At 44.7% G+C, this 72089-nt stretch overlaps 1 protein-coding gene across 1 annotated transcript; it reads left to right on the forward strand.

Annotated features, from left to right (window-relative positions):
- The first annotated feature begins 9999 nt into the window (after positions 1-9999).
- SPRED3 (sprouty related EVH1 domain containing 3) lies at positions 10000-58157 on the forward strand. Its single transcript, XM_040323291.1, has 6 exons — positions 10000-10219; positions 38287-38458; positions 40860-41028; positions 42366-42445; positions 50410-50571; positions 56805-58157. Exons 1-6 carry the CDS (start codon positions 10209-10211, stop codon positions 57480-57482), a joined length of 1272 nt encoding a protein of 423 aa, XP_040179225.1. The 5' UTR covers positions 10000-10208; the 3' UTR covers positions 57483-58157.
- Positions 58158-72089: the final 13932 nt, after the last annotated feature.

The raw sequence follows: 72089 nt of genomic DNA on the forward strand, positions 1-72089 counted from the left end.
CCTTACTGAAAAATGAATATAAATTCAGCTGGAACAATTCATCTATTAAATATTTGGGTATTAATCTGACTCCGAATTTCGAGTCTTTATATTTAGCTAATTACCCTCCTATGTATAAGAAACTTGAAAAGGATTTGTGCGACTGGGATACTCAGAACATAGGCTGGATAGGCAGGATTAATTCGGTTAAGATGACCCTTCTCCCCAGACTTCTATATCTTTTTCGCTCACTACCTATACCGATAAAAAAAAATCATTTGAAGTCCTTTCAGGGTAAAATTACCAAATTTATCTGGAACAAAAAGGGTCCGCGTGTTTCTTCACGTTGTCTTTTTAATCTCCATGAACAGGGGGGTCTGGGAGTTCCAAATTTGTGGTGGTATTACCAAGCTGCTAGATTGGCCCAACTATCGGACGTATACATCAAAAAGGATGTTAATATAGGGTTAATATAGAAGAACAGGCATCCCCAGCGTATTCGTTAGAAAGTTTATTGTGGTGTATCCCCAAACGTAGACCTTCTATTCTGTCCCCGGCTCTTTCACAGGCTTTAGTTCTCTGGGATTCACTTAGGAATAATCCTTCCATAATCTCGAAGGGTCAACCTTTGGCTGATATTTTTCAAGATCCGATCTTTACCTCTAATGTTGATATTGAATCATTTAAATGGTGGCGTGACAAGGGGGTGTACCGTATTGGGCGTTTTTTTTCACATTTAGGTCCCCTTTCTGAACAATATTTTGTGGATAATTTTAATCTTCCTTCCTCTGAGAAATTGAGATTTTCTCAAATATACGATTATGCTCAGAAACTTTGGACAGACAAAATTGTATCTGGACGTCTATCTCCATATGAGCATAAATGTGATCAAGCTTCGGAGAGAAGGGGAGTTATTTCGGTTATATATAAATCACTTGCGACAAATGATAATAAATTACCTCATATGCTAGCTTGGGAGAGGGAACTTCATGATGAATGGGACTTGAAAGATTGGTGTGGAAACTTTATTAGATCTATTAAAGGCTTTATGAGTGTGCCTCTTATGGAGGCAAATGTGAAAATATTTACCAGGTGGTATCTTGTTCCTCTAAAATTGGCATCTATTTATCCCTCTTCCTCACCTCTGTGCTTTAGAGGATGCCATGGGGTGGGCTCTATGATACACACATGGTAGGAATGTCCAAGGATACGTGGATACTGGAACAAGGTATTCCATATTATTAGACGGGTCACGGCTTGTAATTTACATCTGTCCACGGCGATTGCTTTGCTGAATGGATTCATACCTCAGGTTCAAAAGGTTACCAGAAAACTGATATTATTTATCCTGACGGGTGCTAGAATTACTATAGCAGCTGCCTGGAAGAAACCATCGGTTTCTATACTAAGTATGAAAAGAAAAGTCACATGGATAATGGAACAAGAAAAAAGAATTGGCTCCATGATGGATAAACTTACCCAGTTCAATGAAATATGGGAGCCTTGGTTGAAATTTATGGGAATCTCATATACCTTGCGGATTTAGTATTAGCTTTCGCTTTGGACTGATGTGCACTTTTGACAGGTAGGCTCTTTGTCCTTCTTTTATCTCTTCTCCAACTCCTTTCTCTTTCTCTATCTTTCTTTCTTTTATTATGCTGTCTTTTTTTTCTCTATTATTATTTCTCTTTCTCTCTTTATTATTTTGTTTATGTTGTTTCTTTTTTTTTATTATTATATGAATAAGGAACAAGTTTTGCATACATATATTGTTCTTTTCCTTTATTTTGACAAGAATAATATATATTCTTTATTATTCTTCCCATATGTTAAATTTTATTTTTAAATGGTTTGATTGAACCTAATTGTAATGGTTTCTTAAACCCTCTTAGGTATGTTATATGGAGGATGGTTTTGAAGTTGTCCTCTTGTTATCGGGTTATTCTTATTATCTATTAAAAGAGAGGGGGGATGATAGGGGTTATTCTGCCTCTTAGGGCACAGAGTGATCCCATTAGGGGTGTCGGGGGGTGGAGTTTACCCTAGGCATCTATCCTCCTTATAGATCTAAACAAACAATCTATTATATTTTTTTAAATTTCATGGGTCTGGATTGGATTATACGAATTATAGTATCTCTGGAGGTTGGGGAGGACAATTGGGTTGGATTTTGTTTTCTTCAATATATTTATTCTTTTTTGTTATTCACAATTTCTTTTACGTTTCAATGGTACTTTGTTTCAATGTGGAATGGAAGGGCAGGAAATGAACTAAATGTACCGTGTTGTTTTTGACTGTATGCCACAATGTAATAATTTTAATTGATGTTCATTACATTGTACTGATTTATTTTTTCTGAAAATAAACTTAAACTTGAATGAAAAAAAAAAAAATGCTTGTTAAGCCTATGGGTTGCAGAAGAGAATGCATTACTTAACTGACTCCCCGCTCCAAACACTTTCAGTGCTCTCCTTTTCTAAATGGTCTGCCCGTGTGAAAAGGGCCTAAAGATGAACTTTACTCCCTGAAGCTTATTTTAATATTAACCCCTTCCTACCTGGTATGGTGGGTGAGCTGAAATAGCATGCTCCACCTGCCCACATTCCGGCTCCTGTGCCGCCATCTTCTTTGTGGTGTCATTCGGAGGACAGATGTCTCTTCCGTATCCTAGGAGCTGGCCTCTTGATGACACAGTGGAGTTGATTTACTAAAGTCAAATGGACTGTGCATGTTGCAAAGTGCAGTCGCTCCAGAGCTTAGTAAATAAGGTAAAGCTTCACTTTGCAAAGAATACATAATCACATGCAAGGAAAATAAATAAAACAGGAATTTTGCTTGCACGTAATTGGATGATGGAAGTCAGCAGAGCTTTTACTCATTTACTAAGCTCTGGAGCAACCAGGGGTGGGCTGGGCCCGGGGGTGATTTCCCCCCAGGCCATGCCGACTTATATGCAAATCGGCACCCCCTCTCTGTCAGCCACAGCAAGGTGCACCGTGCCAGCCACCCACCCACAGCAGGGAGCCAGGCCAGCCACCTGCAACAGGTTGCACTGTGCCAGACACCCACCCACCCACTGACCCACAGCAGGGAGCCAGGCCAGCCCTCCACAGCAGGCTGCACCATGCCAGCCAGCCACCGACCCACCCACTGACCCACAGCAGAGAGCCAGGCCAGCCACCAACAGCAGGGTGCCAGGCAGCCACCCACAGAAGCCAGCCAACCATGGTGACCCACCCACAGCAGGGCCAGGGTGCCAGCCACCCACCATGGATGCAGGAGCCAGCCACAGAGGATGCGGGAGCCAGCCACAGCTACAGCACCCATAGTTAAGGTAAGAGGAGCGCTACACAGTGCCAATTTTATTTCTACTTTGTGAGAGGTTGGGGCAGGGGTGAGAGTTATGGCACAAAGAGGGGGTCCCATAAGGACCAGAGTGAATGAAGGTGTTCACTGTACACTCTGTTAGAAAGACGCCCACTTCAGGTTCCATTATACACCTTTTTCTCTGATGTGATGGGGGTACCTCTGATGTGATTGGGGGTCCTCTGATGTGATGGGAGGACCTCTGATGTGATGGTGGGTCCTCTGATGTAATAGGGGGGTCCTCTTATGTGATAGGGGGTCCTCTGATGTGATGGGGTTCTGTGATGTGGGGGTCCTTTGATGTAATGGGGGCCTAAGATTTGATGGGGGGGACCTTTGATGTGCTAAGGGACCTGTATTGACATAGGGGGACCTCTGATGTGGTGGGGGGTCCTCCTATGTGATGGGGGTACCTCTGATGTGATGGGGTACCTCTGATGTGATGGAGGGTCCTCTGATATGAAAGGGGGCCATCTGATGTGATTGGGGGACCTCTGATGTTATGGGGGGGTCCTCTGATGTGATCAGGGGTGGGCTGGGCCGGGGAGCAGGATGGCAATTTCCCCCCAGGCCATCCCGACTTATATGCAAAATGGCCGACGGTCGCCCGCTGCCGATCTTTTATCTCTGAGGAAGTCGGCCAGGGGCATGGCCGCATTCGGCACCCCCCCTCTGTCAGCTCCCATCTCTGTCAGCCACAGCAGGGTGCACCGTACCTGCCAGCCAGCCACCCACCCACTGACCCACAGCAGGGAGCCAGGCCAGTCACCCACAGCAGAGTGCACCATCCCAGCCATTCACCCAACCACTGACCTACAGCAGAGAGCCAGGCCAGCCACCTGCAGCATGGTGCACTGTGCCAGCCACCCACCCACTGACCCACAGCAGGGAGCCAGGCTTGTCACCCACAGCAGGCTCCACTGTGCCAGCCAGCCACCGACCCACCCAATGACCCACAGCAGAGAGTCAGGCCAGCCACCAACAGCAGGGTGCCAGCCAGCCACCCATAGAAGCCAGTCAACCACAGTGACCCACCCACAGCAGGGCCAGGGTGCTGGGTCTCATTAGACTCTGTTGTTAAACAGTGTTTTTTTTGTTTTGTTTTTAAGTTGTACTTTGTGCAAAATGAAGAGGCCAGGGATGGGTCATGGGCAGGGCCTGACAGGGGGCCCTTGCTTTATTTGGTCTGGGGCCCTGGGTGTTGTCAGTCCACCCCTGAGCAACAAGCCGAGCCAGTCCACCCTTGTGACTGGCTCGGGCTGCAAATTTTTTTGACCCCAGGACAGGAGCATCACTTTACACCCCCAGGATCCGAGGCCATGCAAGGACCTGCTGAGCTGGCACTGACATGGGCAGCTGCCATCGCTGAGGTGAGAGACCCTGACACCCCCATACACCCTATTTACCCTGCCCCAGGCCTGTGCCCACTCAGTAACCTAAAAGAACTCAACACTTAACTCAACCATGGCCAGCAGGACCCCCGGGTGCGTGGGCAGCTTCCAGCAGGTCCCACAGTGTGTGGGTCCTGCTGGAAGCTGGCCATGGACCTATGGGTCCTGCTGGCCACAAGCCTAGGGTGACTAGACGTCCCCTGTTTTCAGGGACAGTCTCCCGACTGAAAACACTGTCCCTGGACCAAGTCTGTTCCAGTTTTGTCCCTGCTTTGCACTCTGCACTTGACCGGACTCCCCCCCCCCCCCCCCAGGCCTAAGGCTGCCAGCCCTCCCCTGGAAGCAACTACACTTTGCAAAATGCGCAGTCTATTTTCCTTTTGTAAATCAACTCCAGTGAGTTCTACATAACCCAGGATGTTCATCAGATCTATGACATGGGTATCCCAGGAGGCTGTGAGTAGAGGGAGGAGGGTTGTCGCAATCTTCACCTTGTTCATTCAGAAAATGTCTTACATTCATTGAGAAAAATGCAAAGTGTTCTGTGAAGGGCGCTCATGCTGAGCGATCGACCCGCTGTGTTCACTATGAGCAGCAGGGCAGCCACTCAGCAATGGACCCAGAAGACAGCAGCAATCACTGTATGAGCTGTGACTTCTACAGTGATTCTCTGCTTATACAGTGATCCCACAGGTATGGAACATTTTATACTTACATTGATCCAAACGGGACCAATGTGACTATGCAAAAAAGTATGCAAAAATGCAATAGATGGAAATGATCTCTAACAAGCATATAACCTGAGGGGGACCCCCACTGCAGGGGTTCATTTCTTTGTCATGCCCGGAGTTGGGCTTTAAAGATGTTTTTCAGGCATGGCTATACTATACATAGTTACATTGGTCCAGTTTGGACCAATGCAACAACAGTATGGATATGACATACCTGGCCAATGTCTCTGGAAGCTGGAAATCACTGAAGTAGACACCACTACTCCAGTGATCTTCCTTTACTTCCGGGTCCTGTGCTGAGAAGCTACCATGCTGAATTCTGGAGAAGCTGCCCTGCTGAATTCTGGAGAAGCTGCCCTGCTGAATTCTGGAGATGCTGCCCTGCTGAATTCTGGAGAAGCTGCCCTGCTGAATTCTGGAGAAGCTACCCTGCTGAATTCTGGAGAAGCTGCCCTGCTGAATTCTGGAGAAGCTGCCCTGCTGAATTCTGGAGAAGCTACCCTGCTGAATTCTGGAGAAGCTGCCCTGCTGAATTCTGGAGAAGCTGCCCTGCTGAATTCTGGAGATGCTGCCCTGCTGAATTCTGGAGAAGCTGCCCTGCTGAATTCTGGAGATGCTGCTCTGCTGAATTCTGGAGAAGCTGCCCTGCTGAATTCCGGAGAAGCTGCACTGCTGAATTCTGAAGAAGCTGCCCTGCTGTATTCTGGAGAAGCTGCCCTGCTGAATTCTGGAGAAGCTACCCTGCTGAATTCTGGAGAAGCTGCCCTGCTGAATTCTGGAGATGCTGCCCTGCTGAATTCTGGAGAAGCTGCCCTGCTGAATTCTGGAGAAGCTTCCCTGCTGAATTCTGGAGATGCTGCCCTGCTGAATTCTGGAGAAGCTGCCCTGCTGAATTCTGGAGATGCTGCCCTGCTGAATTCTGGAGAAGCTGCCCTGCTGAATTCCGGAGAAGCTGCACTGCTGAATTCCGGAGAAGCTGCCCTGCTGTATTCTGGAGAAGCTACCCTGCTGTATTCTGGAGAAGCTGCCCTGCTGAATTCTGGAGATGCTGCCCTGCTGAATTCTGGAGAAGCTGCCCTGCTGAATTCTGGAGACGCTGCCCTGCTGAATTCTGGAGACGCTGCCCTGCTGAATTCTGGAGACGCTGCCCTGCTGAATTCTGGAGAAGCTGCCCTGCTGAATTCTGGAGATGCTGCCCTGCTGAATTCTGGAGATGCTGCCCTGCTGAATTCTGGAGAAGCTGCCCTGCTGAATTATGAACACAGGAGGTCCAGCAAAGCACAGACAACATTCAGAAAATTCTAAGCATTCTATGATTGGACAAGGTGGAGAGGCTTGGCTGTGATGTCACACTTACCACAATGTGATGCATCTACCTCTCTGCTGCTGTCACCCTTTATAGGGCCAACCTGCAGGGACATTTGCCACCCCTCCCCTCCTTCTCCAAGCATGGCAGTATAGTACCAGAGGCATCCTGCAAGGGAGAGTGTGATTCATCTACTTCCTTGCTTCTGCCACCTTTAAAGGACCAACTTGCACCCCCCCCTATTTGTCTCCAAGATTGGCAGTGTAGTACCAAATGCATCCTGCGGGGGGCAGTGTGTTGCATCTACCTCTCTGCTGCTGTCAACATTTAAAGGGCCAGCCTGCAGCTCCAAGCATTCGCCTCCTTCACCCCCCCATCCTTCTCTAAGCATGGCAATGAAGCACCAGAGGCATTCTGCTGGGGCGGTGTGATGCCCTCCTTACTGCTATCACCCTTTAAAAGGGCCCACCATCAGCTCTGGATGACATTGCCCCCCCACCCTTATTCAGCCTGGATACACACCTATGCATTTTTAGTGCTATATGCATTTTGCAGATTTGCACTATAGTCTATTTAACAATGTTTCCTATGGAACACGTTCTGTAGTGCAAATCAGCAAAATGCAAAAAACACAAAAAATGCATAGGTGTGAATGCAGCTTCAAGCATGGCTGTGTAGTACCAGAAGCATCCTGCGGGGGCAGTGTGATGTATCTACCTCCCCACTGCCAACATCCTTTAAAGAACCACCTTGCAACTCAGGATGACATTTGCCCCCTAGTACCCCCTCCCCCCCCCCAATCCTCATTCAAGCATGGCTGTGTAGCACAAGAAGCGTCCTGCAGAGGCAGTGTTTTGCATCTGCCCCCCTGCTTTTATAATCAGTTAAAGGGTCAACCTGCAACTCTGGATGACATTGCCCCCCATCCTCATTTAAGCATGGCTGTGTAGTACCAGAAGCATCCTGCGGGGGCAGTGTGAGGCATCTACTTCCCCACTGCCACCATCCTTTTAAAGGGTCACCCTGCAACTCTGGATGACATTTGCCCCCTAGTACCCTCCCCCCAAATCCTGTGTAGCACAAGAAGCGTCCTGCAGAGGCAGTGTTTTGCATCTGCCCCCCTGCTTCTATAATGTATTAAAAGGCCAACCTGCAGCTATGGATGACATTGCCCCCCCAACAACCCCCCATCCTACTCCAAGCATGGCTATGTAGTACCAGAAGCGTCCAGCAGGGGCAGTGTGATGCATCTACCTCCCTACTGCCACCATTCTTTTAGACCCCTTTCACACTGAAGCGTTTTTACAGCGTTTTAGCGTTAAAAATAGCGCTCTTAAAACGCTCTCCATGCATCTCAATGGACCCTTTCACACTGAGTCCTGCAAGCAGCAACTTTGGAGCAGCTTTTGAGCGCTAAAAAAAACGCTCCAAAAATGCCCCTCTCCATTGAAATGAATTGAAAAGCGCTGTAAAAACGCCTTACCCTTTCACACTGAGGCGTTGAACTGGCGGGGCGTTGAGAAAAGTCCTGCAAGCAGCATCTTTTGAGCGCTTAAAAAATGCTCCAAAAATGCCCCTCTCCATTGAAATGAATTGAAAAGCGCTGTAAAAACGCCTTACCCTTTCACACCGAGGCACTGCAAAAATGCCCTAAAACTTTAGGGTCTTATCGGTGCTTTACCAACACTTTGGGATTGCAGATAAGGCTTTGCTCGAATGACGCTGTAATAACGCTCGAAAAACGCTGTAATAACGCTTGAAAAACGCCCCAGTCTGAAAGGGGCCTTAAAGAGCCACCCTGCATCTCTAGATGATATTTACCCCTCTTATCTTTTCCCAAGCATCATAGTGCAGTACCAGAGGCGTCCTGTGGGGGCATTGTTTTGCATCTGCCCCCCTGGGGTAGATTCACATAGCTATTACGGCGGGGTATATCCAGATACGCCGCCGTAATTTTAAATCTGCGCCGGCGTATAGTTACGCCGATTCTTAAAGGCAGATACGCTTTAAAAATAGGCTTCCTCCACCGACGTAACTTGATTGCGGCGGCGTAGAATTGTGTGCAATATTACGTTGGCCGCTAGGGGCGCTTCCGTTGTTTTCGGCGTAGAATATGCAAATTACCTAGATACGCTGATTCACAAACGTACGTGCGCCCGGCGGTAGTTTTTTACGTCGTTTGCGTAAAGGCTTTTTCTGCGTAAGGTTGCTCCTGCTTTTAGGAGGCGCAGCCAATGTTAATTATGGACGTCGTTCCCGCTTCGAAATTTTAGTTTTTTACCTTGTTTGCGTAAGTCGTTCGCGAATAGGGCTGGACGTAATTTACGTTCACGTCGAAACCAATACGTCGTTGCGCCGTACTTGGAAGCAATGCACACTGGGATATGTACACGGACGGCGCATGCGCTGTCCGTACAAAACGTCAATCACGTCAGGTCATCATACATTTACATAAAACACGCCCCTTCTTCCACATTTGAATTCCGCGCGCTTACGCCGGCCCCATTTACGCTACGCCGCCGCAACTTACGGAGCAAGTGCTTTGTGAATACTGCACTTGCTCCTGTAAGTTGCGGAGGCGTAGCGTAAATACACTACGCTGCGCCACTGTAACTTAAAGCGCAGCTACGTGAATCTACACCCCTGTTTCTATCATCTATTAAAGGTCCAACCTCCAGCTCTAGATATTTAACCCCCCTTCTTGCACCCCCATCTTCAAAGCATGATAGTGTAGTAGTAGAAGAGGCGTCCTGCGGGGGGCAGTGTGATGCACCTACCTCCCGGCTCCTGCCACCTTTTAAAGGGCCAACCTGCAGCTATGGGTGGCATCTGACCCCCCCCCCCCCTAAATATGGCACTTCGGGGTTCGATTCCCCGGTCTAATATTTAACCCCCTACTTGCCCACGTTGCAGCATCTACAGGCAGTATTCAGCCCATGCATCAGTTCTGCTCCTTCTATAGCCTGAGAAACAGGTGCATCACCGAGCCTGCCGAGCACTAGGACCTTGCAGCCTCCACCTCGATCCCTCTTCTATTTCATGCACCCCCTAATCCGTGCTGCACCCCACTATCCCCGGGCACTGGGAGCAGCCAGGCCCCTCTGATCCCCATCAGCAGCTCAGCCTCCAGGTGCAGCAGCAGCAGCACAGACACAGCCCAGGAGGCTGAGAGGAGGGGGTGGTGGTAGGGAGGGGGGGGGGGGGGGGGGGGGGGGGGATGGGGGTGATCTGAGATGTTGTTACCTGGAAGATGGCTGCTCCTCCAACAGCCACATCATGATGCCCAGGAAAAAATGGAGAAAAAGAGGAAAAAACAGAGGAGATGAGAAATAACACCCTGCTGCCAGCTATTGCATTGTGCCACCATAGACATTCCCCTGGCAAGACAGGATCACAGCATACAGGAGGCATCCCTTCTTGGATTCTCTATCAGCTATGGACAGAGAGTGAGTTCTGCTTTTTTATGTTTATTTAATCATTGCACCCTTTGCTTTACCCCCCCCCCCCCCCTTCCTAATCTGACAGGTACCCCATTGATTGTTGCAGCAGGCAGGGCCATTCATCCCAGCATTCATCCCCCATCCCTCTCTGTTATCATTCCCTCCTGTCATCCTGCATGGCTGCTGCTGCTGCTGCTGTTTCCATTTGCCTAAATCTGGTATTTCTTCCCCCACCACCATCTCCTGTCCTGAAATAGCTGCAGGGATGGAAGGCAATGGGGGTGCGGTGGAGGGGGGCAACTGCCATTTCTGGTCCTCATTCAAGGAGGGGGAAGAGGAAGGGGCAGATTTTTGTGAATCAACCCTATTTGCATCTGGATTCATTCATAAAAAAAGGGCTGTGATCAGTTTGAGGAACCATGATAGCTGCTTCCCCTCCCCACCCTCCTCCCCCTCCCCCTTGGTGTGTGTGTGTGTGTGTGTGTGTGTGTGTGTATATATATATATATATGTGTGTGTGTGTGTGTGTGGCTCTGCAGATGTGATCCCCGGTGCCTAGGCCAGACCCATCACTCTGGTCCACAGCACCGCTAGAAGGGGGATTTAGGGACCCTTGTCACACTCTCACCTGCCAGCACAAAGAACCTCTGGTCATGTGACCAGCCATTCACAAAAATTCTTCTTCATTCACTGATGCTTCTTGGTTTCGTGCAAGGGGGATCAGCTGCTCCATACTTCCCAGGGCCCCTTGCTGGATCATGCTGGGATCCCCCAGCATGCAAAGACACCCCCTACTAATCCTAAATCTCCTTTCTCTCCCTGGATTAGGAAGGAAAGGGGACATTTTAAAATGACGAAAGGAATCAGCTGTCCTGTTTTTTCTTTTTTTTTAAGCATCATTTTTTTTAACATTTGATTTTGTTTTCTTCTTATTTTTCACTTACATTGTATAACATTGGACACAATATGTTCCACTTTAAATACAGTTTCCACTTTACAATCAGTCTATAGATTGGATGCTTTTCAATCACTATTTCTATGAAAGAACATACAGTGAAAGAATAACATAAATAACAATACATTTTAATAAATAAAGAAAAATAACATAATAATAAACATAGAAGAATACTATAAATAATAATAAGTGTAGAAGAATAACGTAATAATAAACATAGAAGAATATTATAACTATAGAAGAATAACGTAATAATAAACATAGAAGAATATTATAAATATAGAATAACGTAATAATAAACATAGAAGAATATTATAAATATAGAAGAATAACGTAATAATAAACATAGAAGAATACTATAAATAATAATAAGTGTAGAAGAATAACGTAATAATAAACATAGAAGAATATTATAACTATAGAAGAATAACATAATAATAAACATAGAAGAATATTATAAACATAGAAGAATAACGTAATAATAAACATAGAAGAATATTATAACTATAGAAGAATAACGTAATAATAAACATAGAAGAATACTATGAATAAAAATAAACATAGAAGAATAACGTAATAATAAACATAGAAGAATACTATAAATAATAATAAATATAGAAGAATAATGTAATAATAAACATAGAAGAATGCCATAAATAATAATACTTATAGAATAATAACATAATAATAAACATGGAAGAATGCCATAAATAATAATAAATGTAGAAGAATAACGTATTAATAAACATAGAAGAATGCCATAAATAATAATAAATATAGAAGAATAACGTAATAATAAACATAGAAGAATACTATAAATAATAATAAATATAGAAGAATAACTTAATAATAAACATAGAATAATGCCATAAATAATAATACATATAGAAAAATAACGTATTAAAGCGGGAGTTCACCCAATTAGTTTTTTTTTTTTCTTTTCCCCTTAGATTCCTGCTCGTTTTGTCTAGGGGAATCGGCTAGTTGTTTTAAAATATGAGCTGTACTTACCGTTTTCGAGATGCATCTTCTCCGTCGCTTCCGGGTATGGGTCTTCGGGAGCGGGCGTTCCTTCTTGATTGACAGTCTTCCGAGAGGCTTCCGACGGTCGCATCCATCGCGTCACTAGTAGCCGAAAGAAGCCGAACGTCGGTGCGGCTCTATACTGCGCCTGCGCACCGACGTTCGGCTTCTTTCGGAAAATCGTGACGCGATGGATGCGACCGTCGGAAGCCGCTCGGAAGACTGTCAATCAAAATAGGAACGCCCAGTCCCGCAGCCCATACCCGGAAGCGGCGGAGAAGATGCATCTTGTAAACGGGTAAGTACGGATCATATTTTAAAACAACTAGCCGATTCCCCTAGACAAAACGAGCATGAAGCGAAGGGGAAAAAGTATCATGTGAGGGTGAACCTCCGCTTTATTAAATATAGAAGAATGCCATAAATAATAATACATTTAGAAGAATAACGTAATAATAAACATAGAAAAATACCATAAATAATAATAAATATAGAAGAATAACGTAATAATAAACATAGAAGAATACTATAAATAATAATAAATATAGAAGAATAACTTAATAATAAACATAGAATAATGCCATAAATAATAATACATATAGAAAAATAACGTATTAATAAACATAGAAGAATGCCATAAATAATAATACATTTAGAAGAATAACGTAATAATAAACATAGAAAAATACCATAAATAATAATACATATAGAAGATTAACTTAATAATAAACATAGAAGAATACCATAAATAATAATAAATATAGAAGAATAAGGGCCCTTTCACACGGAGCGGATCCGTATTGATCCGCCCCGTGTGTGTCTGTCGGCTCAGCGGGGATCATCAGTAAATCCCCGCTGAGCTGTCGGCGGACATGGGCGGTCCCCGCACACTGTGCAGAGACCGCCCTGTCTTTCCTCCGCTCTCCCCTATGGGGGATCGGGTGAACACGGAACGTGTGTCCGTATTCATCCGATCCGTTCCGCCAGACGGAAGAAAAATAGGGTTTTCTTCCGTCTGAAAAAGCGGATCTTTGCGGAGGCGGATCGTTACGGACGTTAGCGTCAATCCCATAGGGATACATAGGGATACATTACAAGTCCGTAAACAGACTTGTAAAAACGGACCGTTTGTCCGTACGTGTGAAAGGGCCCTTACATAATAATAAACATAGAAGAATACTATAAATAATAATAAATATAGAAGAATAACATAATAATAAACATAGAAGCTTACTATAAATAATAAATATAGAAGAATAACATAATAATTAACACAGAAGAATACCATAAATAATAATAAATACAGGAGAAGAACATAATAATAGACATAGAAGAATACCCTAAATAATTATAAATATAGAAGAATAACATAATAATAAACATAGAAGAATACTATAAATAATAATAAATATAGAAGAATAACATAATAATTAACATAGAAGAATACCATGAATAATAATAAATATAGGAGAAGAACATAATAATAAACATAAAAGAATACCATAAATAATAATACATATAGAAGAATAACGTAATAATAAACATAGAAGAATGCCATAAATAATAATGCATTTAAAGGAATAACGTAATAATAAACATAGAAAAATACCATAAATAATTATAATTATGTACTGTATAATATAAAAACATAACATACATAATAATATGTAGTGAGAAATACCATAAATAATAAACACAGAAAGATAACCTAAACGTAAAGAATATATATATATATATATATATATATATATATATATATATATATATATGTATATATATATATATATATATATATATATATATATATATTTTTTTTTTTTCCTTCAACCCTATCTTTGGTAGAGGGGCATCCGTGTCTCCCATAATCTGCCCCCCTCCCCCTTTATCTTAGATGGTAGGTTGGGGAAGGTGTGTGTGTGTGTGTGTGTGTGTGTGTGTGTGGGGGGGGGGGTGTCTCCTGTCACCTGTTGTCCTTTTGTCCCTACCCCAATTTATATGACACTTGATTTATATAGTTCGGCTTTGAAATCATATATTGATGTCTCATTATAATGTAAGGTATGATATATCGGATTGTAACAGGTATCCAGCCTCTATAGAGTTACCTATTTTTCATTAATAATTTGTAAGATTACTGATTGATATCATGGACTGCCTTACCTGTTGTATGTTGTATTTAAATGATTTATTTCCTTTACAATGTAAATACTGTCTATGCATTTTTCTGTAATTTCATTTGTTAAAGCTGAACTCAAGGTGGTTTGTTTGACGAACCCCCCCCCAACAAAAAAAAATGGAGCACCAGCCGCCACTGGTAGCTATGTAATCATTAATACATCATTACATGTATTTTTTAAAGGCAAGCATTGTAAGTGTGTTTGACCTGTACAGCAGGACTGGTGTGTGAGATGAAGAAGCAGTACAAGGGGCTAATCTGGTCATGTGCTGACTAGAAGCATGTTGATAGAAAGAGAAAGCAGAGTGACTTTTCTCCTTTCCCTGTCCAGTCTCAGGATAGAGGTGGGTCCAGGATGACCTGGGCTCAAAGGAAATTGGTTGATTTATGCTGGCTGTCAGACTGAGGACATCTTTTGGCAGAAAAAAGTACTGCAGGGAGAGCTCTGCAATAAAGTGATTGTAAGCCTTTTTCTTATTATTATTTAAAATACCGAACATATAATACTTGCCTCCACTGTGCAGGTCGTTTATCACAGAGTGGCCCCAAACATCCTCTTATGGGGTCCCTCAGCAGCTCTCGCCTCTCCTCCCCACATCAGATAACCCCCTAGGAGAAGCACTCTCTCGGGGGGTTACATTTTGGTCCATAGACACGGATGCCAGACTCCCACCCAGCACCCGTGTCATTGGATTTGATTGACAGCAGCGTGACCAATGGCTGCGCTGCTATCAATCTATCCAATCAAGAGGCAGGACCCCGTGCAGAGACAGGGACAGCGCGTCTCCGCCGAGTGAAATACGGGGCGCAGGTAAATAAAACCGGGGGGGGGGGGGGGTCTGAGGGGCCGGTCACTGCCAGAAGTTGTCCCCTGTGTGGATTGCCACTTACCAGCTCTCCTCTCCTCGCCCGCTGTCATCATGAGGAGAGGAATGCCAACAACCAGCAAATCCTGTTAACACTGTGCCCAGCTGTGATTGGACACAGCTGATCACATGGTAAAGATCGGCTGTGATTGGCTTTTTACCCCAATTAGTGATCAGCTGTGTTCAAAGGACACCGCAATCACAGAGGACTTCCGATGTGAGCCAAGGGGGTGTGCGGGGAGGCAGGGTTCTGGGAGGAGTCAATAGAATCCCTCCCGATAATGCTGTGCCGGCGTATCTTCTTTCTGTTTTCAGAAAGCAAGATACACCGAAATTAGGCTAAGATCCGACTGGCGTAAGTCTCTTACGCCGTCGTATCTTAGGGTGCATATTTACGCTGGCCGCTAGGTGGCGCTTCTGTCGTTTTCGGCGTAGAATATGCAAATGACCTAGATACGCCGATTCACAAACGTACGTGCGCCCGGCGGAATTTTTAACGTCGTTTGCGTAAGGCTTTTTCCGGCGTAACGTTGCTCCTGCTTCTATGAGGCGTACGCAATGTTAAGTATGGACGTCGTTCCCGAGTAGAATTTTTAATTTTTTACGTCGTTTGTGTAAGTCGTTCGCGAATAGGGCTGGACGTAATTTACGTTCACGTCGAAAGCAATGACGATTTGCGGCGGAATTTCGAGCATGCGCACTGGGATTCTTTCACGAATGGCACATGCGCCGTTCGTAAAAAACGTAAGATACGCGGGGTCAACAATAATTTAAATAAAACACGCCCATATCATCCCCATTTGAATTAGGCGGGCTTATGCCGGCCCACATACGTTACGCCGCCGTAACTTAGGGCACAAGTTCTTTATGAATACGGAACTTGCGCCCTAATTTACGGCGGCGTAACATATCGGAGATACGTTACGCCCGCATTAAATTACGCACGGCTATCTGAATCTAGCCCACAGTGTCTACAAAAAAGGGGATAGATTTATAGCATTTTTTTTTTACTAGTAATGGCGGTGATCAGCAATTTGTAGCGGTACTGCGACATTGCGGTGGACAGATCAGACACTTTTGACACTTTTTTGGGACCTGTGACATTTATACAGTGATTAGTGCTAAAAATAGCCCCTGATTACTGTATAAATGTCACTGTCAGGGAAGAGGTTAACACTAGGGGGCGATCAAGGGGTTAAGCGTTCCCTAGGGAGGTGTTTCTAATTGTACTCCCCTGTCAGAAGGCGGATCTGTCTGTTTACATTGACAGATCCCTGTTCTGGCTCTCTGAGGAGCGATCGCGCCCCTTTGGCGGACATCGCGGCTGCCGGCAATGCGCATTAGCTCTGGCATCATGGGTGCGTGCCCCCTAGAGCTCTTAAAGCGGAGCTCCATCCTAAAGTGGAACTTCCGCTGATCGGAAACCCCCCCCCCCTCGGTGTCACATTTGACACCTTTCAGGGGGCAGGGGGAGGAGGTGCAGATACTTGTCTAGAGCACAGCGGGAGCCAGTCAGCAGGCGCAGCGCGACTCACGCATGCGCCGTATGGAACCGGGCAGTGAAGCCGGAGCGCTCCACTTCCTGGTTCCCTCACCGAGGATGGCGGGGGGGGCAGCAGAGTGACGAGCTATCGCTCGCCCTCTGCTGCGGATGGCGCTGGACTCCAGTACACGTAAGTGTGCCAATATTAAAAGTCAGCAGCTGCAGTATTTGTAGCTGCTGACTTTTAATATTTTTTTTTTTCAGTGGACATCCGCTTTAAAGAGGCTGACGTACACCTACGGCGATTTGCGCAGCCATGCCAACCTTCCGCAGTATAATGACAATGGCTGGTCGGCAAGCCGTTAAATAGGCTCTACCTGACCCAAGATGGCTGGCAAAGTCACATGGGTGCCTCAGCATCCAATTAGATAAGCTCCCCATTTACCCAGAAAACCATAGAGCAACCATGTTCATCTTGACTTCCCCTCCAACTGCAATACCTCTGCACTACCTAGAGTGGAGAAAATAGACTGCATCTGCCTACACATTTACATGCATTGAGTTATTTTTATGACAAAACGCTGCTGCCAGGAGGAAAGGCCTTTAGGAGAGCTGGGCAAACATCTGTCTGCATGAGGCCTAATGGGGGTTGAAGGGGGGGGGTGGGGGACACAGCAGGTAATTGACAGCCTCAGCTATGCATGTTTTTCTATGATCTGTGTGGAGGGGAGTGTGTGCTTTCCCTCCACTCAGGTCTCAGGTTACACTCATCTATGTGCTGTATGCTGTACAGTGTGTGATGTCAGATCCCCGCCCCCTGCCTGCTGGAGCTCAGAAATGCTATGTAAAATCTGTGTTGTATAAGGCTGTAGAGGAGAGGTGGCCGCATGCTCGGAATCATTGAACTTCATTTTTCTCGGCTCGTTGTAGTGTTGTACGTCATCGCGTTCTTGACGGTCGGAATTTCCGACAACATTTGTGTGACCGTTTGTATGCAACACAAGTTTGAGACAACATTACGTCGGAAAAAAAACAACGTTTTTCTTGTCGGAATTTCCGATTGTGTGTACACGGCATAAGAATACCAAAAATCCCAGTTAAATCACAGAGCGGAAGCAGATTACAACAGTTTACTCCAGTAAAGTGCCTGATTCATACCATTGCATTGCAGGAAGGCACAAATTGTATGAAACATGGTGTGTTGTGGTGCCATTATTTTGAACAGCACTCTGATTGAAATGCATTTAGTGTACCACAACACACCCCCTTTTAAGGCCTCATTCACACAGGCATACTACAGCCTACTCCCCTTATAGGGCTGTGTTTGCCTGCACAGGGATGCACTGGTGTTGGATGCATCCCCATTGAGACATTCCAACGAATGCACGGACACAGCCACTGCTCCCAATTTGACATCCATGGGGGTGCACAGCACTGAATGCAGACAGTTAGCTAGATTCAGAGACAGTTACGCCAGCGTTTCAGTAGATACGCCGTAGTAACTCTGAATCTACGCCGTCGTAAATTTAAGGGTATTCTGGAAACCAGATACGCTTAAATTAGGCTAAGATACGAGCAGCATAAGTCTCCTACGCCGTCGTATCTTAGGGTGCATATTTACGCTGGCCGCTAGGTGGCGTTTCCGTTGAGTTCGGCGTAGAATATGCAAATTAGCTAGATACGCCGATTCAGAAACGTACGTGCGCCCCGCGCATTTTTTTACGTCGTTTACGTAAGGCTTTTTCCGGCGTAAAGTTAGTCGAACAAATAGCTGGCCTAGCCAATGTTAAGTATGGCCGTCGTTCCCACATCGAAATTTGAAAATTTTACGTTGTTTGCGTAAGTCGTCCGTGAATGGGGCTGGACGTAATTTACGTTCACGTCGAAACCAATACGTCCTTGCGGCGTACTTTGGAGCAATGCACACTGGCATATGTCCACGGACGGCGCATGCGCCGTTCGTTAAAAACGTCAATCACGTCGGGTCACGAGTCATTTGCATAAAACACGCCCCCCTGTTCCTCATTTGAATTAGGCACGCTTAGGCCGGCCCATTTACGCTACGCCGCCGTAACTTAGGAGGCAAGTGCTTTGTGAATACAGCACTTGCCTCTCTGAATTACAGCGGTGTAGCGTATATGTGATACGCTACGCCGCCTCAAAATTAAGCCAGTCTATCTGAATCTGGCTAAGTATGTGTTGGGGTTGTGCACCATATAGATGTCAAATTGGGAGCAGTGGCTGTGTCCGTTGCAACCCAATTGACGTGAATTGGATTGCCTGCATGGGGATGCACGCAACACCTGTGCATTTCAGTGTGGATTAACATGGCCTTTGCACAGGTGTACACTGTTGTACAAGGCCCTAAGCCCAATTCTAAAAATCACACGTATCTCCAAACATGTGTAGCACCCTCCTAGGTAGGTGCTAGGATTAGATAGATAAATTTGATTTTGTGGAGCTGTACTTTGATCGCTAAAGTTAGTTGCCTCACTGTAGGCAGTGAGGCTGTAATAGGTTTGGAAAGATAAATTTAGTTTGCTCACTGTAATCAGTGCAGCTGCATTCTGCTAGTCAGGTCTGCTCGGTTTGCTCAGCTGCATTCTGCTAGTCAGGTCTGCTCGGTTTGCTCAGCTGCATTCTGCTAGTCAGGTCTGCTCGGTTTGCTCAGCTGCTGCCAGTCTGCATTCACAGAGCTTGAGAAGTTTTTGGATGATACTGTAGGTTTGGAGCTACACAGATGTCAGCATGAATATTGATACAGCCCTGGCCTATCCCAGAGAGGTAGGCTCTGAAGGCATGCTGGAAGACTGTATATATTCTGTGAGCACACTGAGCCCCGGGACTTTTTTCTCAGAGAGGATTAGTCCAGCCTGGAGGCATGCTGCCCTTCCAGGCAATGCTGCTGTATGTCTGCTGTCCTGAGGCCTCAGGTGGGTGACCTGAAGGCCTTGGATGCTGAGACTAGGTGAGAGCTGACTGATGGGGCTGAATATCTGGTACTACTGGACGGTGTCGCTTGGAAGTTGGAAGGAGGCAACCGACTATCCTTGGGCCCAATGAGTATAGACTGCTGAGAGATCTTGGAGACTTTTGGGCTGCTGCCACCCCACACCCTGGTATAGAGAGTCAGCTGTGGGTCTAGTTAAAGGGGACACCTGATGGTATCCTGAAGAGCTTTATCCATCTAATCTTCTACTTAAAAGGACTCTGCTCTTGTGGCTCTAAAGACCCGTACACATGATCGGATATTCTGATAACAATTGTGTGATGGATGTAATTTGTCGGATAATCCGACCGTCTGTATGCTCCATCAGACAATTGTTGTCGAAATTGTAGTTCCACCACAGCTGGAGGGCCGTAGTTTGAATATCCCTGGTGTAGTGCATGGAAACAATGGCTTCTATGGAGTAGGGCCTGGGGAGCAAGAAGAACATAGGTGGAAAGGTAAAGTGGGGTAGTTAGACCTTACCTTTTGCACACACAGCTTATACCCTAAGGCTTCATTTACACCTAGGCAATTTGAATCACAAGCGGAATCGCCACGATTTTGCCCACGATTCCAAAACGCCGGACGCAATGCCATTACTTTTTACTTTCAATAGGTTTTTATTGACTTTGGTAAAAGTAACAATCATACAAAAAAGCGGTTGCAACTGATGAAAACAGTTATGCCCCGTACACACGATCGGAAATTCAGACGAGAAAACCGTGGATTTTTTCTGACAGAATGTTGGCTCAAACTTGTGTTGCATACACACGGTCGCACAAATCTTGTATAAAATTCCGACCATCAAAAACGCAGTGACGTACAAGATGTATGACGAGCCGAGATCAATGAAGTTTAATAGGCAGTTAGGCTCTTCTGCTTGATTCTGAGCATTCGTGTTTTTTTGCGAGTGGGAATTGCGCACAGACGAGTGGAATTTTCGACAAGAACTTTTTCCGTCTGAAAAATAGAGAACCTGCTCTCAATCTTTTGCTGGCGGAAATTCTGACAGAAAATGTTGGATGGAGCTTTAGAATATCCGACCAAAAGCTCACATCCAACTTTTTTGTACTGAAAATCCTATTGCGTGTACAGGGCATTAGACTTTCTGTAACAATGAACCCTTTAGTAAATCCTCTAAAGAAGAAATGTCTGTTGCAAGACGTGGTGTTGTGAAAAACCCAAGCCCCCTGCGAGTCAAAACTGGGGATCAAAGGGCCACCGGAGTGCCTAGCCCATTTTGATTCCAATGGGGTTAGGTCCCAAAATAAAACCAACCAATAGCTTTGTCTGTAGATCAAAATAGAAAAGGAAAGCGACAGAGAAGCCTGAAAGAAAAAAAATTAAGGAAACAAACAAGGGAAATTGATAAGAGGAGTAAGGAAAAGATAGGGAGGCTTGGAGGAAAGAGATGAGTCCAGGGGAGAAAGACTAGTGACCCAATTGGAACGGTCCAACCCTAAGGTAGAGTGATCTGAGGATCCAATGGAAACATTGATATGTGCATGTATGTAGCCCATGGTTCCCAAATAGCTTTGAATTGTCTCGTAGAGTCTAAAAGCTTGCTAAATATTTTCTCTTGGGCCATAATCCAGGAGATTTTCTCCTTTGCTCTATTAAAGTAAACAAAATGTTGCTTCCAAGCACTGCCAATTGTTAGTTTGGCCCCCGGTGATGATAAAGAGAATAAGATGTTGCAAGCTTTTAGAAGCTGCGTCTACCGGGAAGCATAGGTGTGCGCAGCTTATTGCATTAGGGTGTGCACCCCAAAGCTCCAACACATATGCGCGTATGATATATATATATATATATATATATATATATATATATATACCGGCCTCTTCCCCGCTCTTCATCCTGAAACAATGGGGGAAGGGGGAGACCTGGGCAGCAGAAAGAGGGACAGAAAGTGTGGCAGGGTTGGTATATATTGGTACCAATCCCCTGTATTTTTCTCCTGTGGCAGCTGAATGTTGGCTCGAGGGAGAGGAGGAGAAGCCTACTTTCAGCTGCTGCAGGAGGAAAATACAGATCGTTTCCACTAAATTCCAACTCTACCGCCTCTCCTGTCCAAGTTCTGGGGTTTGGCAAGGAAGGCCCAAGGTTTACCAGTCACCTGCCCAATATCAACAGGTAGATTATGAATGACGGGTTGCCAACCCCAGGACTAGGGTGTGCCCAGGCACACCTGGCACACCCCTTGTGCACGCCTATGCCGGGAAGTTAAGTAGAGCAATATGTGGGATTTTGGAAATCGAAAGATCAGTGATCTTCCAGAGCATATTATTAGCTTTGTTCCAGAAGCTTCTAATTTTGGGGCAATCCCACCAGACATGCAGCATACCTCCAATATGTTCACAGCCTTGGAAACAAAGAGAGGAGGCAGAAGGGTAAAGCCTAGCCAATTTAGCAAGAACCAGGTACCAGCTCATTATAACCTTTAAAGCCATTACTTCTTAATGGCATCCCAATTGTGGTGCAATTTTTCCGCCACAAATCGTACTACAATCGTGGCAAAATCTCAATGTGCGGAGCTCCTGGGCTAAAGCGTTGCACGTTTCGATTTGCCACGATTGCAGCACGACAAGCGTGTTGAAATTGCGTGTTTGAAATTTCTGCAAAACACGGGTCGAGTTTGCAATGCCATTATTTCTTAATGGCACTCAATCGCGCACCTTTGGGCGACAGCAGCACACGTTGCAATTTGCTACGATTGCAGCGCGATTTTCTGCGCGACAATAACGGCAATATCGTGGTGTGATTGGGGTGCCATTAAGAAGTAATGGCATCACAAACGCATCCTGTGTTTAGCAGCAATTTGAAATCAGGAGGTCATTTACTCAGCATGGGCACCATTCAGTCCTGGTTCACACTGATGCAGAGCGAATTGGGTGCGAATTTATAGTGGTACACGATGTGAATTTGCATTGTCATTTTTTTTTTTCGTGGCAATGTGAATTCTGCTGAGCATGTGTGGCTTCAATGTGAATTCAGTGCAAATTTGTGAGAGGAGTGGTCACATCTACAAATGTATTTTCTAAAAAATTATAACTGCATATTATTGTGGCGTTGTCGATGATACATTATCTTTGGACTCTGTCCAGATATCCCACACTTTGGAGATTTTTTTTTAGGGCATTTCCTAGATTAGTACTGTAGGTGAATTTATATAATGGAATTGTTTTATTGACAACAGACTTTCAAGACCATCATGTATCGGGGGTTGAAGGGTCTTATAAATGGAGGAGAGAGGTTTCTCTAGAGTCTAGAGTTTAGACTATATCGTAATAGAGAGTCAATTTTTGATAATGTGATGGTAACAGGTTGATTACCAAATTGCAGCTGAAAGCCATGTCGCAACTGGAGATATCTGAACAAGTATGAATTAGGGAGAACATAATTCAATTTAAGGATGTCAAAGGTCTGAAGAGCACCCCCTTCACAAATGTAGCTAAGATATTTTATCCCCTAATGCCGCGTACACACGATCAGAAATTCCGACAAGAAAACCGTGGATCTTTTTCCGACAGAATGTTGGCTCAAACTTGTGTTGCATACACACGGTCACACAAAATTCCGACTGTCAAGATTGCGGTGAAGTACAACACTACAACAAGCCGAGAAAAACGAAGTTCAATGATTCCGAGCATGCGTCAAATTGATTCCGAGCATGCAAGAACTTTTCTTGTCGGAAAAATTGAGAACCAGCTCTCAAATTTTTGCTGTCGGAAATTCCGACTGAAAAAGTCAGATGGAGCCTACACACGGTCGGAATTTCCGACCAAAAGCTCACATCAAACTTTTCTTGTCGGAATTTCCAATCGTGTGTACGTGGCATTAGAAGCCTAAACAAAAAGGTTGGGGAACATGCAAATTTGCTTGAGAGAGGCATTGTGCCACAGCGGCGTATGGTGTGAAAAATTATTAGAGGACCCTGGATGTAGCACGCCTTAATAACTGCTCTCATGGATTGTGTAATTGGAAATGGGGTTGATGGGCCTCTATATAGCAGATTACGTAGGGCTTCGTAAGAACCCATCTGCACTGCCTCAAGCACTATAGCAGCATTGGTCTCGTCTGCTATAAACCAGTTGTGTGCCTGAGCAAGTAAAGCGGCAAGGTAATAAGTAAATAGATTTGGACCTGCTAGTCCTTTCTCCTCTCAGTCCATTGCCAACCGAAACCTAGGACATTATGAGCCCCATAGAAATTAGTCCATTTCAGTCTCGAATAGCCTAAAGTATTTCCTAGGGATCCACACCAGGGCATGACGAAAGGTGTACAATATTGAGGGGAGCAACTTAATTTTAATGAGATTAATCCTGCCCCCCAGGGAGAGGGGGAGATGGGACCATGCCAAAAATCGCTGCTTTGTTAGATTCAATAGCGGCAATTAATTCAGGTTAGTATAGTCTGATGCTTTTGAGGAGATCACTACTCCCAAATATTTGGCAGAAGAAGTCCACCATAGTGGTAAATCCGGGTCGGCCATGACCTCTGCCTCTTGATTAATGGGCAGGATGAGAGATTTATCCCAGTTAATCTTTAAACCTGTCAAAAGAGAATACAAGGAAAGCAGGGCTAGAGCTTCCTTAAAGGGGTTGTAAAGGTACAATTTATTTTTTCCTAAATAACTTCCTTTACCTTAGTGCAGTCCTCCTTCACTTACCTTTTCCTTCGATTTTGCTTTTAAATGTCCTTATTTCTTCTGAGAAATCCTCACTTCCTGTTCTTCTGTCTGTAACTCCACACAGTAATGTAAGGCTTTTTCCCTGGTGTGGAGTGTCGTGCTCGCCCCCTCCCTTGGACTACAGAAGAGTCAGGACGCTCTCCACGTTGCAGATAGAGAAAGGAGCTGTGTGTTGGTAGGCGTCCTGACTCTCCCATAGTCCAAGGGAGGGGGCAAGCACGACACTCCACTTTACAACCCCTTTAAGGGAAGGCCCGGGGTCATTAAAAAAAAAAGGATCATGTCATTGGCGTATTGCGCCACTTTTTCAGTGATAGTGCCTACGGTATACCTTTAATAAGGGGAGAATTACATATGGCTTGGGCTATTGGTTCCATCATTAGCACAAATAACGTTGGGGACAACGGGCACCCTTGTCTGGCCCCCCGACCAATGGAGAATGGCTCAGACAACTCGCCTCCCAATTTAATCTGTGCCAGGAGAGCCTTATAAAGGATATTGATCCAGTTACGGAAACGTGGCCCAAAACCCAGCACCTCCAACACAGCCCACATGTAGATTCAATCCACCAAGTCTAAAATGCTTTTTCTACATCAAGCATAACCAGGACCCTGGAAGCTGACTCCTCAGGGGGAGGTGCAAGTATGTGAATACTCTGTGCAGATTAATGTCTGACGATTTCTCTGGGACAAAGCCAGTTTGGTCAATACTAACCAAGAATGGTAAAATTTGTGTCAATCTCATAGCTAATACCTTACTCAGGACTTTAAAATCATAATTCAAAAGGGAAATTGGTCTATAATATATGATGCACAGCACTCGGGGTCTTCTCCTGGCTTAGGTAATAGTATAATGTGTGCTTGATACATAGATGGGTTAATGACTGAGTTTCCTAGCTCTCTGAAAACACCTTGCAAAGCATTGGAGCCAGCTCTGGCTAGGGTATCTTATTGGATCCCACACTGCGGGCATCAAATGTGGCAAAGTAGCTCATGCACCTTTTTTTCTAACTTAAAAACTGGACCTATTTTGGCGTCCGGGAGTCACAGGCGCCCAAGTGTGTGTACAGTTGCTGTCAATTTCAGCCTGTCATTGATTTTGACAGGCTGCTGGCAGCAGCCTGTTTGCACCACTTGTGACTCCTGGGTGTCCAAATACTCTTTTTTTTTTTCTGTACGGGCAAATGCGTCTGTGTGCATGAATCCTAAAACATATGTGGCTAGGGGCACCGAAGGGTGGTACTTTGCATTGTTGCAATGCAAAGCATTGTTTACTTATTTCTTTTAACCACTCGAAGCACAGTTATGTCCAGACACATCACTATGTTCAAGCAGTTCTACCAGGGCCATGGCTGCAACCAGCCCCGTTTAAGGTAATTTGGGGGCCCCAAGCAAAATAGGGTCCCCCCAATCACCCCCCCCCCGCATTCGAAGCCTACATTAGCGCTACACAAATTTTTTACACCCATGTTCTTGCTCCCCCCCCCCCCAGTTCCTATGTTTTTCTATTCTCACCTCCCCTTCTTTCCTGTAGGCTGCCGCTGTAGCGTGGCTGAGCTCCTCTTCCTCCTGTCAGTCCGGTGTTCTTTCAGTCCCCTATCAGATAGTGCCCAGGCCGGGTACCCCGCGCGGTACAGGAGATTGTTTCCTGTGTTCCCGGCCGAACTGAAAGGAAGTGAGCACTCAGTGTGTGTCCGACCGGGAACAGCAAACTGAATCTCCTGTACCACGGACTGACCGGCCGGACTGACGGGACTCCAGGAGGAAGGGAGAGGAGCTCGGCCACGCTACAGCCTGGGAAGGGGAAGTTTGGGGCCCCAGGCCAGCTCGGGGCCCCAAGCAATTGTTTGTTTTGCCTGTCCTGTAGCGACAGGCCTGGCTGCAACTGATCCGCCAAAACCCCAGCATAATTTCTGCCAGTGATGCCCTACATTTTCGTATTTTCAAGCGTTAGGAGGGGTCTCCAGTTCTTTTCCGGGCTCTTTCATCCCACTGATTGGCATCTGATCCAGTAGTTGTGGCCAATGACAATACAGGTGATTATCTCTATGAGGAACATCCTCCAATCATCTCGATGGTCTAGGAGACCGGAAGCAATGCGCATTTCGCCATTTCAGGTTAGGGAAAATGTAAACAGAGACATTTTTTTCTGGAACGCATGAAATCCATTTTTTTTAATGAGACCCCAGATGTCTTCATAAAGAGGACCTGTCAAATGGATGTTTGCATGACTTGTGACAGCAATAAACGTGATAAAAAAAAAATGAAATGGACAGTTTAAAAATATTGTTTTTTAATAAAAAAATAATAATGGTAAAACATGTTTTTAAAGCGCCCCCTGTCCCCCCGTGCTCGCGCACAGAGGCAAACACATACATGGGTTGGGCACACATATGTAAAGGGGGTTTGCAGCACACATGTGAGGTATTGCTGCTAACATTATAATGAAAGCAATAAATCTAGCTCTAGACCCCCTTTGTAACTCTAAACTAGTAAAAAAAAAAAAAACGTTGCCTGTGGAAATTTTTAAGTATCATAGTTTATTGCCCTTCCACGAGCATGCACAATTTTAAAGTGCAACATGTTAGGTATCTATTTTACATGTAGGAGAGACGTGTCAGAATAGGTCTGGTCTTCAAGTGGTTAAAAATCTATTGGAATGTTATCACAAAATAACTTTTCATGCAATTCCATTGCAAGGCAGAGCGTTGGGGCATGCTGGAGTCTGATGACATCTGGTGCATTAAGTTGCCCTGTAAAAAATGCAGACACGCCCTGGCACCAGACAAGAGAGCCCATTATCTCCACTTCTTTTTGTTATTACACTAGAGCCTTTACTCAGACGCATCAGAGCCAACAACATCAAGGGATTTGATGTCTGAGGAATAACATATAAAATAGCGGCTTTCGCTGATGACATATTATTGTTTCTGACTGAACCCCAAAACACAATTTCCCGGTGGACGATGAGTGGCCATTGGCCTGACTGCGGAGGCGCAGGCAAGGCTTGTCATGCACGGCTCTCCCAGAGGAGGTGTTCCCTGTTCTGTGACCAGGCTCTCCACTGTCTCAGTCCTGTCCTGTACTCATGTAAAGGAGTCCGTGTGTGGGGGGAGGATGGGGGTGACAGATCACATGTCACAGATGTAGGAAATTGGACTGATAGGAAATTGGACTGCTGAGGAGAGCACCATGAACAGAGACCGCTCTACAGGAAATTTTGATGGTGTTTGATCATTGCTCCGCAAAAAGTAGAGGTGCAGTGACAGAGCCTTTCATGTGGCCCCATACTGGCCCTCAGGCAGTTTTCGGATGGTCAATCTGCCCCTGTGTGGCAGATGGGCTGCCATACAGGGGCTGGATGGGCTTCCCTATTAAGTGATAGGGCCCATGCCCCCTACAGAAGGCCTGGTCTTACCCCCTTATCGGCGGCCCTGCTTCACAAGAAAAAGCTTACGATTGATTCCAACTTTTATGGCTTCTACATCCACTCAGAGAAAGGGTCCTTTTCCTTCTCTCTCTATGTCAACCTCTAAACAAAAGCTTAACACCTCCTTTCGTTGCAAGCCCTGGCCTACAAAGCCTTAATTAATTGTGATCATGTGATTGCATAGCAGTTACATGATCCCCTGGCTGACCAAAGCGGGAGTGGTGCGCTCTGCTCCACTAATCTGGAAGAGGCAGGATGACTTGCATGTACGTGATCCTGCCTGGCCATGCCACCTGGCTGTGGTAAATATACTGTGGTCGGCAAGCGGTTAAACTGAATGGGTTATTTTACAAGGTGATCATTTACAATCGCTTTAAACAGATTTCTTTGTGTACCAAAAGTCACAATGAAATCTATGAGGCCTGCCGGCCCTCTACATGCAGTCCGCATGCAACGATCAGTTTACTGAGTGGCAGGTGCAGGACTGAAATTTTTGGGCATCAAGGTGCACAAATGCACTGCTATTGTGAAGCCCGATGGACATGTTGGGGGCAACACTTAAAGGAACACTAAAGGAAACTTTTTTTTTTTTTGTAAAATAACAAACATGTTATACTTACCTCCACTGTGCAGCTCTTTTTGCACAGAGTGTCCCCGAACCTTGTCTTCTGGGGTCCCTTGGGGCTGTCTCGGCTCCTCCTTGCAAGAGCTTTCCACCTTCATGCGAGTGAGCTTGCATGGTGGAAAGCTTTTGCGGGCGTGCTCCGTGATACAGCGGCGGGCATAGCCGCCGACTGTATTACTCGGCCCCACCCCCCGGCGCATCGCGTCATCGGATGTTATTGACAGCAGCGCCAGCCAATGGCTCCGCTGCTATCAATCTGTCCAACCTAGCCAATCAACGGCCAGGCTGGGAACCAAAGAGGATGACGGGGACGAGCGCGGGACTTTCGAGGGGTGAGGTAAGTAAAATGTTGGATGTTTTTTCACCTTAATGCGGTAGGATTCATTAAGGTGAAAAAACATTTACCTTTACAACCCTTTTAAGGCCCTCTATAATTTTCCAGTTGACCACCACTGTTTTAGACAATGGAGATAGCTGGAAATAAACAAATACATGTACTGCCTGTTTTGTGGATTAAGGTGGCGCAGGCCAATATAGTACTTTTTAGATGCTTATGTCAGTTCATGGCAAACTGCACAATGCATAAATCTGAATTCCGAGAATCTGAGTAAGACAGACAGAGGGTCATTTTATCTTAGTCATTTGTATAGATACTATTACAGTACAGTCTGGGCCTGATAATATCCAGACAGGAAATCTTTCTGTATTGCATACACTCAGATCTCTGTTTCTGTTCGAATTCAAATATGCCTTGAGACTTTCTTTCTGTATTAGATACACCGCTTTTTGTATTAGATACACTGGCCGATCCCGAACAGTTGATAATATCCAATCAAATCTCTGTATACAGTATACCTCTTTATTAGCCATTTCTTTGCAGCTTTCTGCATATTATATAAACCAACAAAAAAAGCAGTGCTTCCTTGTAATACGTGTAGCGCTACCCCTGCAGGAGCCACTTGAATATTGTTGGTTCCTTATGCCCCGTACACACCATCACTTTATGTGATGAAAAAAAACGTAATTTTCTGTGAAGTAAAAAATGACGTTTTTGAAACTTAAATTTTCAAAGACGAAGTTGCCTACACACCATCGTTTTTCTCACAATGTTCTAGCAAAGCGAGGTTACGTTCCACCACGTTTTTCCATTGAAGCTCGCTTCATAAGTAGCTTCTGGGCATGCGAGGGTGTAAAAACGTCTTTTTAAACGTCGTTTTTTGCTACACACGGTCAATTTCTGTGAAGTAAAAAACAATGTTTTGAAAAACGACACATAAAATTGAAGCATGCTTCAATTTTTTTGGTCGTTTTTTAGAAGACATAAAACGACGTTTTCCCCCACACACGGTCAATTAAAGTGACGTTTTTAAAAACGTCATTTTTTTTCATCACATAAAGTGATGGTGTGTACGGGGCATTACTCTGCCTCTTCAACCCCACTGGCACACCGGACAACCAAATACTGTAAATAGCACAGTATCCGGGGGAAAAAATACAGATAAAACGGTATGTACGAAAAAAAAAAAAAAGACCAGCATAATGTCCGTTACATGGTTACATGGTTTCCTATGTATGTAGTTCACATCTGTGCATTTTTTGAAAAGGACCAGGGTTTTTTTTCTGGTTTTTGGTTTATTAGACTTCAATGGTATAAAGATGTGTATTAATAATGTCCGTGTCACAGGTCAGCTCATTGTAATGTTAGAATTTTTTTTTAGGGTGAACCCCCGATTTACCAAAACCATATAATATGAGATCAAACCTTAATGCCCTGTACACACGATGGGTTCGTCTGATGAAAACGGACCGATGGACCGTTTTGTTCGGACGAACCGATCGTGTGTGGGCCCCATCGGTTTGTTTTCCATCGGTGAAAAAAAAAGAACCTGTTTTAAATTTTTCTTATGGTTAAAAAAACTATAGAAAAAAACGATCGTCTGTGGACAAATCCATCGGTCAAAAATCCACGCATGCTCAGAATCAAGTCAACGCATGCTCGGAAGCTATGAACTTAATTTTTCTCAGCACGTCGTTGTGTTTTACGTCACCACGTTGGACACAATCAGATTTTTAACCGATGGTGTGTAGGCAAGACTGATGAAAGTCAGCTTCATCAGATATCTGATGAAAAAATCCATCGGTCTGTTTTCATCAGACGAACCGATGTGTACAGGACATAAGAGTTTGTAAATCTAAAGGAAATCAGACAACACAAGTTGTATGGTGTGTATGGGGTCTTAAAGAAGAAACTTCAAATAACACAAACAATTTATTTTGATAATTTATTTTATGTGGACTTTTTTTTTTATATATTTGGAGTTTTTTTTTTTCTATTCATTACATTTGCTGGACACTTACTACAGAGGAAGCGCTGTTTTTTTGTTGGTTTATTTAATGTATGATAAGTAGAAGCTTTTAGGTGATGTATTATTATTTTGCTCCTTGGGCGCAGTGTTGCCACAATTTATGTTCTGTATGATATCTTAGTATAAACAGCATATTCTGAGATCAGACTGTATTGTGTCAACCTTGTAATACAGGTTTTATTTCACCCTACAAAGGAAGTCCACCTAGCTCAACCCAAAGCCTGCCTATTTTCAGAAGCACCCTCGTGTTAACATAAACTTTTTATGTAAGGCCCACCTTGGCACCTCCCTGGTAAAGCACCTTGGCCTCATGAGGACAATGGCCTCTTCACCACAAAACTGGCCCTGTGGCAGTGGGGATCTGCAGGCGGAGGCTTTTCGAATCCTGGAACCCCCTTTTAAAAATAAATGGCCTCAGATAGCATGCATACATAGTACTCCTACTGATTCACAAAAAATATAAATAGTAAATAAAAAAAACACCTTTTTCAACACTCTCTTTAGAGCCGGTTCACACTGCGGCGGCACGACTTCGGGGGCGACTCTGCAAGTCGTCCTGAAGACGACTTCAGAGGCGATTAGCAAAATGACTTCTGTATAGAAGTCAATGCAAATTGCCCCGAGCCGCCCCCAAAGTCGTACAAGAACCTTTTTCTAAGTCGGAGCGACTTGTGTCGCTCCTATTAGAACGGTTCTATTGCATAGAATGGGACGCGACTCGTCAGGCGGCCGAGCCGCCTGATGAGTCGCCCCAGTGTGAACCGGCTCTTATAAACAAACAAAACAAAATGGCCTACAATGTACAACCCATCATCAGTCACATCATCTAGCGATGCAGATCCCCATCAATCACGATAAATGACACCTGCCGACCCAAATTTGGTTAATGACGTTACTCAGGAGATTTTGCCCCTTGTGTACATGTGTGGTGGAGACTAGGACTGTCATTTGAGGTGAGTAGTTAAAGGGAGCGAATTGTGTCTCAGGTCAGTGAACATCATTCATTGTGGTTGACCAGAATCTGTTGGTGGATTTACATTGTGGAACTTTTTTTAATCAAGGACTTGTGTGTGTGTGTTTTTTTTACTATGCAAATTATTTTTTGTGAATGAGTATAAGTACCATGCACTCCTTAATCATTCATATAAGCCCCCTATCCAGAAACCTCCACAACTACCAGACCAAGGAAAGAGGTCCTTGTCCTCATCAATATGAGGGCATGGTGTTTCCTGGCTAGGTACCCTTCAATGCTGAGAGCACCTAGCCTGGTATAATATAATAGTGTCGTGGCCCTACCTACTTAGGGTATTGTCTAAATTGAATTTTGGCCCTAATTTTTTCACCTTTTTTGCTGACTTTGTACTCGATTTATTTGGCTCAAATGCTAATGAAAGGTTATAAATTGAACCCTATTAACATTGCATCAGGCACCAGGCAAGGGTGTTCGCTATCACCACTTTTAATTATCATAGTGTTAGAAAGTTCTTTGGCTATTGCGATTTGCAGCAACCCAGATATATTAGGTATTGAAAGTGGGGGCCGGCACCATAAATGTGCTCTTACTGCTGATGATTTGCTTCTGTTCATTACCTCTCCTTACACCATTCTTCCAAATTTAATGGAATTGCTGCATCTCTTTGAAGTTATAATGATTGTAGAGACTTGTATAGCATACAAGAACAATTGGTACTCTAGAAAACAGTGAAATTGGAACAGTCCATAAGTCCATGGCAGATGTAAAAACTGATTAAGTAAATGGATGCACACAATCCGGCAGCTCCTTGCGAGTAGACCTTGGAGGAATCTCTCATGGACATGCAAAGGAAGAACAGCAGGGCACCAGATTAGTGTAGGATATAAACAACACTTTATTATAAGACACACTTACATCTGAGAATCTTGCAACCTACTCTGGTGGCTGATATGGATGGTGCACAAACAGCTCACAGCAGTCTGGTTGGACAGATGATCAGCTGCACGGCACAAGCAAGGACCCCCTGTGAGATGCAAGACTGGCGGCGTCTGTAAACCCTGCTCATACTACTGACTGAAATGAGAACCGTGACAGGAGGGGGCGGACGCGGACCACTACGTGTTTCCAAAGCCCCACCTCCCTTTTGAAGTTGGCCTGCTAGGAGGGAAAAGGGGAACGTTTCAGCTGTCAAGCTGGCTTGCCCTAACCAATGAGATGAGACGGAGGCAGTCTATGTATCATGCCTTAAGGTTAACGTAGACAAGTCAGAGGCCCTTAATGTTACCTTAGATGATTAGATATTCGGGATTTGGGGCTCAATATTTATTTTCTTGGCAACAGCTTTCTATACCTTATTTGGGCATCAAATGAACCTCACAACATCTTGTATCGTACAAATTATCCTCCATTATTTGTCAAACTTTTAAAGGAGGTAGAGATATGGTCAACAAGTTCCCTTTCCTGGCTTGGCAAAATGTTAAAAATGGTGGTATTGTTTAAAGTTTTATATTATTTTTAAACTTTGCTTGTTCAAATCCCTATAACTGATTTCTAGAAACGTCAAATCTCGACTACTAAAATGTATCGGGGGTCCCAGGGGGTGTAGATTCACACACTGCATGCAATATACACTTAAGGACTCTGGTGGTCTAGGGATTCTGGATTTTCACAAATAATATAGGGCCAGATTCACGTAGCCCGGGCGCAACTTAACTTTTCCGATTTAAGTTACACCGCCGCAATTTTTCCAAGTTAGTGCCCGATCCACAAAGTACTTACCTGTAAATTTGCGGCGGTGTATCCTAAATCCGGGACGGGTACACTTTTACATGGTGTACTAACTTTACACTTTGTAAAAGGTACTCTATCTTTGCGATGGCAAACTAACACTTACGGCGACTTAACGAAGCGAAAAAGCTTTGTGGATCTCTGTAAGTGCTAATTTGCATACCTGACGCTGGTTTATGACGAACTCCCCCCAGCGGCGGCCGCGGTACTGCATCCTAAGATCCGACAGTGTAAGTCCATTACACCTGTCGGATCTCAGGGCTAGCTATGCGTAACTGATTCTATGAATCAGTCGCATAGTTAGAAACAGAGATACGACGGCGTATCAGTAGATACGCCGTCGTATCTCGTTTGTGAATCTGGCCCATAGAGCAGCCCAACAAACTCAATTATTCCAAATGTACTCCTTTTCTTATTAACAGGACTAGACCTCACTGGAAGCACAAGCTCGTTGACCTCTCCCTATTGACCTCTTAAGGTCAGGCCATCTTATACCCCTCTTTATCACATTCACTGCATTTATGGGATTCCTTGTGCAAATTATTTCCCCCAACACATGCATTTTTTAACAACACAGAGTTCCCCCCTGGGCTACTGCCTCTTCAGTTTAAATGGTGGATAAATAAGGGACTATACCACATCGGGCACTATCTTAAGCTCGAAGGCATCCAGGATACTTTTTCCAACAACTGCAAATGCCATATTTGGAATTCTTTCGCTTATGTCAAATTACTAATTTTCTTACTTAATTTCAAAGTAAAAGAGGACATCAGAGATCAAACTGCCTTAAAAAATAGATGCTTTCAAAGGATGACCCAGAGAGGTGGCATATCGCTACTACTGTATATAAATATTTTAAATAGTTTGTTAGCACACCTTGCAAGCTTTCATTTAGGCTATCTTGGGAAAGATAACTGTAAACAGAGATCACAGGGAGGGATTGAAATACTTGGACTTCCAGAACTCATAAAGGCCTTTTGAATGTCCATTTAATAGAGGTTAATTATAAGGTGAAACGGAGATGCTCTTAGATGAATAGAGCAATTATGTACCATCGAAAAAACATGTGGGAATATATCCCGGATATATAAAACCCTAATGGAAGTAGAAGAGCTGGAAGTCCCCTCATTTCTAAAAACTGGGAGAGGGAACTGGGGAAACGGGGCAAGAACCAAGAAGTGGGAAAAATCCTGAAACTAGTATATGGATCATCAGTAAATAATGGGATGGTGGAAATGAACTTTAAGTGTGTAACCTGGTGGTATAGAACCCCAGATATACTAGGGAAGTATCAAATAAGACAAACAACTGAGTTTTGGCCGGGATGTAAACAAACGGGAACCATGGCCCATATATGGTGGGGGTGCCCAAAGATTAGAACCTATTGGAAGGAAATATTAAGTTATATCAAAGAGATTACTAACATAGACCTACCTGAGGAACCATGGACATGTCTATTTCTTGGGGTAGATATCCCGATAAAGGAATATAGAAACTCAAAGGTAGTACATATGATGAATGCCGCAAAAAGCTTGATACCGAGGAAATGGAAAGAAGTATAAAGCCCAAAAATCAGAGAGTGGTTTGACAATATAGAAGACATACCGTATTTATCTGCGTATACCGCACACATTTTGCCCTCAGGGCAAAATCGTGGGTGTGCGATATACGCCGATACCCGCTTTCCCGCGTCCAATTTTGAATACTGCGCCAGCATATACTGAGCGCAGTACACTCGTGTATATTCGGGCAGTCTCGGCTCCTCTCGCGCTCACGTCCTGGACGTACAGGACGTGAGCGCGAGAGTAGCCGAGCCTGCCCAACTATACACGAGTGTACTGCGCTTGGTATATGCCGGCGCAGTATTCAAACTCGGCGCAGGAAACAAGCGGGGAGGACGCCGGACCCGACGAAGAGGACATCCGAAGCCGCAGATGGACGCCGGACCCGACGAGACCGCCGATGGATGCCGCGCAAGACACCAAAACTGTAAGTACAAAAAAAAAAAATTCCACAGGAATGCGGGTCCACTTTAGGGGTGCGCGCTATACGCCGGAGCGCGCAATACCCCGATAAATACAGTATATAATATGAAGACCTAAGACATAGTTATGAAGATACTAGAAAGGGATTTTCTAAGAGATGGGAAAAGTGGTAAAAGTTTAAATTACCAAAGAACTATAACTAGATAAAGAGTATTTAGAGAAGAGGAGAAAGAAGTGCCCAAGGGAGAGGGATGATGGAAGAAAGGGAGGGAATGGGTCGGAGGGGGGGAGAGGGAGGAGAAGGGTAGATAAGGTATTGGAAACAAAATATGTCAATGTATATCTTTATTGGAAGGGAAAACATATTTATTTGTATACAATAACATTTGATAAAATGAAGAGTTAAAAAAATTATAATAAATTATAAGGTGAAGCTTCCTAGGTGCTTTAGAGGTTGTGGCCAGGTGGACTCGATGTATAATTCCTGGTGGACCTGTAACAAGGTTAGGCACTTCTGGAAGAGAGTGCACACTCTAATATTCTCAGTAACCATCATTATTATCCTAAAAAAAACACCAGTAGCTCTCCTAAATGAATCTATAGATAAAATTCCCAAACACACACAATTGGTGATTGTTTTACATGTTTTTGTCAGCTAAAATATCTATTGGGGCTGCCTGGTAGACCCCGGTTGTAGAGATATCCATTATGAAGTGTAAACTCAATTGAATTATGTTAAACAAAATATTGGTCAGTATACTACTGGACAAACAAGCCAAATTTAAAAGAGTTTCAGATCCATGGGTTCACTACGTACAAGCCCCATCTTCATAAACTTTGGTTAGTGAGTGGGGTAGGGGAATTCCAAACTTCCTATTTGGGCTGTCGTTTTTGGATTAAATAATAATAATGGAGAACATAGTAACACTGGCCCGGATTCAGAGAGCAATTGCGCCTGCGTAACCATAGTTACGCAGCGCAATTGCTTACTTGCGCCGGCGTAACAAATGCCCCTGATTCAGGAACCTCGTTACGCCGACTGCAGCCTAAGATATGCGTGGCATAAGGCTCTTATGCCCGCATATCTTAGGCTGCATTCTTGCGATGGCCGCTAGGTGGTGTTCCCGTTGTGCTCTGCGTATAGTATGCAAATTGCATACTAATGCCGATTCACAACGTTACGCGAGCCCTGCGTACGCAGTTTACGCCGTTTGCGTACGATGGTTTTCGCGTAAGGCTGCCCCTGCTATTAGCAGGGGCAGCCAATGTTACATATACCCGTCGTTCCCGCGTCGCGAAATTTAAAATCTACGTAGTTTGCGTAAGTGATTCGTGAAAGTTTCCCGACGGAGCATGCGCACTACGCTTGGCGCGGGAACGCGCCTAATTTAAATGATTCGCGCCCCCTACGGGATCATTTAAATTGCGCACGCTTACGCCGGGCATTTTGCCGGAGCGCCCACGCAATTTACGGAGCTACTGCTCCGTGAATCGCGTGTAGCGCAGAAAATTTGCGGGGGCGCAGGGCAAAAACGGTGCCCTGCACCTACGCAAAAAAAGCGCAAGGCTACCTGAATCTGGGCCACTGGTAATAGCTCTCTACCTCAATTTCTGAGAGAATACTTTGCTTTCTGTGCAAACATTATTCTTTAGATTCCGTGGACCCTTGGTGGGTTCCTTTTTTGAAACACATTATCATTTGTCTGCTATGTAGAATGTATCCTGTTGCTTGTCCAATGCTCTTGTGTGACATTTTTATATGTTTTGTATTCGCCATATATACTGATGCCCCAAGGGCGATGTGTAGGACATGTTCTATACTTATGATTGTACTCTTAATGTAAAAATTGAATGTTTGGGGTGTTACATTCGCCCTGTAAAAGGCAGCAAATAGAAACTGAAATTTTACACATATTACAAACATTATGGGTAATATTTGTGACTTTTGTGTAAATGCTAAAACATTCACAAAGCTATTTTTTTTATACATAGAGCCCCAAGTGTATTCTCCCTGTGTAAAGTTTACCCAGCTGAAGTTTGGGAGGTAGGCATGGGACATCTACTAAAGCTTAAATCGGAGGTTCCGGCAATTTTTTTTTAAAAGCCAGCAGCTACAAATACTGCAGCTGCTGACTTTTAAAAAATGGACACTTACCTATCCAGCGCTCCCGTGATGTCGTCAGCCGAGGACGAGCAATCACTGGTCCCTCGGCTGCACCCGCCGCATGCGCGAGTAGTGCGCCGCGCCGTCACTGGTTCCCGCTCTCTCCTGAGAACAGTGTATTTCCCAGAAGACAGCGGGGGGGGGGGGGTGCGGGTAGGGGCGTGTCTGCCGCACAAGTTGTTCCCGGAAGTGGGTGCAAATACCTGTCTTAGGAGAAGAGCCCAGTTTTGTCACATCAGACTATTAATCTCAGATCTCTCTGCTTTGTTAAGGAGAGAACTGTATGAAGTACTGCAGGCCTAATACTGCAGCCTACACTTTATGAATGGGCCACAAAATGCTGTTGTGTATAGCAGAAAGCAGATAGTGAGATCCGTTTTCAGTTATAAATCAGCAAATGCAAATGAAAATCCCTCCTGTATTGAATTGTATTGTAACTATACTGTCTTCCCTGATGTTGTAAAGCGCTGCGCAAACTGTTGGCGCTATAGAAATCCTGTATAATAATAATAGAAAAACTGCCCCTCTAATAATTTTTGTCTTTTTCCTTTACTGTTGTAGTTACATCGCGAGAGTTCGAGCAGTCGTGATGTCCAGAGACGACTCTAGTGGGGGCTGGGTGCCAATGGGAGGAGGAGGTCTCAGCCATGTAATGATCTGCAAGGTTCGGCGACCAGACACCTCTCACCAACGAGACTACCTTATCCGAGGGGAAAGGCTGCGAGACCAGGCTGTACGTATACTCATTATATACAATGTATGCCTGTTAAACATGTTATTCATGCAACTTAAGCCTTAAGGTAATAGTAAAGCCTCAGTTTTGTAAGCACCTTCAACAGCTGATTTAAAGTGGTTCTAAAGTTCACAGAATTTACTTTATGGTTGCCAAATTAACTGGTATTTATCAGTCTCTTCCTGCGAAGTTGTACCTTTTCCTCCATACTGGAGTTGTACCTTTAACCCTGCTAATTTTTAACCTATCTTCTGGCATTAATGTTTAGTTCAACAATTTTGGATGGGTGTCACTCAACTTATTTTGGAGGTTACGACTCCTATACCCTTGTCCATTCTGGTCTGCCTTTTGGACCTTGTGGTGGGACTGGCCATCACAGTGGTACATAGAACCCTGCTGAGAGTACTGCAAAAAAAACTGACAGCTCCCGTCGGGGGCCGCTGTACTAACCATGTGGGGTTAGCCCAGAAATCTTTTCCGCTAAACTGTTCTATTCTGACACTCCGACTGACCCTCCGATCAGTGTTCTCTGCCATTGGCTAAGAGTGCTGATCGGGAGTTGGTCGGCTGCTGATTTTCCAGCATGCACGTCTGACATACACAGGGGCAGGATGTCGGCTGGTATTTTTTGAACCGGAAACTGTCTGCCGACATTCTGCCCATGTGTACAGAGCTTTAGGGCTTTACTTGACACCTATCACCGTTCAAGTGTTATCTCAGCTGCAGCACCGCTTCTCACCTTTCCTGTTTTTTAAAGAAGACACAGAGAGCAGCAAGAGCCATAGGCTCCTCTGTGAGGAGGGAGTAGTGGCGTGGCTTACTGGTGCTGTGTGTGTGTGTATGGATGTGCAGAGCCTGGCTTGGGAGCGCGTGCACACAGGTGCTCCCATAGCACATGGTTTGCTGGTCCCTACAAGCCTCTTGATGATATTTCCTAAGACAAAACGCCCTTGGGGCACTATTCATCCCAATGATCTGAGACACTAATGCCACGTACACACGATCCTTTTTCGGGTTGTAAAAAACAATGTTTTTTTCAACTTCATCATTAAAACGACGTTGCCTACACACGATAGTGAAAAAAAAAATGCTCTAGCAAAGCACGGTGACGTACAACACTTACAACGGCACTATAGCCTTGGGGCTGCTTTTGCTGATTTTGTGTTTGTAAAAGACGATTCGCGCTTTTCTGTCTGTTACAGCGTGATGAATGTGCTTACTCCATTATGAACGGTAGTTTTCCAGAACGAGCGCTCCCGTCTCATAACTTGCTTCTGAGCATGCGCAGGTTTTTCCCGTCATTAAAGCCCACACACGACCATTTTTTACAACCCGAAAAACGACATTGTTTAAAACGTCGTTAAAAAATAGAGCATGTTCGAAAAAAAAAACGTTTTTCAGAACCCGAAAAATGCTCTGAAGCCCACACACGATAGTTTTAAATGACATTTTTTAAAAACGTCATTTTTTACAACCCGAAAAATGATCGTGTGTACGCGGCATTAGGCTGGTTTACTAAAACTGGAGAGTGAAGAATCTGGTGCAGCTTTGCATAGAAACCAATCATCTTCCAGTTTTTGTTTTGAAGTTAGAAACTGATTTGCTACCATGCCCAGCTGCACCAGATTTTGCACTCTCTAGTTTTAGTAAATAAACCCCTATGCCCCCCCTGACACCAACGATGGAGCACTATTCCTCCCACTAATACCAATGATGGGGTACTATTCCTCCTCCTGTTCACCACATGTGCTATGGTATGTAATCAGGGGTCAAGTCCTGGGGAAAAAAGTCTGGGAACTCCCACCCAAGATCCACTCCCCCACCAAAAAAAAAGAAAATGGATACGCTCATATGCATAATTACTAAACCGCAAGTTCTTTCTAAATCCTGCGATAACTCGCGGCAGACCTCCGCAATGTCTCCTGGGAACAATGACAAAAGCTCCCAGGAGACATTGCGGCATTGAGGAAGTGACAGAATACCCGCACACTACCTGATAAATTCATATACAGGAAGCGGCCAGTAACATAAAGGATTACTAAGGTTCGCCTGCCCCTGACAATAACTCGAGCTGGGCATCGCCGCTTAGTGAAGGATTGGCTCGGGCGGCTCGGCTGCTCTCGGCTACTCTAGTCCTGCAAAGGGAACTGCATTCCTGTTGTGAAAAAAGTGCAGGAACTACGTTCCCACGCGTTCCCGCAGGACTTGAGCCCTGTATGTAATGTGTTACCACCAAGCCTGAAACTCCCATGGCAAGGGCATTTTGTTACACAGTCCACAGTCCGGCACCCTAAAGTATGAAGGACAAATAACTGTCCCTTTGTTCAGAAACTTTAATCTCGAGAATAAATATAGAAAAGTGAGTGGGAGATGAGTTTTGTCCATGTTTCCCTTTTTTCAGACTATCCTCGAGTGTGTCCTAAAGAAGGGCCTAGTGTACAATAAAGCCAACCCCATCTTCCATCATTGGAAAGTCGAGGAGAACAAGTTTGGGCTGACCTTTCAGAGTCCGGCGGATGCTGTAACATTTGAGAGGAGTGTGCAAGCTGCCATGGAGGAACTCGTAGAAGGTTGGTTATAAAGTTAAGGAAAAATTCAAAAAGAACCTCACTTCATATGGCTTTATTATATTCACAATGGTCTCCTTATTGTTGGTGCCATGCTGTCAGGGTAAAATAGATACACAAGAGCTGACATCTAGGTGTTAAATAATATTTAGTGAAACAAATATGATAAAGTTGTGTTTAAAGGTGCTCTCCATTTAGATGTAAAAAAAAGGACCCTTAAAATAGACAAAAGGTACAGCCTACTTCTACAGCACTTCTAATATTTAGTCACCCAATTTCTTGCACCTTGCTTCCCTACAATTCACATGGTTGCTGACATTTTGAACACCAGGGATGCCTACATTTCCGATGCTGTTCAAAAGGGTGACAGATATGTTAATAACACACTAAATCCATTTATTGTGGTTATTATTCCTATGAAATCATTATATACCCACACTCCGGTTTCGTGCACTAGGTACAGGAAGGTAGCATAGCACAAATTGAGGGACAAGAGACTTTAATCCTGCCAGAAGGTACTCAGAAAATGCAGTTCAAACAGGCTGAAAGGGAAACATGGGAAATATGGGAATATAATTAAGGGATTTTGTATTGAAAACAGATCAGAAGTGCCTTACCATAAAGTAGGGTGACCAGACATCCCCAGTTTCAGGGGACAGTCCCCGGATTGAGGACACTGTACCCAGACCAAGTCTGTCCCTGGTTTTGTCCCCAGATTGGATTTAATAGGGGGCAGGGGCAATTTCAAAGACAGTCAGTGCAGAATTAAAATAAAAAAAATTGAATTACACACCCCCGCTCCGCTGTGCCTACTAGCATAGGGGGGTTGTATTTTTCCCATTATCTGTGCCCCTTTCTGATGATCATGTGCTGGTCGGAGCGGAGGGAATATTTCTTCAGTTTCGAGCGCATGACCATTCAGCTCCGCTCGCATGTCCTTCTGCCTTGGCTTAAATCCTGGCCAGCCGCCTGCCTATCTCCTTGCCTTCCTTGGCAGAGTGATCTTCCTCCGCTCGCCATCCAGTAGTAGCCGGGGCCCGAAGAGTAAGACTTGAGAGGCGGGCGACGACGGGCAGAGAGTCGCTGATTGTTGCCAGTACTAGTAAAGAAAAAATATGTCCCCGGATTTCATTTTAAAAATCTGGTCACCTTACCATAAAGGGGCGCTGGAACATTACCTAATGGTTCAACCTGGCAGCAGATGTGAATATGAGTAGTGTCTAGAAGGGGGCGATCCAAGGACCAGAGGGCATCTATACAGGCCTCAAACTGGGCCTAGCTTATTTGTCAATGTACATCCAAAAGCCAACTTGTGATAAATCTATCTTCTCTCACCATAGGCTCTCTGTCACATTCAACATCCTCATCATCATCCTCTACCTCTCGGGAAGAAGCGCAAGCTTTGGAGGATGTCATGCCAGTAAGTATATAAGAAAATACCATATATAAAACTAGTTTCTATTGCCAAAGAATAGCATTGCGCCCTCAACCACCGTACCTGGTCTTGTGTGGCAGGTAACATTTATATATCCACGTTATCCCAGCTATTGAGTAAAAGGCGCTTAAAGGTGCACTACATACCAAAAAGAGCAACTAATGCTGTGATATCACCACCAGAACTATGCAGATACTGTCGAGCAACAGATCCCTCCACCCAACAATGCCACCATAGCTCTAGAGCTGGAAATTGGAATGTGTGCGCGCCATGCCTTGTCCAGCCCTGTGCAGAAACCATCAGGCAGAATATCACTGTGCCCAACTGTGCCTACCTTCACATTGTACTATGCAGCTGTGTACCTTAGGGCAGACCCCACTTACCACCCCACCCTAAGTATGGCACTGGCCATGTACCTAATAGTCTGCTTAGTTCCTTTTTGAAAAGCTTGATCTCAGTTATGCCACTCTTATTCCCCAGAATATTTAAAGTGAAACTACACTGCTTTCAAGCACCAAAATTGTGATTTAATTCATCTTTGATATTCAATGTAAACTTCTTCATCCATTGTGCTTTTTTTTTTGCTGAGAAATTACTTTGAAAAACACCCTCTAGCATTTCTAGCTATTACCATCTTGAGTAAGGGCAGATGATTCATGTAGCATTTACTTCTTGGAATCCATTTCCCCATAGCTCAGGCATGCATGTAGGAGGGTGTGCTTAGCTGAGAAAACCCCATCTTCCCTTCTCAAGACTCCTGGGATGTATCAAATGGTTTGCCTAGGACTGGAAACCATAAAGTAACTGAACAAATGTAAAAAAAAAAAAAGGTTAAAACATGTAAATATATTTTACCTTCCTATCTATATACTAATGCTAGCAGCATATGGATTAAAAGTAGTCAATGTTGAAAGAATAAAGTTCCACTTTAAGTCAGTGTTTGTATCAAGTCAATGATGTTAGTCCTTTAGATCAGGGGTCTCCAAACATTCTAAACAAAGGGCCGGTTTATTGTCCTTCAGACTCTAGTAGGGCCGGACTATGGTCAAAAGCAGGAGTGGAAATATTCCTGGCATCAGTGGGAGTAAGCATTGCCACTTTTGGTATTAGGGGGAGGAACAGTGCCCTGTCCTTGGTATCATAGGGAGGAATAGTACCCCATTTTTGGTGTCAGTGGAAGAAATGATGCCCCATTGTTGGTGGCAGGTGGCAGAATAGTGTCTTGTATCAGTGGGAGGAATAGTGCCCAAAGGGCCAGAAAAAGGCAGGCAGAGGGCCACATCCGGTCCTCGGCCGCAGTTTGGAGACCATTGCTTTAGATCAGGGGTGTCAAACTCAATTTCATCGTTGGCCACATCGGCATTATGATTTTCCTCAAAAGGGCCGGTTGCATCTGTAAGATTAGATGTCCAGCGCATCCCCTCCCCTCACATTAGCTGTCAAGAGCCACCCCACCATCAGAAGTTGAGTCCCCCACCCCACTTACATCACAGTGTACCCCCTTTCCTTATGCTGCTGCTGGGAACAAGCTGGATGCATTGCTTGAAAGCAGAAAGTACAGGGTCTGAAGAAGGACCAGGAGGAGGGCTGGAGGTGCGAGGGCCACATGAAATGGCCTGGAGGGCCAGATTCGGCCCGCGGGCCTTGTGTTTGACACCTGTTCTTTAGATAATTAGCAAACCCATTAGGCATAGAATTTATTTTTCAAAAGAAGCTAACCACATTTGTTATAATTTACTGTATAATCTCTTTTAGATTTATTATTGTTTATGTAGTGCAGCTGCTGACCTGAATGGATGTGAATTAAAGCCGGGTAAAACTTATTTCCTATTCATTCATTGAAGGACACAGGATTCAGAGACAACTGGGTTATACTCATAGGTAAGGTGAAGTCGGCAACAATGTGAGTATTAATAAAATCAATCTTTATTTAATCCAAAGGAGTACATGCGTTCCAAAATGGAGCCAACTGACATGTTTCAGCCCACCAGGGCCTTAATCATAGTCCATTTTGGAAAGTATGCACTCCTTTGGATTGAATAAAGATTGATTTTATTAATACCGTATTTATTGGGGTATAGCGCGCTCCTGCGTATAGCGCGCACCCCTAAAGTTGCCCCAAATTCCTGTGGAAATTTTTTTTTTTGTACTTACAGTTTTGGTGTCTTGCGCAGCGTCCATCGGTGGCCTCGTCGGGTCCGGCGTCTGTCTGCGGCTTCGGGTGTCCTCTTCGTCGGGTCCGGCGTCCTTCTGCGGCGTCCTCCCCGCTCGTTTCCCGCGCCGAGTTTGAATACTGCGCCGACATATACAGAGCGCAGTACACTCGTGTATTGTCGGGCAGGCTCGGCTACTCTCGCGCTGACGTCCTGTACGTCCAGGACCTCAGCGCGGGAGGAGCCGAGACTGCCCGACAATACACGAGTGTACTGCGCTCGGTATATGTCATCGCAGTATTCAAACTCGGCGCGGGAAAGCAGGTATCTGCGTATACCGCGCACCTACGATTTTGCCCTGATTTTCAGTGCAAAAAAGTGCGCGGTATACGCCGATAAATACGGTACTTACTTTGTTGCCGACTTCACCTAACCTTGGAGGACTTTTGTGTGCAGACTGGAGACCTCTTGTCAGGCACGGTGAGTGATGAGTGCTCTTGCCCTTATTATATCTGCGATTGGGGAGTAGTGCCAGAAGTTAACTTAATTGCTTGTGTTATACTCATACCTACAAGTGGACTAGGACAGTGGCAAAAAATAAATAAATCAGTGACCAGTCCTGTATAACTCCTCCCACTCCCAGCAAGCCTGAGTTGGATGGGTATCTTTTTACTGATGAGAAACATTTAGCTGTTTTTACTAGCCATAGCCATTTTTATTTTATTCACAATTAGTTTTTTTCTTCAGTCAACATTTCCCTTCTCTCTCTCTCTCTCTCTCTCTCTCTCTCTCTGTCTGTCTGTCTGTCTCTCTCTCTCTCTGTGTCTCTCTCTGTCTCTCTCTGTCTCTCTCTCTGTCTCTGTGTCTCTCTCTCTCTCTCTCTTGTCTCTCTCTCTCTCTTGTCTCTCTCTCTCTCTCTCTCTCTCTTGTCTCTCTCTCTCTCTCTCTGTCTCTCTCTCTGTCTCTGTGTCTCTCTCTCTCTCTGTCTCTGTCTCTCTGTCTCTGTCTCTCTGTCTCTGTCTCTCTCTCTCTCTCTCTCTCCTGATTGCATATGGACTGGACAATTGTGGGGTAGCCTGGAATGTGTCTTAGGGCACTGGGCTCTGCATTGGGGGTCCTTTCCATACCTCAGTGTACTGTGTTTTTTAGCCAACCAACTCTCAGCATTGGCCGCCCAGTGACGCATATATGCCTGTCCTTTTGCTGCCTCACAAATTAGTTTTGCAGGTGGCAACAGGTCCTGCAGCTGTTTCTCAGATTTGGAAGGCTGCAACCAGGTCTTCAGCCCACAAGTTGTCCAAGTTTTACAAGGTCTTATCTGATGCAAGCTTTGGGCGTAAGGTACTTCAGGCAGCCCCTAGTTCTGTTTTTGTTGTTATCTGCCTGTCATGCGGCGTTCACACGATCGGAAATTCCGACAAGAAAAGTCCGATGTGAGCTTTTGGTCGGAAATTCCGCCGTGTATATGCTCCATCGGACTTTTGCTGTCGGAATTTCCGGCAACAAAAGATTGAGAGCAGGTGCTCTCTTTTTCAGACGGAAAAAGTTCCTATAGGAAAATCTGCTCATCTATATGCAATTCAGAAGCGCAAAAAAAAACATGCATGCTTAGAATCAAGCAGAAGAGCCAAACTGCCTATTTAACTTTATTGATCTCGGCTCGTCATACGTCTTGTACGTCACCCCGTTCTTGACGGTCGGAATTTCCGACAAGATTTGTGTGACCGTGTGTATGCAACAGTTTGAGCCAACATTCCGTCAGAAAAAATCCACGGTTTTCTTGTTGGAATTTCCAATCGTGTGTGCGGCATTAGTGTTTTTGTTGCCCACCCTTCAGTTGGACTGCTTTTGGATGCCAGTTGTCTCTGAATCTTGGATCCCTCAATGAATGAGAAAGAAATCTGGATTTTTGTACTTACTGTAAAATCTATCTCTTATGCCGCGTACACACGATCAGACATTCCGACATCAAAACCGTGGATTTTTTTTCCCGACGGATTGTTCGCTCAAACTTGTCTTGCATACACACGGTCACACAAATGTTGTCGGAAATTCCGAACGTCAAAAACGCGTTCACGTACAACACTACGACGAGCCGAGAAAAATTAAGTTCAATGATTCCGAGGATACGTCAAATTGATTTCGAGCATGTGTAGGATTGTTGTGTGTCGGAATTGGCTACAGACGATTGGAATTTCCGACAAGAACTTTTGTTGTCGGAAAAATTGAGAACCAGCTCTCAAACATTTGTTATCGGAAATTCCGACAGCAAATGTCCGATGGAGCATACACACGGTCAGATTTTCCGACAACAAGCTCACATCGAACATTTGTTGTCGGAAATTCCGACCGTGTGTACACGGCATTAGAGTTCATCGAGGGACACGGGTTTCACCTCTCTATGTATATGATCTTACTTTGGCATTACTTTTCTACAAAACTGAGGCATACTGTGAATGGGAGCGGTTATAATGGGCTGGTCACTGTTTTTTTTGTGTGCCATGGTCTAAATCCTTGTATAGGTGGTAGTATAACCCAATTGTCTCTGTGTCACTCAAACTCCAAGAAAGTGAGTACGAAAACAATTTTTTTTTTTTTTCATTTTAAATAGAGTGAGCAAAGTTCAGGACCCCTGTCAGGTTTTACTCATAACTGGGGCTCAATTAGTGGGATTTTTCCTTACTACTTACTTAATGGTGACAATAGTTTCCCTACATAGAAAGTAAGATAAAATCTCCAACAGATTTTTTTTTTGTAGAGTAGTATGATAGAACCTCATCTGCTGCCATCTCTTATTCAAGGCAATAGACTCTACAGAGTCCCCAATGATGTGGCGCATGACAATGCCCCATGTTTACCAGAGACCACGTGATCAAGGCTGCCAAAGACGTAGATCTCATGATGGAGCAGCATCTTTATTTATTGCAAACAAAGAGGTGCTTTTTATTTAAAATAATACGATTCGGAAGTGATGACATTCTTGTTGTTGATTCATGTGAAGTGGAAATTTGAATAACATTTCCACTCTAGTTTTAGTGCCCAATCAAATAAATCAATGCAAGAGCAATAGAAAAGAAGGTTCCTTATATAATTCACAAGCACTAAGTTAATACATTTTTGTTAGTTTTGAATAGAGTGGGGAAGCCTTAGAACCCATCACCATTCATCACTGTGTGTATCTCTTCTGGAGAGATTCACTCACTCTGTTTGTCCCAAAAACGATTTTCAGTGGGACAGAAAGTAATGACAAGCCCATATTAGTAAAAACATAGTCAAATCCACTGCACTGCTCCAGACCCTACCTCCTGTCACCTCCTAACAATCCAGGTTTCGGCTCCTGTAACCCATCTCCACTCAACTTTCCAAGATGGAAGAATACAAGAGTCGCACTCTATAGGCCAATACGTTCATCCTAGTATTTTATTCTGTTTTTAGCAAAACTACTGTCAGGTCACCTGAGTCCAGGTGACAGATGCACACCGTTGAGGTCAGGAGTGTACCGATACGGTAGTGGACCCTACGGCTGACTACTGCGGATGGAACTCTGGGTGGTTAAAGAAGGCAGGTTCACTGGAGAACCAACACAGATCCCACAGGGAGCTAAAGCATAAGACTCCCCAGGGCGCGGAGTCTAAGAGACAGCGGGTGTTCACCAGAGCCTCTAGTGGTGAGGATGGACTGGCCCCAGAGTCTCCCAGCTCACGCTCACATTAGGCTACAGGAGGATAGTAAGGGGATAAGCCAAAGGTCAGAGCGACTAGTAGACAAGAATAAACACGCCAGAGGTCAGGGTCACAAGCAGGCAGGGTATATTCGAGAACAAGCCAAGATCGGAAACTGGAATCAAAAGTAGAAGATACAGAAAGACACACACGAAAGCTAACAAACAATGTTGATCAGCATGGCTGGCTTGCAGTGCACAGGTTAATACATAGTTCCCTGATAGGGTCTGGGGTGGAGCCAAGCTTAGAGGAGAGATTACTTAAGCAGCCAGGTGAGAGTGGCTGGTCCCTTAATCAGCACATGGAGAGGTAAGCTGACAGACAAACATTACTGCATAACCATGACAACTACTGAATACATGATGTCTCCACCCAAGAAAAACACAATTTCTTAATATGTTTCACCACCTTATCCTTGTGAGCAAGCTCTCATGGTGCAGCGCGTTAAAGAGTGGAGTGTGGAGTCTTTTGAGTGGAGATATCATATATACAGTAGTTTTGCTGACAACAGAATTAAATACTGGCACAAGTGTATACTCACGTCTTGGAAGCCCAAAATGGTATGGTTGTCGCTGGAACAGAGGAGGTCAGGGGAAACCTTTTAAAGATTATGGGCCAGATTCTCAAAGGACTTAACACGGCGTATCTCCACGTACACCGTCGTAAGTCCGAATGCGAGCCGTCGTATGTATGCGCCTGATTCTTAGAATCAGTTACGCATAGATTTGGCCAAGATACGAGCGGCGTAAGTCTCCTATGCCGTCGTATCTTGGGTGCATATTTACGCTGGCCGTAAGGGGCGCTTCCGTAGATTTACGCGTTGAATATGTAAATTAGGTAGATACGCCAATTCTCAAACGTACTTGCGCCCGATACGCCGTTTACGTTAGGCTTACGTCCGGCGTAAAGTTACCCCTGCTATATGAGGCGCAGCCAATGCAAAGTATGGACATCGGCAAGCGTATCTTTTTACGTTGTTTACATAAGTCGTACGTAAATGGGGCTGTGTGTAAGTTACTTTCACTTCACAGGCATTGGGCCTGGCGTATCTTAGGGCGTAAAAATTCGACGTGATACTGAGCATGCGCCGTTCGTTAGACGCGTCATTTACGTGGGGTCACGGCTCATTTGAATGCAACACGCCCACCTCTTCCAAACTTGAATTACGTGGGCTTACGCTGGTCCATTTACGCTACGCCGCCGCAACTTACGGAGCAAGTGCTTTGTGAATACTGCACTTGCCTGTCTAAGTTGCGGCGGCGTAGCGTAAATAGGATACGCTACGCCCAAATAAAGATATGCCCAGATACGTGAATCTGGCCCTAAACCTGTTATAGTTGAATCTGTCTTAGGCCGGGTACTAACGAGCAAACATGTACGATGAAAGCGGTCCGTCGGACCGTTTTCACCGTACATGCCTGCCAGAGGGCTTCTGTACGATGGTTGTACTAACCATCGTACAGAAGTCCGCGCGTAAACACTATGCGGGGCGTGTCCGCGTCGTCGCCGCGACGATGACGCGGCGACGTGGGCGGGCCTGCCATTTAAAGGCTTCCACGCATGCGTCAAAGTCATTCGACGCATGCGAGGGACGGCGGGCGCTCGGACATGTACGGTAGGTCTGTACTGACGACCGTACATGTCCGAGCGGGCAGGATTCCAGCGGACGGTTTTAAAACACGTCCAGGAATATTTGTCTGCTGGGAAAAGGCCCGGCGGGCAAATGTTTGCTGGAATTCGGCCCGCTCGCGCCTACACACGACCGAACATGTCTGCTGAAACTGGCCCGCGGACCAGTTTCAGCATACATGTTTGGTCGTGTGTACAGGGCTTTAGAGGGGATTTTCCCTCACTTTGAAGAAATGTTCTCTCACTTCCTGTTGTGTCTTTAGAAATAAAGTTAAATCTCCTCAACAGGATACAGACAGCAAAGGAAAAATAACCAGACAGGGGTTCTTACAATTTCCATTTTCAAGAAATCACAGTGAAATCTATGAAATATAGCTCAATGTCACTACTCTTCTGTCCTCTACTGATATATTTACCTCTTGTTTTTTGACCTCTACTTTACCAGCTCCATACAGACAGTGAATCATCTTCTAACAGCCGGAAGGAAATGTTACCAAAACATATCACCATTGTCACTAGCGAGTCATCTTCCAGCTGCTATGTGAGATCGCCTGTTTCCGAAGAGTTCGGTTTTACCTCTGGTCCATCAGTTAGTCCCACAACACAGGTATGTCTCTGCGCAGATTGTTGTGCCAATACAGACGCAAGCCATACATAGTTCATTTTCTTTTATTCAACCAGCAGGTCGGTTGAAAGAAAATAAATAATCTCGCCCATCCACATGCTTGATGTTGATATGGGAATCCCTCCTGCTAAACTATTGTATTCCAACAGCAGGGAATCTTCCCCCGCCATTAACCACTTCCATACAGGGCTGTTATACACACATCCATACCAGGCCTATTCTGGCACGTCTCTCCTACATGTACAAATCATAATTTTTTTGCTAGAAAATTACGCAGAACCCCCAAACATTATATATGTTTTTTAGCAGACAGCCTAGGGAATAAAACGACGGTCATTGCAACGTTTTATCTTGCACAGTATTTGCGCAATAATTTTTCAAACGCCTTTTTTTTTGAAAAAAATTGTTTCATGAATTAAAAAAATAACAAAACAGTAAAGTTAGCCCAATTTTTTTGTAAAATATGAAAGATGATGTTACACCGAGTAAATAGATACCTAACATGTCACGCTTTAAAATTGCGCACACTCATGGAATGGCGCCAAACTTCGGTACTTAAAAATCTCCATAGGCAACGCTTTGAAATTTTTTACAGGTTACCAGTTTAGATTTACAGAGGAGATCTAGAGCTAGAATTGTTGCTGGCACTCTAACGCACGCGGCATTACCTCACATGTGTGGTTTAAACAGCGTTTACATATGTCGGCGAGACTTGCGTGTGCGTTCGCTTCTGCGCGAGAGCTACTGGGGACAGGGGCGTTAAAAAAAAAAATGTTTATTTCTTTTTTTTTTTTTTACATATTTATTTATTTTTTTACACTTTTTTTTTTTATTTTATTTTTTTTATTATCACTTTTATTACTATTACAAGGAATGTAAACATCCCTTGTAATAGGAATGTGTGTGACAGGTCCTCTTTATGGAGAGATGCGGGGTCAATAAGACCCCACATCTCTCCTTCAGGCTGGAAAGCATGAAATCGGTGAAAAAAAATTCACCGATCTCATGTTTACTGTTGCTTAGCAGCCGCAATTGCGGCTTTGTTTACTTACGGGGACCCGGCCGTGACGTCATCACATCGCGCCCGGGTCCTCCGACGGTCATAGAGATGACTGGTGACCATCTGGTCACCAGTCATCTCTATGCTTCCTGCCAGCGCCGGACGATTCGTTCTCCGGGGCCCCGATGGCACGGGATCGTTCTTACGTTGTGCAGAATCGCCGGCAGAAGAGAAGGATATCTGAATGATGCCTCTAGCTGCAGGCATCATTCAGATATCCCCCCACAAAGCCCAGGACGTCATATGACGTCCACGCGGATCGTTAGAGGTCCTTTGTGGACGTCATTTTACAATGGGCTGGTATGGATGTGGTTAAACTACACACATCAGCACCACCAGCTATAACCGGCAAAGCTGATTGAGTGGAAAGTTTCCAACTGGCTGGTTGTACAGAAGTTGATTGAGAGATCAACTTCTGTACAACCAGCCTACCCATATATGGATCGAAATCCAGCTAGTTTGGTTTCGATTGGTCTATGGCTGGTTTTATGTCATCTTGTAGCAAGACATTAACTGACATTTTAAGGCAGAACCAACTTTGTTTTTCATATTTTAGTTAAGATAGTGTAGGGTCTTATCCTGTGTTTGTAAATTTGCTCTATCTGTCTACCAACGTATGCTTTGTAGAGTAAATCACAAAAGTGAGTACACCTATCTTTTCATGTGACAACACTGAAGAAATTACACTTTGCTACAATGTAAAGTAGTGAGTGTACAGCTTGTATAACAGTGTAAATTTGCTGTCCCCTCAAAATAACTCAACAAACAGCCATTAATGTTTAAACCGCTGACAACAAAAGTGAGTACACCCCTAAGTGAAAATGTCCAAATTGGGCCCAAAGTGTCAATATTTTGTGTGGCCACCATTTTCCAGCACTGCCTTAACCCTCTTGGGCATGGAGTTCACCACAGTTTCACAGGTTGCCACAGGAGTCCTCTTCCACTCCTTCATGGAGACATCACAGAGCTGGTGGATGTTAGAGACCTTGCGCTCCTCCACCTTCTGTTTGAGGATGCCCCACAGATGCTCAATAGGGTTTAGGTCTGGAGACATGCTTGGCCAGTCCATCACCTTTACCCTCAGGTTCTTTAGCAAGGCAGTGGTCATCTTGGAGGTGTGTTTGGGGTCTTTATCATGTTGGAATACTGCCCTGCGGCCCAGTCTCCGAAGGAAGGGGGATCATGCTCTGCTTCAGTATGTCACAGTACATGTTGGCATTCATGGTTCCCGCAATGAACTGTAGCTCCCCAGTGCCGGCAGCACTCATGCGGCCCCAGACCATGACACTCCCACCACCATGCTTGACTATAAGCAAGACACACTTGTCTTTGTACTCCTCTCCTGGTTGCCGCCACACACGCTTGACACCATGTGAACCAAAAAAAGTTTATCTTGTTCTCATCAGACCACAGGACATGGTTCCAGTAATCCATGTCCTTAGTCTGCTTGTCTTCAGCAAACTGTTTGCGGGCTTTCTTGTGCATCATCTTTAGAAGAGGGGTCCTTCTGGGATGACAACCTCTGGATATGATGCTGAGCACATGCACTCAACTTCCTTGGTCGACCATGGCGAGCCCTGTTCTGAGTGGAACCTGTCCTGGTAAACTGCTGTATGGTCTTGGCCACCGTGCTACAGCTCAGTTTCAGGGTCTTGGCAATCTTCTTACAGCCTAGGCCATCTTTATGTAGAGCAACAATTCTTTTTTCAGATCCTCAGAGAGTTCTTTGCCATGAGGTGCCATGTTGAACTTCTAGTGACCAGTATAAGAGAGTGAGAACGATAACACCAAATTTATCACACCCGCTCCACATTCACACCTGGGACCTTGTTACACTAACGAGCCACATGATACCGGATAGGGAAAATTACTAATGGCCCTAATTTGGACATTTTCACTTAGGGGTGTACTCACTTGTGTTCCCATAGCTGTGTGTTGAGTTATTTTGAGGGGACAGCAACATTTCACTACTTTACATTGTAGCAAAGTGTAATTTCTTTAGTGTTGTTCCCATAAAAAGATATAATAAAATATTTACAAAAATGTGAGGGGTGTGCTCACTTTTGTGGAATACTGTACGTATAGGTTTTTGGCATTTTACTAGTATAGTAGGGACTGGCTGGAGAGGATCATTTTGATACAGCTGAGCAGCTTGAACATGTGTTGTAATATAACAAACCAAGAATCCCTGTTTTTTATGCAAAGTTTTCTAGAAGTTCATAAGCCTGCATAACCGGATGCAGGTGGTTAATTGATATTAGGTGTGGTATAGTACACATATATAGCCCAATATTAACCACTTAAGGACCGGACCAATATGCTGCCTAAAGACCCAAGGTGTTTTTACAGTTCGGGACTGCGTCGCTTTAACAGACAATTGCGTGGTCGTGCGACGTGGCTCCCAAACAAAATTGGCGTCCTTTTTTCCCCACAAATAGAGCTTTCTTTTGGTGGTATTTGATCACATCTGTGGTTTTTAGTTTTTGCGCTATAAACAAAAATAGAGCGACAATTTTGAAAAAAATTCAATATTTTTTACTTTTTGCTATAATAAATATCCCCCAAAAACATATATACATTTTTTTTTTCCTCAGTTTAGGCCGATACGTATTCTTCTACCTATTTTTGGTAAAAAAAATCGCAATAATCGTTTATCGGTTGGTTTGCGCAAAATTTATAGCGTTTACAAAATAGGGGATAGTTTTATTGTTTTTTTTTTTTTTTTTTACTACTAATGGCGGCGTCAGCAATTTTTTTCGTGACTGCGACATTATGGCGGACACTTCGGACAATTTTGACACATTTTTGGGACCATTGTCATTTTCACAGCAAAAAATGCATTTAAATTGCATTGTTTATTTTGAAAATGACAGTTGCAGTTTGGGAGTTAAACACAGAGGGCGCTGTAACAGTTAGGGTTCACCTAGTGTGTGTTTACAACTGTAGGGGGGTGTGGCTGTAGGACTGACATCATCGATCGAGTCTCCCTAATAAAAGGGATCACTCGATCGATGCGCCGCCATAGTGAAGCACGGGGAAGCCATGTTTACATACGGCTCTCCCCGTTCTTCAGCTCCGGCGAGCGATCGCGACGGAGCAGCTAGAAACGCGCGCCGTCGTCCCGGATCACTCCCCGAGGCTTACCAACCGCCGCATGTACCGGGGGGGGGTCCCGATCGGATCCCCGACCCACGTCAAGCAGAGGACGTACAGGTACGTACATGTGCCTGTCCGTGCCATTCTGCTGACGTATATGTACATGAGGAGGTCGGCAAGTGGTTAAAGACACACTATTACTTTGCCCATTTACAGTGTCTGTGTAAAGCCTACCCCTCGACCACTTTATACTCACCACTACAGCACTGCCACACTACCCTATCCTGCATCACAACCACTGCCAAAATATCAGGTGTCAGCTGTTGTCAGAGGCTCAGGCCTCGTACACACGACCGAGTTTCTCGGCAAAAACCAGCAAGAAACTTGCTGGGAGATATTTTTTTGCCGAGGAAACCGGTCATGTGTACATTTTCGTCGAGGAAACTGTCGAGAAACTCAACGAGCCAAAAAGAGAGCATGTTCTCTATTTCCTTGATGGGAATGGAGAAAATTGGCTTGTCGGGTTTCTCGACGGCTTCACAAGGAACTCGACGAGCAAAACGATGTGTTTCGTTCGCCGAGTTTCTCGGTCGTGTGTACGAGGCCTCAGAGGGAGCAATGATGTCACATGAGGCTCAAGCACTGCATCGTGGGAAGAGGTCACATGTTCCCTCATACCTGGAAGTACCAAATGTTTTTCAGTGCCCATCACAGAAGAAGGAACAATGGGAAAACGCTGGAGAGTTGAGTATAAAGTGGTCAGGAGTGTGCTTTATAAACATTGTTGGGCAAGTACTTTACCTCTTAAAAGGGTTAGTTCACAAAATTGACCCCTACACCCTTCCCAACCCTCTGGGCCCCACTGTACTTACAGTACCTCAGTGGATGATGAACTCTCAGTGCTCACACAGCTGGTGCAGAAGTCCAGGGATTTGAAATCCCCACTCTTTTCCCTCTTCATTCTGCAGCGCTTTCAGGACACATGTGCGCTTGCATTTTTTTCTGAAAAGGTGAACTTACACTTTAAAGTGGATGTAAAGCCACTCTCATCCTTTCTAAACTACTGCCATAGTGCTGATCTATAAGGATATACATGCTTCCTGCATGTATACTTACCTGTCAAATGTCTCCCCTCTGTCTGTTATGAGACCCAAAAAACTGCAGATTCTCCAGAGTCTCGAGCTTTGTGGGTGGTGTCATGATGTCAGTAGACTCCCCGCCCCCTTCAACACTCCCCTTGTCAACATGCATTTTCTCTTGTGTATTCCTTACACTAAATTCTGCTATGATGCCTAACATCCAGTCAAAATCCAGAAAAGTAACCACATGGCTTTGGAAAAGGAGTGGGGGTGGGAATGAAAAAATAATGCATGTCTCCAGGCTAGTGCATGAGATATGTAAATAACCTGATGTTGCAACTGTGATCAGGTGACCTCAGACACACACACACTGCAATATAACAATCAGATCACTCGAGCTTCTCCTCTGCCCAGCTCTCACTAGATACATCTAACCTAAATCAGATCACTTGTCTGTGTATATTCTGCTTTCTGTTCTGTGTTTTCACTGCAATATACATGCATTCCCTCGTCACACTGAACTGTGGACCACACCCCATGATGAGAAACATCCAGTCAAAACACAGCAAATGCCATTAATCCTGGGAGAAATGGAAGGGAGAGGAGGGCAGAGGAATGTGAATTGTGAACTTTTTACACAGGATGTGCCTCTGTCTCAGGCTAGTGCATGAGATATGTAAATAACCTGTCACTCACAGCAAGGGGGCGGAACGGACTAAGGTTTTTCTCTGTAAGTCTGTTTTATTTCACTGAACAATAAAAGAGGATTGCTCAGAGCTGGATTAACTCTGTGTGGCAAGACTGGGCACAGATAATAGGAAATATTATACCCTACATTGTGACATCAAAAAAAAAAAAAAAAAATTGGGGTTTACATCCACTTTAAGGTTAAACAACTGTGTATTTCCTGGGAATGGAAAGGTTTACTTTAACTTTTTCACATTATATAGTGTCACATTATAACATTTCCAATCTTTCAGTCACAGCCTCTGCAGCGCCTGTCGTTCCATGACGAGGAAGAGCTGGAAAGCATCAACCCTTGCAAAGACCTGTGGGTGTCGAAGGGGTACGAAGATTACAGACGTGCCGCTCTTCAGCGGCCTGAGCAACCCAAGTCTGACCTGCGCGTTCACTTCCAAAAAGCCAGCGGGAGCAAAGCCAAGGATAGGCATTTTCCAGCAGTGGTGGGCACAACGACAGCGGAAAGTGAGGGGCCTTTGAAGGACCCTAGAGCCTCTCCTTCCTGTAGGATTCATGGCACTCCGTCTCCTAAGTCTAAAGAACACTCTCACATGGCAGGAGAGGAGGACACAGCCACTGCCCGCTGCGTGTATTGCAGGGACGTGTTCAGCAGCGAAGAGAATGGTAGAGGGCAGTGCCAGGACGCTCCTGACCCCATAGGGCGTTGTGTCTACCAGCTTTCCTGCATGTGGTGTGCTGAGAGCTTACTGTACCACTGCATGTCAGACTCAGAAGGCGAGTATTCGGACCCCTGCTCCTGCGACCCAGGGCACCCCCACTTTTGCATACGCTGGGCTGCCCTGGTAGCCTTGTCCCTCGTGGTCCCCTGCATGTGCTGCTACATCCCACTACGGGCGTGCCACTGGTGCGGGGAACACTGTGGCTGCTGTGGGGGTAAGCATAAGGCAGTGCGGTGAGGGGAGGAGAACAGGGTGCAAGGAGGAAAATTTAATGTTCTGTCTCTAACCTCCTGAGAGCCAGCAACTATTTATATGGTGAGATCTGCCACCATGTTTGTGAGTGCGCAGGTCTTGCGTCTGGCCGGAGATTTGTGTTGTATTCAGACAGGCTGCAAAGGCAATGACCTACCAAATAGAGGCAGGAGAGAATCCTGTTAAGAAACGGTAGTTCCAGCAATTACAATTCAGCCTAACATTATACCAGTCTGTTATTTATTACAGGTCGGGGGTTTAGATTCCAAAGAAGACCAAAATGAGAGAAGGTCAGTTTGGAACTCGCTGGGACTAATTTAGGAAAACTGGAGTAAAATTGGAGATGATGACCACAGAGGCCAATACAATACAATGGGGCTGAGTTATGAAAAGGGGAAACGTTGGCTACAGCAACCAATCCCGTTTCACTTGTCAGATTAAAACCCCACTACAGACAAAACACTGGAAAATGTTAGGTCATCTTTCAAGACTTTCAAGCTGGCCGGATTGAGGAAATCCCCCTTCATGTCCTAGTAACAAAAGGAAATCCCCCCCAAGTGGGAAAAAAGACCCCAATAAAAAATCTAAGGCTTCATTTCCACTGGCGTTTTTACAGCCACTTTTCTGAGCGTTTTTTACAGCTTAAAAACGCCTGTCCATGTTATTCTATGGCATCATGCCCACATAGGCGTTGAGCTGCAAATGGCATAGGCGTTTTTGAGCTGTAAAAAAATGCGGGACCAGGGCGTTCTGTGGCTCCAGCAATAGAGCTGTTAAAATGCCAGACATTAAAAATGCTCAAAAACGCGCGAAAACGCTCAAAAACGCTACCGTGGCGTTTTTGAGCTCCAGCTCACAAAAAAAAAAATATATATTTTTTGTTTACAGAATAAACATGGACAGGCGTTTTTAAGCTGTAAAAAAGGCTAAAAAAAGTGGCTGTAAAAACGCCAGTGGAGATGAAGCCTAAAACTGCTTTAAACACTTCCTAACTCAATCCCGAAAGTCATATCTTGTGGCATACAGGAAAAAAAATTGAAAAACTGTGGAAAACAGTTTAATTATTCTCTGCTAAAGTTTTAACAATTAGGTCCCATTGCTCATTTGAAAGATAAAATGTTACTGCTTGCGAAGGACAGCAGCTCCGCATTTGCTCCAGTTTTAATGAATCAGCCCCAAAATCCCAGGAAGCTGCATCTTAGAAGGAGGTTTGAGGCTTGGTTGGTTTCCCATGTCTTTAAGAGGAATTCATTTGGCTGATATATTTATTTTACCTACTACTTGATTGTTGTAATACTTTATGTTGTAATTTCTTGGTTAATATATACCTAACAATGGTTCTACAAAATCAAAGCACTGGAAGATCAGCCCGATTTTTGCCCCCGAGCTCCATCTATTTTGCCCAAGATACCCATATATGGGCATACCACACCTATTTTTCCTAAACCTCAAAAAATTTGTACTCAAATCGGGACAGTTGAAAGGTCTGGTTAACTAGGCCAAAATTATATATTTTGCCATTGAAAGGGTATAATTTATTTCAGTACTATGTTATGTAATTAATGTAAAATAGTTATAATGTCAGATTAATACTTTTTATATTCCCTACTTTATTTATTATAGTTCAATCAGTCTCACCCCAGCATATTGCAATTCATGACACAGACACAGTTGCCTTTATTTAATAAGGCCAAAGAGCAGTATACAGAAGCCCAAGCATCCAATCAGAAATAATCTTTTCACTAGCATGGCTACACTAAATTGTAGGAACCTAAATGTCTGATTAACTGCCATAGGCTATTGTACATCACTGCGGTTTGCACCACTTGGGGAATGTTATAAGGCAGTGCAGAGGTCAGCAATGATGTACAAGGGACATTTGCTTACAGCAACCAATGAGATTTCAGTTTACAGTGGTCAGAATGGAGAATGATAAATTCTGATTGGTCGCTATAGGTTATTGCACTTTGCTCAGTACTTTTTTCCTTATTAAAGCGGGGGTTCACCAAAAAAAAATGTTTTAACATTACATTCAGGCGAGTTGACATAATGCCATTAGGCTGTATTTTTTTTTTTTTAAATCCTTGCCGTACATACCGTATTATCTATATTTTCACCCCGGCTTCCGGGTATGTAATCTGCAGGACTAGGCGTTCCTAATTGATTGACATGCTTCCGACCGGCGCATACAGCGCGTCACGTTTTGCCGAAAGAAGCCGAACGTCGGTGTGCAGGCGCCGTATAGAGCCGACTCACAGTCCGGCTTCTTTCGGCAACTCGTGAGGCGCTGGTCGGAAGGATGTCAATCAATTAGGAACGCCCAGTCCCGCAGATTACATACCCGGAAGCCGCAGTGAAAATGTAGATAAAACGGTATGTACGGCAAGGATTTAAAAAAAAACAGCCTAATGTCATTATGTCAACTCGCCTGAATGTAATGTTAAAACATTTTTTTGGGGTGAACCCTCGCTTTAAATAAGCCACGGTATTCATAAACAAACCTTGTTGAGGTACAGAGCTCCATAGTGAATTAGTATAGTTGATGGACATCTCAGAGGCTGGGAAACTAAATCCACAATGATTGCAGCTGAACTATGTTTGGATATTTCTAGTAACAGTACATTTGAAGTCAGAAAACAGACAGTACTAACTCCAGGAAGGTCTTGAAAGCAATCTGATTTCTCAGATTACTCCACCCTAGTATTTTAGTTGGAATTTTTTTTAAAGCTGAAATACCTGTAACAGCTTTCATTGCCCCCTCAATGCCCAAATGCCAGGCTATTCTAATTTCCAGGTAGAGTCAAAGCTTGGCTGCTTCTGCCATGTCTATATGAACTTGACTTATCACTATGATGGGTTTCTTCTCTGGACAACAAAAATGTGTGTGTTTTGTTTTGGAGGGGTGATGGCAGGGCTCAAGTCCTGCGGGAACGCGTGGGAACGGAGTTCCTGCACTTTTTTCACAGCAGGAACGCAGGGCCAAATCCTCAAAGGAGATACGCAGGCGGAACTGCTGTTCAGCCTGCGTATCCCTGTGCCTATCTTTGGATCTGATCCTCAAAAGGATTTTTCCTAAGATAGGCAGAAGATCTGACATCTGTAAGACACTTACACTGTCAGATCTTAGGATGCAGTACCGCATCCACCGCTGGGGGCATTTCGAGTCGAAATGCCGCTTTGCGTATGCAAATGAGTACTTAGGCAGATCCACAAAGCTTTTTAGCTTTGTGTTTTCTGCGTAAGTTACGTTTTGCATACGTAAAATTAGTTCTGCTTTTACAAAGTGTAAACTAGTAACACCTTGTAAAAACAGAACTTTTTTTCGATCGCCGCGATTTTTTTTAAATTTTGAATTTTTTTTCCCGGCGCGTAACTTTTTTTTTACCCGACGCAACTTTATTGTCCCGTCGCAATCCACAAAGCCCGACGTAACGTAATTTTTCGCGACGCACGTCGGGAAAATGACGTCACACGCATGCGCAGTACGGCCGGCGCGGGAGCGCGCCTCATTTAAATTGTAATCGCCCCCCGGAGAGGAGGACCGCCTTGCGACGGAGGCACTTAAGTTACACGGCCTGAAATTTCTAGGTAAGTGCTTTGTGGATCGGGCACTTAGGTAGAAATTTTAAGGCCGTGTAACTTAACTCGGAAAAGTTAAGTTAGGCTAGTTTTCTGAGGATTTGGCCCGCAGTTCCCTTTGCAGGACTAGAGCAGCCGAGCCGCCCGAGCCAATCCTTCACTAAGCGGCGATGCCCAGCTCCAGTCACTGTCAGGGGCAGGCGAACCTTAGTAATCCTTTATGTTACTGCCCGCTTCCTGTATATGGATTCATCGGATAGTGTGCGGGTATTCCGTCACTTCTTCAATGCCGCAATGTCTCCTGGGAGCTTTTGTCATTGTTCCCAGGAGACATTGTGGTAGGTCTGCCGCGAGTTATCGCGGGATTTAGAAAGAAGCAAGTTCTTTCTAAATCCCGCTACCCGATGAATCCATATACAGGAAGCGGCCAGTAACAAAGGATTACTAAGGTACAGTGGATCGGAAAAAAAAAACGTGGTTTAGTAATTATGCATATGAGCGTATTATTTAATTTTTTTGGGTGGGGGAGTGGATCTTGGGTGGGAGTTCCCACACTTTTTTTCACAGGACTTGACCCCTGGGTGGTGGTGGTAAAACTCTGTCGCTACCTGAAAGTGTAGAATGCCCAGCATTTGGACATATAGGCGGCAATAAATGGTGCTTGATGGCTGTACCTGCAGGCAGCTTTTTTTTTTTTAAGTGACAGATCTTTTTAAATCTTAAGGGAACACCTGTAGCAAGAGTATCTTTGCCCTTCATGGAATCTAGCAAACGTTATAACTCCATTCAAGAGATCTTGTCATGAAGTAATTGAGATTATAAAGACCAATTGAGCCTTACTTGAATGAAGAACTGTTTGTATTGCTCATGGCAACCGGCCACATCCTCCCTTTCCTTAATGAAAACAATTTGTAACAAAGAGGACCTTGCACTACGATCGCATAAAAAACACTAGCTGTAAATAAAATAGAATTTTAGCTTAATATTATCATGTACCAGATTTACTATTGTCACTGTCCAGTGCACAAATGGCCTGCTTTCTCTCTGAGTGCATTCTGAAGCTGCCATACCTGCCTTTAGAGAGAGAGACTACTTCCCAGTTTTATCTTCCCCTCACTGCCTCTGAGGATATCTGGGCTGGTTAGGATGGAATTTGCTGACATCACTTATCACATGACCAGCAATCCCATCTGAACCATGTTATCAGCTTGGCACAGTGCGGTGCCAGGTCTCAAACATGCCCAGCAATCCCATCTGAACCATGTTATCAGCTTGGCACGGTGCCGTGCCAGGTCTCGAACAGCAAAGTGCCAGACATTTTACTGCAGAACATAAAACATGTAAAGTTTTACACATACGTGCACTTATGTACTTTACAAAGCTAGGGGAGCAATTCTGATTTACAGTTAAAATGTATTTGTGTTATATAGAAGGGCCACTTTCAATACTAATTGCAAAATCAATGATTTCCCCATACAACTTACAAAATATTGTCAGTTGGATCTGCACTTTAAATTGAAGGTAAAGCTGAACAGTAGGTGATTCCAGCCTTTTAAATGTTATCTTTTGTGAAATTGAACTCCCATGTTATACATAATGTTGTCCAGAAGCTTGCAGGTACCGCAATGGGGTCTAACAGATGCCCAAGAATGGAATTAAACATTAGATTTCATGCCTCTATAACTAGAAAAGTGAATATGGTCGGATCTAAAGATTTCAAAACATTGCAGTGTAAAGAAAATCTCAGTTTATGGTTGGCCGAATGATGGTCAGACAATCCTTGGCTAAGTCCTATTGGACAGAACCACCCATAAGCCCATTAATTCCCATTGGTGCCCTTGTAACCCAGTTCTGTTCTTTGGTGTCCTCTGTATTCTTTTACATTTGCATTTATGCCAGTGACTGGTTGAGAACACGTTTCAAGGAAAAAAATGTTTAACTAAAACAGCTAAACAGAGGAAGCCAAATGGAATTTTTTAATAAAAAGAAGAGATCAAAAACGTGTTACTTTATTATAGCTGTTTTAAAAAAAAAAAAAAAAATCATGCACTTGATGTGACAGACAATGAAGGATGGGAGAGTTCTATGACTTTTTATATCACAGACAATGGTATTAAGTGATAAAGTATTAAAATGACTGAGTTTATACCTGAGATCTAAATGATTTGTTGAATTGAGTACCCATTCATGAGTTTGTTCTGTATGAGTTTTGTGAATTTAACAGACTGTTCTTTACTACCGTGTTTCTCCGAAAATAAGCCCGGGTCTTATAATAATTTTGCCAGCCAAAAACACACTAGGGCTTATTTTCGGGGTAGGTCTTATATGCTGTCTTCTCTCCCCCCTGCCTGTCAGAAATCCCCTGTGGAAATTCCTAAAATTTACAGCACCGCATATTGCATAATGTGTATGTCTGCAATTCAATTGTGCCACATACCTTCTTCTAGTGCTGGGCGCATCTGTAACCCTTTGAAGCTCTCTTCCCCTCTTCAAGCACTGCAGAGGGAGGGGGGCCCGAGATCCCTCGCTGACAGCTTGCAGAAGAGCAGAGCAGCCCGACATCAGCTGATCGCTGCTCGGCGATTCTGTTCTCCGCCGGAGCTCTAAGCTGGGAGGAGAGGGGAAGAGGAGAGCAGCGCAAGTACAGCTGAGAGCACAGGGAGGTCAGCGCTATACCAAAAGGTATTTGGCACAACTACACTATATAATAGTGTAATATAGTGGACTCTAGTATTTCCCCGGCACTTTAAACTAGGGCTTATTTTCCGGGTAGGGCTTATATTGCAGCCCTTCCTGAAAATCAGGGTAGGTCTTATTTTCGGGGTAGGTCTTATTTTCGGGGGAAACACGGTAAGTAGCACAATGCAAATAGCATGTTTGTGCAGTTACACATGGCAACCAATTACAGCAGTTTAATGTACTGCCTTCCCAGTCAGTGCTTGTCTTGCTTTCAGTACATTCATCAGTACGGTTTAGGGTTTTAGCAAATCATAAATATATGAAAAGGATATCAGGCCTGTACAATTTAATATGTACTATTTCAAGTCAATCAAAACCCCAAATCAAAAATATTATATATTGCAACTTACCAATCCTTTAATGCGTTGGCTGCATTTGTTTTCTTCTTCTTTTTATTTTAGGCTTTCTTCCCTGTGTTTTCACCTGGTGATCTGGCCAGTAACCACATCCTGTATTAGCGTGCCTCCACTCTGGAGGAAGGAGCAACAGGGACACCTTTGGACAGCAGCATTGTTAATCTGGGGGGTCAGGTGTATTAGATGGACTAGCATATTTACATACACTAACAAATTGAAGACACACTCCAGCTAACACGTTTTAAGGATAAAGCTTTTACATAAATAAAAAAACTGATCATTGAGCAACCCTGTCAGTGGTAAATGATTTGTCTCAACCCTCCAACTTCTTTATCTGCAGGACAGTTTGTTCTGTTGAAAAACAACAGACTTACTAGCTGGATTGTCAGGTAAAAATAAGGAAAAGAAAGCCTACAAAAAGAAAATGAATGCAGCCATCACATCTCAGAATTGATAATCTGCAGCATAATAAATGTTTGCTTTTGGGTTTAATACCGCTTTAAAGCGGAAGTAAATCCATAGATTTAACAGTTTAAAAAAACTGTTACATTTCCGGCACTTGCGGGGAATGTAACTGTCACATTGGTTCTGCACTCAACCAAACTGTCAATCTATCCAATGTCTGGTGTCATAACAAATCACATGTGCAGCATCATGGCAGTTGAAGAGCAAACACAGGCCAAGATGGCGGCTTCCTTGGCTGAAAACTATAGGAGGGTTTACTTCTACCTTAAAGTGACCGTGTGCTTTGTCCATGTAGAATAAAATAACACTTAGGCCCCGTACACACGACCGAACATGTCTGCTGAAACTGGTCCGCGGACCAGTTTCAGCAGACATGTTCGGTCGTCTGTACAGCCGAGCGGACAGGATTCCAGCGTACATTTGCCCGCCAGACCGTTTTCGAGCGGGCAAATGTTTCTAAACTTGCTTAGAAACATGCCCGCTGGAATCCTGCCCGTCGGACATGTTCGGTCGTCTGTACAGAATACCGTACATGTCCGAGCGGCCACCATCCCTCGCATGCGTCCAATGACTTGGACGCATGCGTGGAAGCACTGAACTTCCAGGGCCGTGCACGTCGCAGCGTCATCGTCGCGGCAACGGCGCGGCCTCGTCACTGTGTATCGTGTACGCGCGGATTTCTGTATGATGGTGTGTACAGCCATCATACAGAAATCTCCGGGCGGGCATGTACGCTGAAAACGGTCCGGCGGACCGTTTTCATCGTACATGTTTGTACGAGGCCTAATAGTAACTTTCCCCCTCCCCCTGCAATATATACCCACCACGTTGTTTAGCTGCCAGAAGAGAGAAAAAAAATCGCACCTCAAGGTCTAGAAAAGCACATGACTCCTCCCCCTTCTCCCTCATGACTGTGCTGGTGCTTACTGATTGGCCCTGCAGTGTCTCGTGGGGGTGAGGTAAGAATCCTGACCATGTGCAAGGTCTGGCTCTGTTGGTAAAGTAAAAGTGGAGTTCCACCCATAAATATAACATTACATCAGTAGTTTTAAAAAAATGTCATTAGTCCTTTACGAAAATTTTTTTTTTTTTTAGATGCCTTCAAAGTGTTGTTGCTAGGCAGAATAGTTAATCTTCCCACTTCCTGCACCTAGGTGCTTAATGCTTTCTAATCTACACCGCACAGACTCCTGGGAATGTAGTGGGTGTAACTTTCCAGGAGTCTGTGCACTCCCCAGTCTCAAAGAATCATGTGACTTGGACAGCACAGGTGCTGAAACCTGATCTGACACTGCTTGTGCAGCACTTAGCATGTGCGAGATTTGCAAGGCTGAAATCCAGGAAGTCATACAGTCTGGCTTCATGATGCCCACACTTAAGATGGCCCCAGTCAATTTATATTTTATAAAGTGTCTAAATGCTGTAACAACCTAACAAAACGGACCTTAGTTTACAGACTAACTTTACTAGAATACATTAAGCTTGTGTATTACAGGGGTATTTATATTTAAAAAGTGAAATTGTGGCCGGAACTCCGCTTAAAGTTGGCCATGTGCTGCTAGGAAGAAGAGTAAAATAAGGGACCCAGTTGCTTAGCCCTGCATGGGCACTGCACTGGATCATTTTAAGGAAACATGCTTACTGGATGTCTTACTGGTTATGATTTTCTTTTTTTTTTCATGGACCTAATGATACACATTTAAAGCTGAACTTCAGGCAAACAGCTACAGTAAATGCACAATTGAACCACATACTGTAGAGTAGTGTATGAACTGTTTTCATTGCCAAGATTTTCGAACTCTGTATAGCTTGTCTTGTGATCCATACATAAGACTAGCTAAACAGAATACAAAATTTGTTAGTTAAATAGAAAATACCGCGTACACACAATCTGATTTTCCGACAACAAAATCGTGGATTTTTTTCAGACGGAATGTTGGCTCAAATTTGTGTTGCATACACACGGTCACACAAATGTTGTCTGAAATTCCGAACGTCAAGAACGCAGTAACGTACAACACTGCGATGAGTAGGGGTGCAACGGATTGTCACCGATCCGAACGGGTCACCCTGTTCGGATCGGCACACCACGCGATCCGCGGAGCGCTCCGGAGCCTCGGCCGTAGGAAAGTCCCCGGTTTAGGCCTAGCTCCGGAGCGGCAGCCATCTTGCTCCACCCCCGTGTGCTTGTCAGAGCACAGCGTGACACGCCTCCCCGCCTCAGCGCGCTCACTACAGACCCGGAACTGCCTGCAGACATGTGGAGACAGCATCGGTGAGCTCTGCACCTGCAGGTAGGAGCTACACCATCACCTGGGGAGCATGTCTGTACACCAGAGTGGAGGGGGGTGACGCCAGGGTGGAGGGGGGTGACGCCAGGGTAATGATAGTGATTAGGTGGGTGTAACAAGATTTGGCTTATTTATTTTTTTGCTGACCCGAAAATGATCCGATCCGTGACTCCTGATCCGAGGATCGATCCGATCCATGATTTTTTTGATCCGTTGCACCCCTAGCGATGAGCCGAGAAAAATGAAGTTCAATGGTTCCGAGCATGCGTCAAATTGATTCCAAGCATGCGTAGGATTTTTGTCAGTTGGAATTGCATACAGACGATCGGAATTTCCGACAACAAATTGAGAACCAGCTCTCAAACATTTGTTGTCGGAAATTCCGTGTGAGCATATCCGACCAAAAGCTCACATGGAACATTTGTTGTCGGAAATTCAGATTGTGTGTATGCAGCATCAGAGTCTTCTTTGGGAGGTAATACAGTTCACAGGTAGGAGGTCTTGGATCTGCATAAACTGTATTTAACTAATGCAGCCTGGTTCAGGACATTCCCTGGTATGTTGAACAAGGAAGGAGCAGCAGCAAATCATTGATGACATCATCACTGCGCCCCTCATACAGGCATGTTCACAGACCTAACTATTTAAACCAATAGAACCTAATTGACTCAGAATGCTGTTCTCCTCTCAAAGGTCTGAGCACCATCGTGCACGTGCAGTAGGTTACAGGAAGTCAATATAAAGTCAGATTCTGGTAATCACACTAGTTGCATTTGAAAATACATTTAATAATTGTTAATACACAGGGCTGGACTGGGACAAAAATTTGGCCCTGGACTTCATCCAGACTGGCCCACTTTGACAGGTCTCTCCCATGGCGCCCGGACAACTCCCGCACCCCCCCCCCAGCCACCCAAGCCCCCTCTCCCCCTTTACTAGCCACTAGTCGTTCTACTTTATTAGAGTAGAGCGGCTGGTACTGGTACTCTTATAGGCAGTACCAGTGGGGAAGCTAGACATTATTTCACCCGGGGGAAAGAATCAGTTTGGTGCCCCCCCTTGTGGGACAAGATTGGGCAGAAGTGAGAAACTCCCAGGCCATAGATAGCTGTTGAGTCAGCTGTCTGTCCCCTCCCCCCTGCTCCTCTGGTCCTCCCCCTGCATCTTTGTTCCCCCCAAGTGAGCGCTGCGGGGAGGGAGAGGAGGTGAGTGCTGCGGGAAGGGAGAGACAGAGGAGCGGAGGGCGGCGGCGGTCCACTGTCACTGAAGCCGGCCCACTGAGCCAATCGGCCCACCGGGAAACTCCCTGTAGTCCCAATGGCCAGTCCATCCTTGTTAATACATATCTGAAACAATTGGTATTTATTCACTGTATATGCCTGGAGTTTAGCTTTAATCCTGCTGTGCCCTATGTAATAATGTATTGAATGATCACTGAATAATAGGATAAAATGTTTTATATCTACCTGGAGTTTGGCTTTGAGAACACCAAGGCTCCTTGATGTGTCCCCTGAATGAAGGTCTGGGGATCTCCTGGTTTAAAGTGTCAGGCCTCGTACACATGACCGAGAAACTCGACGGGCGAAACACATCGTTTTCCTAGTCGAGTTCCTTGTTAGGCTGTCGAGGAACTCGACAAGCCAATTTTCTCCATTCCCGTCAAGGAAATAGAGAACTTGCTCTCTTTTTGGCTCGTCGAGTTTCTCGGCAGTTTCCTCGACGAAAATGTACACACGACCGGTTTCCTCGGCAAAAAAATATCTCCCAGCAAGTTTCTTGCTGTTTTTTGCCGAGAAACTCGGTCGTGTGTACGAGGCCTAATAGCATCTTTGGTTGAAGCTCCCCCTACCTGCAGCATGCCTTGCTAGACTTTTATTCACCTATCTCAATTCAGCAGGATAATGCCTACAAGGCTGCTTGTCAAAATCTTCTGAGCCAGGCCCATGCATATACTCCCTATTCTATCCAGCAGAGCAGGGGTAGGGAACCTTAAAGAGGTGGAGATCTACCAGAAAATTACGGCATGAAGTCAAAAATCACCGGGCATAGTGTTTACCAGTGTTGTCTCGTCACACCTGGTTTAAACCTCTAATTGCCGTACTACCGTGTCGCAATCGCGTGCATTGCACGGCAATCATGGGTTTCAATCAGGTGGGGAGGAGGCAACATATCACCTTCTACCCACCTTTTCAGAGGAGCAGCAGTGCCTGCTGCACCTATGAATGAGCCCTTCGTTGCATTCGGCAGCAGCACCCTAAAGCCTCGTACACACGATAGGTTAACCAGAGGACAACGGTCTCAAGGACCGTCGTCCTAGGTTAACCGATGAAGCTGACTGATGGTCCGTCACGCCTACACACCATAGGTTAAATAACTGATCGTGTCAGAACGCGGTGACGTAAAACACAACGACGTGCTGAAAAAAACGAAGTTCAATGCTTCCAAGCATGCGTCGACTTGATTCTGAGCATGCATGGATTTTTAACCGATGGTCGTGCCTACTAATGATCGGTTTTGACCTATCGGTTAGGAATCCATCGGTTAATTTTAAAGAAAGTTGTCTTTTTTTTAACCTATGGTTAAATAACCTATGGGGCCCACACATGATCGGTTTTGACCGATGAAAACGGTCCTTCAGACCGTTGTCCTCTGGTTAACCTATCGTGTGTACGAGGCTTTAGGGCTCCCTCACAGGTAAAGTTGGGGGGTGGTAAAACACCAGGATATAACAGAAATCTATGACTAAGTATAGCAAAGCTGCAGATACAGGTGTGGGTAAACTGCAGCACATCAGTGTGAAAGCAGCCCTATACTATAATGCCCAGTATATTTTTTCACACTGACCTGAAGATCTCTTCTTTCCTGCTGCTGGCACCACTCTGGAGACCGCTAGCCAGGATAAGAGGTGGAGTAAAGTTGGTATCACTAAGCATGGGACAGGAGCCGGCACTACAGAGAATGGAAAAAAATGTAGTGTAAACTGCGCTAATAACATAAAATTAAACCGTGTAACAGAAAAATTAGTTTGTTGCTGTGATGCAAACAATGGTGAAGCTGCGATTCGCTGTATTATATAGACCGTGAACAAAGTGGAAAAAATAAAAGAATTGCGCTAATGCCTGGTGAACAATATACATAGATATGACACTTGATACATGAACATATACATATATGGTGAAAAAAAGAAAACACTCATAAAACCCCAAAACATGTAAATGACTTTGAGGTCTCTCCTGATCCTGTTGGACCTTAGTGCGGCCTTTGACACGGTTGACCATGGACTACTACTCACTAGGCTAGCTGAAGTAGCCAAAGTCGCAGAAGCAGATTTACCATGGTTCTCCTCCTTCTTGGAAAACCGATCATAAACAGTGAAATTGGGATCTTTCACGTCAGGAAAGCATACGGTATCATGCGGAGTCCTTCAGGGATCTCCCTTATCCCTGATACTGTTCAATATCTATCTCCGTCCCGACTCTTTGAAATCATCAGGAACCAGAAGCTACTTTACCATTCCTATGCAGACGACACTCAACTATATCTCCGCGTCAGCAACGAAAAGGATCATTCTCTTGGATTAGAGAGATTCCTCACTCTAAAGCCCCGTACACACGACCAAACATGTCTGCTGAAACTGGTCCGTGGGCATGTTCGGTCGTGTGTAGGCCCGAGCGTGCAGGATTCCAGCAAACATTTGCCCGCCGGGCCTTTTCCCAGCGGGCAAATATTCGCTGGAATCCTGCCCGCTCGGACATGTTCGGTCGTCTGTACAGACCTACCGTACATGTCCGAGCGCCCGCCATCCCTCGCATGCGTGGAATGACTTTGACGCATGCGTGGAAGCATTTAACTGGCAGGCCCGCCCACGTCATCGACGCAGCGACACCGCGGACACGCCCCGCGTATTGTTTACGCGCGGATTTCTGTACGATGGTTAGTACAGCCATCGTACAGAAAGCCCCGGGCAGACATGTACGGTGAAAACGGTCCGGCGGACCGGTTTCATCGTACATGTTTGCCCGTGTGTACACGGCCTAATAGATAACTGCATGACATCCAGTTATCTTAAACGTAATGGTTCGAAAACAGAGCTTCTCCTGTTTCACGCAAACTGGAAAAGTCACTCCACCCCAACTTGGACCCCACCGCCCATTCTGGGTAAAACTATCACCCCTAGCACCAAACTCAAAAGTCTCGGAGTCATCTTCGACTCCTAAATGACAATGGATGCACAAATAGGGTCAGTAGTCAGCGGATCCCATCATCTGCTGCGCCTACTACCCCGACTTACCCCCTTTATCCCTAAAAAGGACATTGCAGTCGTGGTGGGAACAATCATCAATTCCAGACTGGACTACGCTAATGCCCTTTACTTAGGACTTCCCAAATACCAAATCACTCGTCTGCAAGTCGTTCAAAATACGGCCGCTCGATTAGTGACTGGAAAAAAACCATGGGAGTCGATCTCCTTTTCGCTTAGATCTCTTCACTGGTTACCAGTGAAAGACAGAAACACTTTTAAGGCACTCTGCCTAACACACAAGTGTATTCAAGGAAACGCACCCCAATATCTATGCGAAAAAATTAAAACCTATAACCCAAATCGCATTCTGCGATCAACAAATCAAAACCTACTGGAAATACCCAAGGCAAGATACAAATCCAAAGGAGATCGTAGATTTGCTGTCCAAGGACCTCGACTGTGGAATGCACTACCAACCACCATCCGACTGGAGTCGGACCACTTGGCCTTCAGGAGAATGATTAAAACTCATCTCTTCTGAGGTAAAGGGTTTCCTTACAGAAGGAATGGAAACAGCGCCCAGAGGCGATTCAGTTCGCAAGTGTTGCGCTCTATACGTTTTTCACTCACTCACTCAGGCCACGTGAATTCGTGGATGTGTCCTCATACGTGACAAAAGCCCATAGTTCTCCAATAAGTGAAAAAAAGAAATATCAAAACAGAAATAATGCCTTGTTTCCACTGAACAGAACGGTTCGGGTCAGTAGATTTGGAACGTTTTAGACCGGACCGGTCTATTCTCGTGAGCGTTTCCACTGCAAATCGGACCGTCGGGACCATACAGGATTTAGAAAAAATGCCTAGCACGTCCACCAATCAGTGGAATGTATTGCATCTCCGCCCTAGTGGAACCGTTCCA

Source organism: Rana temporaria, chromosome 9 (genome assembly GCF_905171775.1).
Source record: "Rana temporaria chromosome 9, aRanTem1.1, whole genome shotgun sequence".
In the NCBI taxonomy this organism is placed as follows: domain Eukaryota; kingdom Metazoa; phylum Chordata; class Amphibia; order Anura; family Ranidae; genus Rana; species Rana temporaria.

Bases quoted from the DNA above. Each gene is read 5' to 3' on its own strand.
- SPRED3 (XM_040323291.1), top strand. The intron at 41,029-42,365 runs GTTGGTTATAAA...CTCTCACCATAG, and splicing joins CATGGAGGAACTCGTAGAAG to GCTCTCTGTCACATTCAACA. The intron at 42,446-50,409 runs GTAAGTATATAA...CTACTTTACCAG, and splicing joins CTTTGGAGGATGTCATGCCA to CTCCATACAGACAGTGAATC.